Here is a 66,150-nt window from a genome sequence, read left to right as displayed (position 1 = left end):
CCCTCACGCCCTCGCCACCACTGTCGGTCGCCGCCGGACCGGCGCCGCCGCCGCGCGGACCCCGCCGCGCCGTCGCCTCCTCCACTCCCTCCGACCCGCGCCTCGCCGTCCTCCTCTTCCTCCGCCGCCCGGCCGCCGTCGTCTCCTCCCGCAGCTCCAGCGCTGGCGACGAGCCCGAGCCGAGATCCCGATCCAGTCAACCCTCAGGTTGACCCCGAGATCCCCCGAAATATTTCTAAGTCATGTTATTTTTCGGTATATTGCCATGTTCTTTGATTCATAACTCTCTGCATATAGCTCCGTTTCGCGCGTGTAATATATCGAAATGTTCGTCTCGTGATGCTCTTCATTTGTTCCATTGCACCATATTCATGTGAGTTCATCTTGATGCCCAAATCTCTGGTGCAAGAGTGCTAGTTGCTGTTATCTGCTGTTAATTATCAGAACTTGTGGATTTGTTATTTTTGTTGCATTTAATCTGTGCATCTTGTGGGCATGAGCTCTACATGTGTTTTGTTGTATGACATGCCATCTTTACAGAGGTGTATGCCATGTATTTTTGTGATCTCTGTGGTGACTAGCACAAGCATGCAAACTAGGCTCCATAATGTTTCTGATTTCAGAGACTTAGTAATTTCTTCAAGTCTTTGTCTGCTGTTATTTTGTTGCCATGTATACTTGATGCTACAGAGAGATCCATGCATATTTTGGAGATATTCAGTAAGGATGTTTTGTAGATATTGTTGTAATTGATCCATTCCTGCCCTTGTTTGCAATTATGGAGTGCCATAGCATGACTCTATCTTGCTCTACTTTTGCTATAAAATATTTCTGTCAGATTGTTTACGTGTTATTCAATTTTGCCAAGCTTGTTGTAGTTGATCCATACATGCTATGTATTTGCTCTTGCCATGGATAGCTTCATAAATATGCCATCTTGCTGTAGGTATGCTTTTTTGTCATTCATTGCTTTGTGGTGAGTGCATCAAGCTCAACAAGATGCCTTCATATTATAGTTTCTGCCATGCTCTGTTTTTTGCCAAGTCTGAAACCTGTTAACGAAACTTGCTATGTTTACATGGTTGCCATCATATCTTCTGTTCCTTTTTGGCTTATGATCAGTAAGGGACTTTTGTCATATGCATCTAGTAGAATACTGCCATGCCTTGTTTTTCCATGTTAAGTTCTTGTAGCATGTTCATTTCGTGCTCTGAACATTGCTACCTGATGCTGTTTCAGGCATGTCCAGTAATTTCACCAAGTCTGTGGACCTGATATCTTTTGCACTTTTGCCATGTTTGTTTCAGCCTGTTATGTTGTGATCTAGCCGTATCTCAGTGTTCATCTTTTGTCAAGCATCTCCTGTAGATTGCTGTCATATGCTTTGTTGCTATGTTGGAGTGTTGTAGCATTGTTACTTGTTGCATTTTAAGTGCTATCATGCTGTTAATCGCAGATTCGTGTCATTCTTGTTTTGCTTGCCATTTGCAAACCGTGCATCCGTTTCCGGTGATCTTTATATCGATTTCGACCAAAATCATCTCATCTTTTCAGTGGCATGCTTGGTTTGCCAAGTTACTGCCTTGTTCATCATTTTTCTTCCGGAGCACGCATATGCATCGCATATCATATCTTGCATATCATTCATGTTTTGCATCATGTTGCTTGTGCATTTCCCGTGATTGATTGTGGTTCCGTTGCTTGTGTTCTTGTTGTGGGTAGAGCCGGGAGACGAGTTCATGAACGAGGAACCTGTTGAGTACGCTTACGAGGATCAAGCTTTCGACAACTCTGAGAACCTTGCAGGCAACATGACCATACCCTCGAAATCACTTCTATCTTTGCTTTGCTAGTTGTTCGTTCTATTGCCATGCTGCGCTACCTACCACTTGCTATATCATGCCTCCCATATCGCCATGTCAAGCCCCTAACCACCTTTTCCTAGCAAACCGTTGTTTGGCTAAGTTACCGCTTTTGCTCAGCCCTTCTTATAGCGTTACTAGTTGCATGTGAAGTTGAAGTTTGTTCCATGTTAGAACATGGATATTTTGGATATCACAATATCTCTTATTTAATTAATGCATCTATATATTTGCTAAAGGGTGGAAGGCTCGGCCTTATGCCTGGTGTTTTGTTCCACTCTTGCCGCCCTAGTTTCTGTCTTACCGGTATTATGTTCCTTGAGTTTGCGTTCCTTACGCGGTTGGGTGATTTATGGGACCCCCTTGACAGTTCGCCTTGAATAAAACTCCTCCAGCAAGGCCCAACTTTGGTTTTACCATTTGCCACCTAAGCCTTTTTCCCCGGGTTTTCGCGAGCCCGAGGGTCATCTTATTTTAACCCCCGGGCCAGTGTTTCTCTGAGTGCTGGTCCAAACTAGAGCACCGTGCGGGACCGTCCCTTGGCAACTTGGGTTATGTTGGTACTTGTACGCTTCGCTTATCCGGTGTGCCCTGAGAACGAGATATGTGCAGCTCCTAAGGGGATTTGTCGGCACATTCGGGCGGCTTTGCTGGTCTTGTTTTACCATTGTCGAAATGTCTTGCAAACCGGGATTCCGAGACTGATCGGGTCTTTCCGGGAGAAGGTTTATCCTTCGTTGACCGTGAGAGCTTATAATGGGCTAAGTTGGGACACCCCTGCAGGGTATTATCTTTCGAAAGCCGTGCCCGCGGTTATGAGGCAGATGGGAATTTGTTAATGTCCGGTTGTAGAGAACAAATACATCAACCATGTGTGTAGCCGTGATGGTCTCTTCTCGGCGGAGTCCGGGAAGTGAACACGGTTTGAGTTATGAATGACGTAAGTAGGAGTTCAGGATCACTTCTTGGTCATTACTAGTTGACGACCGTTCTGTTGCTTCTCTTCTCGCTCTCATTTGCGTATGTTAGCCACCATATATGCTTATTGCCTGCTGCAGCTCCACCTCATTACACCATCCTTTCCTATAAGCTTAAATAGTTTTGATCTCGCGGGTGTGAGATTGCTGAGTCCTCGTGACTCGCAGATTCTACCAAAACAGTTGCAGGTGCCGACGATGCCAGTGCAGATGATGGGATCGACCTCAAGTGGGAGTTCGATGAGGAACGTGGTCGTTACTATGTGTCTTTTCCTGATGATCAGTAGTGGAGCCCAGTTGGGACGATCGGGGATCTAGCATTTGGGGTTATCTTATTTTCATTTGGATTTGACCGTAGTCGGTCTATGTGTGGATTTTGGATGATGCATGAATATTATATTTATGTATTGTGTGAAGTGGCGATTGTAAGCCAACTCTCATTATCCCATTCTTGGTCATTACATGGAATTGTGTGAAGATGACCCTTCTTGTGACAAAACCACAATGCGGTTATGCCTCTAAGTCGTGCCTCGACACGTGGGAGATATAGCCGCATCGTGGGCGTTACATTCGTCCAGGATTCTTTTCATTCTTCAATTGTTCGTCAAGATTTCTCTCGAAGTTAAGATCCACCAAGCTATACTCTAAAACAAACATGGTGTTCAACACATGTTTGTTTTGAGAAGTTCAAGTATTCTTCATTTTGCATTTCGAAGTGCAATTCTTTCTACCTTATCTCTTGAGATGGTGTTATGTCATGCTTGACAATTTTCAGTCATGTTTCGCGATTCACATGTTGTTAAGAATGAGGTATTTTAAATCCATTAATCTCTTCGTTGGAGTTATCTTGGGTTATATTCCACCTACAGCCTTCCCTAAGGAATATTGTTATTGTGGTGCTTATCTATGACCCAAGTTTTCTCCTATCCTCTCGGCGGAAGAAGTTTTCATCTCCTCGTCGATCTAAAGCAAGCAATTGTTTCCGTTTGTGGCAGGATTTGACCTCAAAGTTTTGAGATGTTTTTCATAAGTCCATAACAAGCTTATTCTTTTCGTTGAGGATTTTTTCCAAGAACTCCGGTCAATCCTTCCTTGCAAGGATGCTTTTGAAATTCAATTGTGGTGGAAGTTGTCATTTTCTTCTCCGTCCCTTTATCCCAACAACCTAGCTACTATTCTTTTGTTCCGGAGGCGTTATAAGGTTGCTCTCTTCTTCCTATAATCTCGTTTTGCAAAGATCATGTTCTTTTCTTTTTCCTTGCTTATCCATTTAACCCGAATGTTGTGTCATCTCTTCAAGTTCTTTTCATCTTATCAAGTCTTGCATCTCTTTTAAACCGGAGTGTTGTCCGAATTTGTTCTTCCTTGTTCCTTGTTTAATTCGTTTCAACCAGAGTGGTTTCAATTCCTTCTTGTCCATCGTACTCGTCCTTCATAGCTTTGCAACCTCTAAGGTTCACATGGTGTTCCTTGTTTCTATTTTCTACCGCGGTGCTCTCAATTGTGTTCAACTCTGTTGTGTTCTTTCTTTCAACTTTTCAACCTCTCAAGGTTCTTTGGCTTCACTCATTGGTCGAATAAGCAACTTAGTTTTACCTCTTCTCTTCCTCTTTTGTTTCTATCCGGTGCCATCCCTTAGATCTCGGGACGAGATCCTCTTGTAGTGGTGGAGAGTTGTAACACCCTAGATGTAAAACTTTCATATTTAGCAATATATCCATGTTGATCTCCATCCAATTCCATTTGGGGTTCCATCTTTTGGGCTCATCTTGTTTTGTTATGTTGTTCTACTCATTGCATTGCCATGCTTACCTTGTCATATTGCATTTGTGCTTGTGTCTGTTTGCATTCTCATAATCATCATGTGCATTGTCATATTCATGCATGTTGTATTGTTGCATGCTCCATGTGTGGTTCTTGCACCATCACTCCTCCTTCCTTCCCTTTCTTCCATTTCTACAAGTGGCACTTTCCCTTCTCTTTTAATGTTCATCTTTTCCCCAATATTTTAACACCATGTACCTAGCCTCTCTGTCAAATTTCATCTCAATTGGAATTGTTTTGGTTAGGGTTTAAAATGGTTCAAGTTTGAATTTAATTCAAACTTGAATTATTTTTACTTCCTTTAAAAATCTACAAACCAATTTTATTAAATAGAGCACATTTTCAGGATCATGAGAATATTTTTATATTTCTCTAGCTCCTCTCCTTTTTCCTCTCCTCTTTCCTTTTGTATTTCTGTCTGAAGAAATGGAAAAGAAAAGAAAGCAGCAGTAGCGGTGCAACCTAGCAGCAGCCGCCTACCTGGGCCTCGGCCTCCCAGGCCGGCCCAGCTAGCCCCGCGCGCCAGCACGCCAAGCGCACCAGCCAGCCCGCTCAGCCACCCGCGCCCTCTCCCTCTCATGCTTTTCTCACCCGCGCCTGAGCCTAACCCCGCTAGCCCCACGCCACGTGGTCGCTTCAGCCCCACCTGTCAGCGCCTCCCTGTAGCACCGCACCCACCTTTCCCTCTCCTCTCGCCGTCGCCATGGGGACCGCGAGCACGAGAGCACCGTCGCGTCGTCCCGTCGCCCTAGCCCCTTTTTAAGCCAGCGCCTCGTCCCCTAGGGTTTCCCTTCTATCCCTCTCCTCCCTCCGCCGCCGCCGCAGGTGAGTCGCCCACCATAGCCATCGCCTCTTTGGTCCCGAGCGAGTTCGTGAGAGCGAGCTCGTCGCCGGCAAGCTTCTAGCGAGAACCATCCGCCTCCGCCGTGGGCGTCGTCTTCCCTGACGTCGTCTGCGTCGCCTCCGACCACGACAGTCGACGGCGCCGCGGGCCGTCAAGATGGTGTCGCCTGCACCCTCGTCTTCCTCCTCCGCTCGTCTTCTTCACGGAGCCGAACGCCGCCATGATCAGCGCCTCCTCGCACCTCTGTCGTCGGATTTCGGCCTCTTCGTCTTGTCCTACGGGACCCCGGTGAGCAGCCTCCCCTCCTCGCTCTCCCTCGACGTCGTTTGCTTCTGATTCAGCCTCGATATGTTCATGTGAGAGACTTGTCGCTGTAACCTCGCCTTGCGCACGAAACAGAGCACCTCGCTCTCTGTCCGTAGGTGCGTCCACGCACTCCATGCTATGCTCGCGTCCTTGCCAGTTTCCTTGCACGCACGCGCACCGACATGCCTCGCCCGCAATCCTGCATTCCTGCTCGCCGTCGCCTCAGTTCGGCAGCGCCGAGACGGCCCGAGTCAAGCACTAGCTCGTCCTCGGGCTCCCGCAACCACAACTTTGCACACACATGCTCGAACTCGAGCACAACCCCCCTCTCTGCCCCACGTCGCGTGTCGCCGTACCTACGCCCGCACCCTGACCGCGCGCCCGCGCTCGAACGCAAGGACCCGTCGCCTCGCCGCGTTTCCCTTCCCTGCCACTGCGCGCGTCCGCATGCCCGAGGCGAGTCGAGCTCGAACTTGAGCGCCCCGCCGCTCGTAGCCTTCCGGGCCCTTGGATCAGCACTGCTACTCCTTCCCGCACGCCCGCCGCCGCATACGGAGTCCTGCCGTGCCGCCGTTGCTCGCCGGCGACGATGCCATCTCCTATGTTTCCGTAGAAGAAGCCAAGCCAGGGCCCCTAACTGTTTAAGAGCAGCTCGGCCGCACCCTTAACCAAACCACTCGAACATAGCCCAGTGGTTGAAACCTCTCCCACTTACCTTACAGACACAGGTTCGAATCCCTATCGGGCCAGTTGTGAAATGCCTAATTTTTACTCCCTCCATTCGAGAAAAGTTGTCATCAGCTTAGTTCAAATGTAATTTTGTAAAAAGCCCCTTATCCTTTTAAAACTGGTGCTAATCAACCCAGTCTGCTTCTTCCACCTCCCGTCGCAGCTGCAACGCACGCCCCAGCCACCGTCGCCTGTGGGCACCGCGCACCCCAGCCGCCGGCGACGAAGGCCCACCTGCACCACGACTGCCAATTTGCGCCACCCCTGCTTACCTGCTCCACGGCTGACGGGCGGCGGCTCCACGGCTGACGAGCGGCTCCTCCTTGTTGTGCTGCTCGCGTCCCCGGCCCCTTGCTCGTGCCGGCAGCGGCCACCCACTCCGGTGAGGGAGTTGGGCAAGTTCCGGGCCGCCGCTGCTCCACCGCCGACCGCAGAGGTGACCAGCGCATCCATCGTCGGGCCTAGCGCCGCCTCCCACTTGCGTAGCTCCCAGGACGAGTGCCGCCTCCCACCTCCGCTGCTACCTCTGCTTACCGCCTCCTCTCCTACCTCTGCTGGTACCACTCCATGTTTTCCTCCCGCCTCCTCTGCCGCCTTTGCAAAATTGATGTGAAATTACTCTCAAAGTGTATCATTGATGTGAAATTGAGCAGTGGAACAGGAATAGTTTGTTCAATTACTCCTCCTGTGAAATTGTGCAGTGGATCAGGAATAGTGTGTAATGATGCAAACTGTGATGATGCAGTACCTGACACTAAACTCAGATGTCGGTAATGATGCAAACTGTTTGATATTGATAATGCTCATTCAAGCCAATGACAAGATTGCAAGATTTGGTATACCGAATAGATGAAACATAGCATAAGTAAAATGAAAATGACAGATGAGAGGTCAGTTGATTTCAGAGAAGTTGTAGTAATACTAAAGTCGATCTAAATTTGGATTATTTGAAGCAAGATCTGACAAATGATCACAAATAAATTTCAAAGATGCGGTGATGAAATGCTAAACATAAATTTGAGAAACTCTACTGCCGCAAGCAATGATTTGAGAATGTGTATAAATAAACTGAAGCACAAAAAATATGTATAGAGATGGCAGGATCTGAGAATGATTTGAGAATGTGTATAAATAAACTGAAGTACAAAATGCCATCATACTTAATTGCTTCAAATAATCACCACTTCATGACTGCATACTTAATTCAGTTCCAAACAAAATGCCTGTACAATCAGACTGCAGAGTTGCTAGATGCTAGATGGAGTAGGTGTTACAAAATGCCTGTACAATCAGACAATCCCACTTCAAACATCTAATTTTCTCTGTTTTGCAAACTGAAATCAACTTAGCTGTTGTAAGTCCTTAAACTGCTTAATGCTAGGAATGATATCCTCTGATTTATGATAAGGAGCCTGAGAATTTGTGTTGTGAAACTTACTTTGGTTTATGATAAGACTGTACTTGGTCCAGCAGCTGGATGAACTTCGCTGAGACCTATCCGGCCCACCTCTGGGCAGAGTAGCCCTCATGGAGTCCCTCTGTCTGTGCTTTGATGACTTGCGGCACCTTATTGTGCAAAACGTCTACTGCTCCAGCAGCGGCGCTGACCAGAATTATATACACCAATAAATTCAAAAGAACAGAAAATGCTAACGACATATCAACGCTTAGTAAAATCAAATTTTGAGTTTTGGAATTCCACATAAATGCACATGCAATAAATACAGTTGAAAACTTAAACTAGCAAGCATCCTAGTTGTGTAGAAAAAGATAAAAGAATGCTTGCAAGTAAGACTGTACTTGGGCTTTTTATCTACAAGGCCTTATTTATAGATCCAGTACTACCGAAGAAAGGCATTCCTTAGTGGTTATAAACACTTGTCATCTTCAGTAAACACTTGTAAATCTAGAGTGGTTATAAACTTCGAATGCACCAAGTACTAATATCCTTTGCCAGGCTCTACACCATCTACTTGGAGTAGACAGCAAGATTCACAAAGACATGCACGCTTCAATAGACTTGTGAATGCTAGCAAAGTGATAAGTAAAAACTTGGATGTTCTCAGAAATATAGCACCAGAGGACATTAAGTGAACTGGCTTGTATGCTAAAGGCAAGGAAATGCCACCTTCTTTTCTTCTTCGAGCAGTTGATGAACTGACCTGTATGCTGCAGCTACACATAGGTTCTGCAGAAAATGCACCAAAAGAGTTACACACAGGTGAAGTAAGTAGAATGCAACATTTAATCTCCACTTCTTTTCTTTTGGTAGTGAAATTCAATCTGAATTTTGTAAGCACAGAAAATGCACCAATACTGAACATTTATTCCCACCTCCACCACCATCTTGTCAGTTTCGACAGTGTGTGTATGGAGTAGTTTTGACGGCAGTATAATTGTGCGTCATGTAAACATTATGAGAATGATTAAGGGTTCAGCAATCAGATTATAATTATGACCAGAACAGAGGAACAAATATCATGGTTAGTTTTATGTAAAAAAAAATCAGAAAATGGAGTTACTCACTTGAAGTTACTATAGTTACTCACTTGAACTTACTGTAGTAGTGGCCAAAATTCAGAAAAGTTACTAAACAGCAGAAGTAGTAGTCAAAATTCAAAGTTACTAAAAAGATTCTACACTAAATATACAGTGTTATCCATGTTCTGTATCCAGGACATTTGAATTATTCAGAGAAGGATAATGCAAACTGAAAAGTGTTACGCAAACTGAAAACTGATCCATGTTCTGTATCCAGGACACTAATTTTTGACATTTGAAGCTACATTTCAATTGTTATGCCTCTGTCAATTATTGAATTATTCAGAATATTTAAATTATTCAGAGATCCATGTTCTATATCCAGGATAATGCAAACTGAAAAGTGTTAAAAAGACCATGTGTTTTTTGGGGTCGAAATCTACATGTAAAACTGAAAAGTGAAAATAAAAATGGAGATGATCTAAAGGAGAAAATAAAAATGGAGATGATCCAATAATAGGAGTGTCATGGTGTGCTACAGATTCATGCACAATTTAGAAGAATACACTATCATCAAAGGTCGGCGCAGCACATTCAGGCTAATTTGAGAAAGAATTATCAGCACATTCAGGCACATTCAGGCACATGGCAGCACATTCATGTTTCTGTGCCTTTTCTCAGTTTCAGCAGAATTTTATTTTTTTTGTTTTTGCGGAAAGTTTCAGTACAACTTGACTGAATGAAAGAACTGGAACATCTATCCGAACTATACAAAATTCAAGTGACAATTTCAAAGGGACACACACTGTCTTACCCTTCGGCGGGATTAGTAGAACTTGACTGAATGAAAGAACATGACTGAATGAAAGAACTTGACTGAATGAAAGAAATGGATCACCGTGCGCTGCAGCATGTGCTCGCCCCCAACATAACAAGACCAGAATCAACAGAAGCAAACCACGGAGTTGTTGGCCAAAATAATTTCAAACAAAATGAAAGCTGACAAGGGAGAAGAGGACCTGCGTCATGTTGTTCTGCTTCTTGATGAGGGAGGTGAGGAGGGGCCTGAAGAGCGGGGACTCGAGGAGCATACCCAGTACGCCTTGGCGGCGAACGGAACCCCCTTCCTCCTCCTTTGCGGACTGGCGCACGGCCGAAGCGGCGACCGGTGCATAGTCCCACGCGCACCCGAGGTGGCGCAAGCGCAGCGCGAGACACTGCTGCTTGCCCCGTGCCTCCTCTGGCGTCGGGGGCAACGAGGAGGAGGTGTCGCCGCCGCGCGCAAGCAGGAGACGCAGCGGGAGGAAGAAGAAACGACTTTGGGGGTGAAAGAGGGGAGATTTGGGAGGCAGGCAAGGGGGCAGGGGAGCTGCGCGAGGCAGGAGGGAGCGGTGGCGTAGGCCTCCCAGGCGGCGGAGGAGGACGCGCGGGAGAGCAGGGGAGCAGCACGGTGAAGCTGAGCAGGGGAGCTCCGGCGTCGACGCGCCCGTGTCGGAGCGGCGGGGTGTGTCGATTGGAGAAGACGAGGAGTACGGGTTGTGTCGGGAGTTTAGGGAGGGGTTTTCTGCAAAAACGCCATGGTGACAACTTTTCTCGGACGGAGGGAGTACCATTTTGGCCTCTATGACAGTGGGACCCCACTCGTCATTCTCTCTGTCCACACACACCCCTCTCCACACCCACACTCCTGCCACCTCAGCACCCCGGGCCCCCTCGTCATTGACAGTGGCTGGCTCAGCCCGTGTTCCCCTGTTGTTTTATTTTCTTTTGCATAATTTCAGAAATGCCATCATTTTGATTTGTGAATAACTAAATATCCATGCATCCAAATAGATCATGTCATATATGTAAAATGCTTAGAATTTTGTCTAGTTTCATAATATGCAACTGTCATCCATGTTTAAAATGGTTAAACTTGCTGTTTGTTTAAGTTTGCATAAATGCCATGTTAAAATGTTTTATTTCATAACTAATTAACCGTAGCTCTAAATTAAATAAACTTTATATGTAAATGGGGTGAAAAATGCATAGATTAACTTGATGCACTTTATTTTACTGTTTAACAACATCAAAATATGTTTTAGGGCAGAACAGTACCAAACTCAAAATATGCATATGAGGATTTTCCGGAATTGTTGTTTGTTGTTTCCGGCCTCATTTAAACTTGCCTAGATAGCTAGTTTACTTATGCCTCACCTCTTGCCATTGTAACCAACATTTAATATTGTTGAGTAGTTCAAACGGGAGAGAACTAAATAATTGTTGTGAAGTTTAGTCAATATGCAACTCGTTGCATATTGAGCTCCACTTAATTTGTAGTGTTGTTTGTTGCACTTTGCCATACCATGCATATTTAAACCGGACATGCATCATACTTGTTTGTGCATCATGCCATGTTTATGCTTGTGTGTTTACCATGTTATTTGCTTCTTTCCGATTTGCTTCTCTCGTTAGCTTCGGTTTCGTTCCGGAGTTGTGAGGATTCGTTCGACTATGTCCGTTTGTCTTCTTCCTAGCGGGATTTCAGGCAAGATGACCATTACCCTCGATATCACTTCTATCTTTGCTTGCTAGTTGTTCGTTCTATCGCTATGTCACGCTACCTACCACTTGGTTATCATGCCTCCCATGTTGCCATGTCAAGCCTCTAATCCACCTTCCTAGCAAACCGTTGTTTGGCTATGTTACCGCTTTTGCTCAGCCTCCTCTTATAGCGTTGTTAGTTGCAGGTGAAGTTGAAGATTTCTCCATGTTGGAACATGATTATGTTGGGATATCACAATATCTCTTATTTTAATTAATGCATCTATATACTTGGTAAGGGTGGAAGGCTCGGCCTTATGCCTGGTGTTTTGTTCCACTCTTGCCGCCTTAGCTTCCGTCATACCGGTGTTATGTTCCTTGATTTTGCGCTCCTTACGCGGTTGGGGTTATGGGATCCCCTTGACAGTTCGCTTTGAATAAAACTCCTCCAGCAAGGCCCAACCTTGGTTTTCCATTTGCCTCACCTAAGCCTTTTTCCCTTGGGTTTCTGGAGCCCGAGGGTCATCTTTATTTTAACACCCCCCGAGCCAGTGCTCCTCTGAGTGTTGGTCCGAACCGGGCAACCTGCGGGGCCACCTTGGGGAAACTTGACGTCTGGTTTTACTCGTAGCTTGACCTATCCAGTGTGCCCTGAGAACGAGATATGTGCAGCTCCTATCGGGATTTGTCGGCACATTGGGCGGTCTTGCTGGTCTTGTTTTACCATTGCCGAAATGTCTTGTAACCGGGATTCCGAGACTGATTGGGGCTTTCCGGGAGAAGGAATATCCTTCGTTGATCATGAGAGCTTGTGATGGGCTAAGTTGGGACACCCCTGCAGGGTATTATCTTTCGAAAGCCGTGCCCGCGGTTATGTGGCAGATGGGAATTTGTTAATGTTCGGTTGTAGAGAACTTGACACTTGACTTAATTAAAATGCATCGACCGCGTGTGTAGACGTGATGTTCTCTTTTGGGCGGAGTCCGGGAAGTGAACACGGTTTGTGTTATGGTTGTGCGTAAGTAGTTTCAGGATCACTTCTTGATCTCTTCTAGCTTCACGACCGCTGCGTTGCTTCTCTTCTCGCTCTTCTTTGCGGTTGTTAGCCACCATATTTTGCTTAGTGCTTGCTGCAGCTCCACCTCATTACCCCATCCTTCCTATAAGCTTAAATAGTCTTGATCTCGCGGGTTTTGAGATTGCTGAGTCCTCGTGACTCACAGATACTACCAAAACAGTTGTAGGTGCCGATGATACCAGTGCAGGTGACGCAACCGAGCTCAAGTGGGAGTTCGACAAGGACCTTGGTCGTTACTATGTTTCGCTTCCTGATGATCAGTAGTGGAGCCTAGTCGGGACAATCGGGGATCTAGCATTTGGGGTTATCTTCTTTTCATTTGGATGTGTCCATAGTCGCACTATGTGTGTACTCTGAATGATGTAAGAATTTTATGTTCATTAGGTGAAGTGGTGATTGTAAGCCAACTCTTTATCCCTTTCTTATTCAATACATGGTATTGTGTGAAGATTACCCCTCTTGCGACAAAACCACCATGCGGTTATGCCTCTAAGTCGTGCTTCGACACGTGGGAGATATAGCCGCATCGTGGGTGTTACACGGGGAGACGGACCTACCCTATCGGGGTGGTAGAGCCATCGGTCACTCCTGAGAAGGGTTTGGTAGGCTGCAGCTGATCGTATGGCACTTGGAGGCTATCGAATGTCTCGACGGACAGGACGTTGAGCCCCGCGCCGCCGTCGATGAGGGTCTTGGTGACTTGGACGTTGCTGATGACGCACGAGCAGAGCATCGGGAGGGCACCCGCGGTCGCCGCGCACTTCAGCTGATCCGATGAGCTGAAGGTGATGGCGCATTTGGACCACCTGAGCGGGCGCGTGGCCTCGAGCCTGGGAAGAGCCGTGTTCACCTCGTGAGCAAACTGCTTGAAGACGCACTGGGATGCTGGGGCCTGAGCTCCGCCCAAGATGCAGGCAATAGCGTGTGGTTCCTGGAAGCCCCCAGCCCCCTCGTCCTGATGGTGGTCGTCGTTTCTTCTTGGTGGTGGCGGCAGTGGAGGGAGACCAGCATTGCCCTGAGGGCGGTCCTCGCACGGCTGGTCCCTCCAGGCGCCCTCACGAGGCTGGTCCTGCCAGCGGTCCTCACGAGGCCTGTCGCGCCACTCTTGGCGGGGGCCGCGGTCGTCCCAGCGTCCCCCACCTCGTCCTCCTCCTCGGCCGTAGCCCCGGTCATTGCGCTCGGGGCGTCGACCTAAGCGTCCATCTCGGATTGCCCTGAGCTCCTGACAATCATTGGTGTTGTGGCTGTGTACGTTGTGGAAGGCGCAGAACGGATGGCTGCTCTTGGACGACTCGGGGTGGTCCCGACCACGCTTGGTGTCTGGCTCCGCCGCGAGCACGGCCACCCCCTTGCGCTTCACGTCCTTGGCCTTGGCTTTCTTCTCCTCTGGGTCGGTAGCAGGGAGCTCGAGGAGGGAAAGGAGCCCTTCCTGAGCTCTTGCGCACTTGGTCGCCATGTTGAACAGCTCCAGAGCCGTGCATAGCTCCTCGTGGATGGCGAGCTCCTCCTTCATCTTGACGTCGCAGACGCCATCGGAAACGCTGAAATGATAGCCTCGTCCATCACCTTGGGGATCTTGAGGCGAACGCTGTTGAAGCGCTGGATGTACTTCTGCAAGGTCTCCCCTGGCTGCTCCTTGATGCAGCGCGGGTCACCCGCAGCAGGAGGGTGGTCGCGAGTGCCCTGGAAGTTGGCGACGAAGCGGTCGCGCATCTCATCCCAGGAAGAGATTGATCCCGGGGGCAAGTTCAGCAGCCACGAGCGAGCACCATCCTTGAGAGCCATGGGGAACCAATTCGCCATGACTTTCTCATCGTCGTTGGCCGCCTCGATGCTCAGCTCGTAGAGCTGCAAGAACTCCGCAGGCTCGGGGGTGCCATCGTAGCGAGGAGGTAGGTCTGGCTTGAACTTGCCTGGCCAGACGATGCTACGCAGCTCCAGAGTGAAGGCGCGGTAGCCTGCTGTGGCCACCGGGGCCCTTTGTAGCCTGCCCTTGATGTCCGCGCACCGCCATCGCAGGCGGCACGCGGTCCTGTCGTGGTGGCGCCAGGAGCGCAGGGGCGTTTTCTTGCGGCCGGGGAACTTCTTGGCAGCTTCCTTCTTCTCGCGCGGGCGCCCGGCGCAGTGGGTCGCGCCGAGGGGCCGCGCGCCTTGGCGCCAGGGCACCGTCTTGGTGCAGAGGTGGCGGAGGCGCTTCGTGGGCTACGTCACCCGCGGCTGGAGGAGGGCGAGGTAGCGAGAGAGACGGGACAGGTGAGCCCCCAACGGCGCTGACGAGCTCGGCGATACGTTCCATCCAGTCCTCGTAGAGGTCGTCGACCGGGCAGTAGCGCAGGAGCTCGCGTGCCATGAGCAGCGCGGCCTGTGCGTCCGTGGGCGCACGGCGAGCGTGGGACGATGAACCAGCCGGAGTTAGCGACGGAGTAGCGGTGCGGCCGTCCCGCCGCACCGAGGGGTGCAGTGAAGATGCTTGCTGCTTGTTTCCCGCCGGGCCGGTGGTGGTGTTGGCGGCGGGTGATGGAGAACGACGGGGAGGCCCGCCGACGAGGGCCGTCTGAGCGACACGGGCGGCCAGGCGTGAACTCGGCACGCGTCTGCCATGGACGCGGTGGAGCGGGGAAGTGCGGATCGATGAAGGGAAAGCTTCGGCGCACCCCTACGTGGCGCGCCAAATGTCGGATTTCGGGTTCCGGCAAAACCCTCAAGGTTCGAACACTGGGGTGCGCACGAAGATCTCTCCCTCCCCTAGCTCGCTCACTCACCATAATCTCAAAGCTCAACACGTCGAACTCGAAGAACAAGGGACACAAGAGTTTATACTGGTTCGGGCCACCGATGTGGTGTAATACCCTACTCCAGTGTGGTGTGGTGGATTGCCTTGTAGGCTGGGGATGAACAAGTACAACAGAAGAACAGCTTCCTAAGGAGAGGTGTTCTTGAGTTCGATGAGCTTGTGTGGTAGAGGATGATCTGAATGATCCCCTTTGCTAAGGTGGTGGCTAGTCCTATTTATAGAGGCCCGGGTCCTCTCCCCAAATGTTAGGCGGGAAGGGATTTCACAATGGCCAATTTGAAGGGGGATAGCTAGTACAAGCTATCCTGACAAAAGGTGGTCTTCGCCTGCCAAAGGCTCTGGTGGTGACGCCGTCGTGGGCTCCGCGATGACCCTCGTCCTACCGTCCTACTGGTCTTGGTCTCGTTGCACCGATATGGAAACACTTTGCCTGATGCCTCGGGACTCCTCGCCTGCGCTTGCCCCTTTAGAACCAAAGAGGCAACGGGTACTCTGCGCCCGCTGGTGCCCGCCGAGCCTTGGTCGTCACGGCTCACATCACAGGAACCTCACGAGGTGCCCCTCGCCTTGATCTCTCCGCTCCTCGCGAGCCAGCCTGGCGAGGCCGCCCCTGAGGAGGTCTTGTGTCATCCGCCTCATGAGGCTCGGCCCCTCGCGAGGGTCTTGAGTGCTTGCTGGTGAAGGTGGGTCGTACCAGGCCACTGCAGAAGCCACACCGTGGGCCGCAGGCAGGCAAGTCTGGGGACCCCCATTCCCAGAACGCTGACAGATGTGATATCCCCCCTTAGAGGGATAAACTAACCTTGGGTTTTGTCGATGATGACTTCATGTTGGTGTCAAAGATGTGGATGCTCAATGTTGATGTAGATCATTTGGAGCAATCCATTGGAGTGAGTTGCACTTTCAATACCTACATGGGTTAGTCCCACAAGGAACACACGGGGATATCCATAGACATAGAGTGGAACACACATATGATGATGTCCATGAAAGCATTTGGTTACCTTGTCCCTTGTCTTACTAACAAGAGGGTTTGTGACTCCTTGAACTAGTGCAAGATATGGAAGTTGATTGCACTTGTCCTTGCCAAAATGAATATGAGTGAAGTATGTTGGCGGAGTCACCCTCAAGAACTCTCTAGTTCTTCCTCTTTGGGATCCACATCAACTTGATGGGAATCCTTGGAGTTGTAGTCGTACTTGATGAAGTAGAACTTGATGTAGTCTTGGGAACCCACTTGATCAAGGCCTTAGGAGCTTCTTCAAATGAATCAATCTCTTCTTGAAGCTTGTCCTTGCCTATTAGCTTGTGGTCTTGTGGTGGAAGATCATCTTGAGCTTGTGTTCCTTTGAAAGAAGTGGGGTCATACTTCTCTTGTTGAGGAACAAGCTTCGTCTTGGGGTATTGATCTTCTTCCCACTCAACTCCATTGGCCTTGAACTTTCGTTCAAAACCAACACCTTGATTCTTCTGGTGCCTTCCTTGATTGCATATAATTTCCTCAAATTGCTTACTTCTAGCTAGGCTCTTGTAAACACCTTTCTCTATAATTCCCTGCAATAAGCTATTTTCTTGGTCAAGTGTAACTTGGCTAACAGAATCATTAATGGAATCAAGAGAACTACTAGAAGCAACAATATTGGATTTAACATGATTATTGCTACTACTAGAAGAAGAATCTTTCTTGCTCTTGTTGCTAGATTTTACTTGTGGCATATAAGTAGATAAGAGTAAATGCTTAGCATTGTAAGAATAACTCTTCTCTCGAAGATCATCATTGATTGCTTTTAAGAACCCATGCTCTTGCTCTAAATTTAGCTCCTCGAAGTGTAGCTTCTCATGAGTCCTTAGAAGCTCTTGATGATCCTCTAGAGTTGTTTCATGAGCTAACTTAAGAGTGTTTAGTTCTTTAGTTAGACGCTCAATCTCCTTCTTATCATTGTCATTTGTTTCATCTTGATTAGCATGATTAATAGCAAATTCATCATAGTTTTTGTTGGGGATATAATTTCGAGGTATAACCTGCCCAGGAGGGGCTGGGTCACACCGTTGGCGGGTTAAGGTGAGAAGGCCCAAGGCCCGGAGGTGGCCTAAGGCCCAAAGGTGTGAACCGCCGTGTGGTGACTTGTTCTGTAAGGAAGGCTTAGTTAGAAACTGAGCCGGTCAAGTTTGTGTGAGCCGGCCGGGACTCTGTAAGCCGCCGGGCATCAACATGTATATAAAGGGGTGACCCGGCGGCGGGTTAACACAAGAAAGAATCGATCAAGTACTAGGTCAAGCGTATTCGCTCCCTTGTAATCGAAACTCAAGCAATACAACTAGAAGCAGGACGCAAGATTTTACCTCGACGAGAGGGGCCGAACCTGGGTAAAATCCGTGTGTCCTTTGTCCCGTTCAACGCCATTAAGCTAACCTAGTGCGATGGCTCCACACCTAAGTCCCTTTGCTAGGACATCTGCCGTGTTAAGTCCATGATAGATGGCGCCCACCGTGGGGCAAGAGCACGGTAGTTTCGAGTTCTTGAAAGGCAACTTCGCAGGGGTCAAGGGATAGACCGTGGGCCGAATGACCAAGAGTCGCCGCGGCAAGCTCTACATCGATGACGCTGGTTGGGGAGCCGAGGCCGACTCAATCGAGTACGAGTACCGGGTAACTCCGGCGAGTCAAGCACAACATAAGGTGGAGGTTGCAAAGTTATGAGATGAGGTCGCTCAGGCTAAAGAGGCGCTCAATGCTGAGAATGCTAGGATGGCAATAGAGCGAGCTGCGTTGGAAGCTGAGTCGCAGAGGTTTAAGCAGAGTCTTTCCGGCTGAATCTGGACCAAAACGCTTCAAATGCCATCGTGCGAAGAAGGCATCAGACCCGTCTACCCCTAGAATTTGAAGCAAGAAATCTTTTCAATACACCTGGAGCAGGAACGAGCAACCCGCCCAGCATAAATTGGGTCGCCGAGGCACCCGTGGCTAGGGCGATGGCCCAACCACGCGTAGCAGACACGCCTCATTTGCATTTAACCCCGCCTCAACAGGTGTTAACACCACCGGGTCATTTTTCCAATCCCTTGGATAATATGATTGCGGCGGCCTCACGGCTGGCGGCTCTTCCAGTGGAAGGTAAGTCTCCCGCAGCGGTCGAGGCCTGGAAGGTTGTGGAACTTCTTCCGACAGTGGTAGCCCAGCAGGCAGCTTACTCTTATAGCCGTGATTGCATTCATTCAACTCCACGACAAAGCCGAAGCTATAGCCGGTGTATTGAGTCGCCAGCGGTTTCCAGCAGTGAACGGTGTCAAAACCCGCCCCAGGGACGTGACCCGCCCCGTGGCGATGCTAACGGTCAGTTTCTAACAGATCAGGCTAGAGCGCACCAAGAGGCAGAGCTGGCAGCTCAGTTAGCGGCTCTTAGACAGCCTCAGTTAAACACTTCTATGTCTGTAGAGGCAGGAATGACCTCTCAGTCAGTTGGAGTACCCTGTCTGGTGCCGACTCTACACAACGAGCGTTTTCCCAAATATTTCAAGGGCCCTCGAAAGGTGCCCAATTACACTGCGGATCAGCCTCCGGATGCTAGGATTGAGAGCTACGAGCTGGCTATGGAGATGTTGGATGTTAACGACGCTGTGTGTGCCAAATATTTCACCATGATGTTGGATGGGCCGGCTCGTGCCTGGCTAAAGGGATTGCCCCCTAATTCCATCAACTCATGGGCTAAATTGAAGACGCGTTTCATTCAGAATTTTAAAGACACATGTAAGCAACCTCTGTCGATTATCGACCTAGACACTTGCATCCAGCGTGAGGATGAGTCAACCACCCATTGGGTCCGCCGGGTCTCAGCTATTATCCACTCATCGGATAGTATCAAAGCTGGTTATGTTGTTTTAATTCTGGAGAAGAATTGTCGGTTTATTCCTCTCAAACAGAAGCTAGGGCGGCTTAAATGTCATTGCAATGACATGGGAGAGCTTATGGCGGCTCTTATGAAATACACCGACTCAGACAATACCAAGGATCCTGATTCAGAGGAGGAGAAGTCCAACAAGGGGAAGAAAAACGGTAATGGGAAGGGGCAGCAATCCAACATTGCTGGGTCATATTCAAAATAATAATGGTAAGCACAAATAGCCCGATGGCAGGTCAGATTTTGTGGCCAATACCAACGCCCAAAATAACGGTCAACGTCGACGAGGAAAACCACCCCCTCGTATTAGATCAAAGGTTAACCTTGAGGCGGAATTGAACCGGCCTTGCCCAAGCATAGTTATCCAGATAGATCGTCGACCCACATGTGGAAGGATTGTAATATCATGAAGGAGTTTATGAGCTCCGGTTTTCCTCAGAACAACAATAACAATAATGGCCCGCACGAAGGTCAGGATCCGGCTCACATGGGCCCGGTTCTGGAGCTGGCGGATCAGGTTCTGGATTTCAGGGTCAGGGCAATCAGGGCGGCTTTAACCAGCAGCACAACCAAGGCAACCAGCAGCAGCAATCCAAAGCAGCTGAATAGTGGTCAATATCATGTTTTTACCACGAGCCTGTGCAAGCGGGATCAGAAGGTTCATAAATGAGCAGTGAGCGCGGTTGAGCCGGCAATCCCTCGATACTTACGATGGTCAGAGCAGCCCATTGTATGGAGCCATGAGGATCACCCGCCCCGGATTGACAACCCGGGTCAACTAGCTTTGGTGGTGGCTCCATAGGTTGGATGTTACAAGTTCACTAAGGTGCTTATGGACGGAGGCAGCAGTATCAACATTCTTTATTATGATACTTTTCGCCGTATGAATTTGACTGATAAAGATCTTAAGCCGTCCTCTACAATCTTTCATGGAGTGGTGCCTGGTAAGTCGGCATATCCAGTGGGTAAGATAGCCTTGGAAGTGGCTTTTGGCAATGAGCATAATTACAGGGCCGAAACATTGAATTTTGAGGTGGTCAAGAGCAAGAGCCCTTATCACGTCTTGTTTGGAAGGCCGACTTATGCCAAATTCATGGCACGTCCTTGTTATGTTTATCTGCAGCTCAAGATGCCGGGTCGCAAGGGTACCATTACAGTGCATGGTGACATAAAGATAGCTTTGGAATGTGAAGAGGATGATCCAGCTTACGCCGAGTCTGCCTGTGCAACGGAGGAGCTTAAGTTGATAATGTTGACTCGGCAGATATGACCCCCTTCAAGAAGCCAACCATAGAGCATGACCCTTTGTTGAAGTTTAAGTCGGCAGGTGACACCAAGCAGGTTGATTTTGTCCCTGGTAATTGATCCCAACAGTTCATTATCAGTGGTAATATGGATCCAAAATAGGAAAGTGCGCTCATCGAGTTCATCCATGAGAACCAGGACATCTTTGCATGGAAGCCTTCAGACATGCCAGGTGTACCAAGGGAACTCGTTGAGCACACTCTCAATATTGATCCAAAGTTTAAACCAGTCAAGCAATTCCTTTGTCGTTTTAATGAAGAGAGGCGCAAGGCAATTGGTGAAGAGGTGGCCTGGCTCCTAGCGGCCGGGTTTATTGTTGAAGTTTTTCATCCTGAGTGATTGGCTAACCCGGTGCTGGTGCATAAGAAAAACGACACTTGGTGTATGTGTGTAGATTACACAGACCTTAACAAGGCTTGTACGGCTGATCCTTTTGCTCTCCCTCGTATTGATCAGATAATTGATGCTACGGTGGGTTGTGAGCATTTGAGCTTCTTAGATGCTTATTCTGGTTATCATCAGATCAAAATGGCAGTTAAGGACTAGGAGAAGACATCTTTCATCACTCCTTTTGGAGCCTTCTACTATGTATCTATGCCTTTTGAGCTCAAGAGTGCCCAGGCGACTTATCAGCGTTGTGTCCAAAATTGCCTTCACAGCCAGATAGGATGCAATGTTCATGCTTATGTGGATGATATCGTGGTGAAATCCAGGAAGAAGGAAACCTTGCTAGATGATTTAAAGGAAACCTTTGACAACCTCCGGGTCTATAGATGATGCTTAACCCGGCCAAATGCGTTTTTTGTGTACCAGCAGGCAAGCTCTTGGGTTTTCTGGTCTTAGAGAGAGGTATTGAAGCTAACCCGGAGAAGATCAAGGCTATCACTTCTTTGGCTAAACCGGCGTGTATTAATGATGTCCAGCATCTGGCGGGTCGCATTGCGGCCTTAAGCCGGTTCATAAGCCGCGGGATAAAACTATTCCTCTGTATTAGATGATGAAGAAAACAGATCACTTTGTATGGAGTGATGCCGCCGATCAAGCGTTCGAGGCGCTTAAAAGATAGTTGGCTGAGTTGCCGGTTCTTGCAGCTCCTGTTGAGAAGGAGCCCTTGCTCTTATATGTGGCTGCTAACAGTAGGGCCGTCAGCGTAGCGGTTGTTGTGGAGAGGAAGGAAACAGGCAAGGAATATCCGGTTCAAAGCCTGGCTTACTATGTCAGCGAGGTGTTAATTGAGTCTAAGCAGAGGTACCCACATTGGCAGAAGCTAGTCTACGGAGTGTTCATGGCCAGTGGCAAGTTGAAACATTACTTCCTTGGTCATCCTATTACTATGGTCAGTTTTGCTCATTTAGGGGACATTATTCAAAACCGGGAAGCCATAGGCCGGGTGGACAAGTGGGCCATTGAGCTTGGTCCTCATGGGTTAAAGTATATGCCAAGAACAGCTATCAAGTCGCAGGCTCTTGTGGACTTCATCAACGATTGGACCAAGTTGCAGACGCCAGAGGAAAAGCCAGATAACACTTACTGGATGATTCACTTTGACGGGTCAAGGCAGCTGGAGGGCTCGGGGGCTGGAGTTATCTTGACATCCCCACGAGGTGATAAGTTTTGTTATGTACTATGGTTAATGTTCCCTTGCACTAATAATGCAGCTGAGTATGAGGCTCTACTCCATGGCCTTCGGGTGGCGAAAGAGATGAACTTAAGCTGGGTGAGGTGCTTTGGCAACTCAGATTTGGTGGCTCAGCGGGTCTCAGGAACTTGGGATTCTAAAGACCCGCTGATGGCGGCTTATCACCGGGCGGTTGATAGTATTGCTGGCCATTTCAAAGGTTATCAAGTGGAGCATACTGATCGAAGAAAGAATGATGCGGCGGATGCTTTAAGCCGGCTGGGGTCTCAGCGTAAGCCGGTGCCACCCAATGTTTTTCTTGACATATTACATAACCCTTCAGTTAAGTTACCGACTGAAGAGGATCTTGCAATCCCTGACCCGGAGGCACAGGCGGCTCTGCTTGCTATTCCTGATTGGACGGTTCCTTATTTGGCTTATATGACCCGGGGGAGTTGCTTGAGGATGAAACGTTGGCCAGGAAAATAACCCGGTGGTCTAAGTCGATGACTATTGTCAATGGCGAGTTGCACCGATGCAGTATTACAGGGGTGTTTCAGCGTTGTGTTTCCCCTGAAGAAGGCCGTGAGATTCTAAGAGAAATTCATGAAGGAGATTGTGGCCATCATGCCGGCTCTAAGTCTCTTGTGGCTAAGGCTTTTCGTCATGGGTTTTATTGGCTGACGGCTCATGCTGATGCAGAGGATCTGGTTAGCAAGTGCGATGGCTGTCAGAAATTTTCCAGACGAGCTCATGTGCTGGCTCAAGAATTGAGGATGATTCCAATCGATTGGCCGTTTGCAGTTTGGGGGCTGGATATGGTTGGACCTTTGAAGAGATCAAAGGACAAAAAGACCCACCTTTTGGTGGCGGTTGATAAGTTCACAAAGTGGGTTGAGGCAGAGCCGGTCAGCAAGTGTGATGCGGCCACGGCGGTTCAATTCATTAAGAAGGTGATTTTCCGCTTTGGCTATACGCACAGTATCATAACTGATAATGGCACTAATCTGTCTAAAGGCGCTATGAAAGAATTCTGTCAAAGAGAGCATATTTGTCTTGACCTTTCATCAGTGGCTCACCCCCAGTCCAATGGTCAAGCTAAAAGGGCCAATCAAGAGATCTTAAGAGGGATAAAGCCCCGGCTTATGGTCCCTTTGCAAAGGACGCCGAGTTGTTGGGCTGAGGAGTTACCTTCAGTACTTTGGAGCATCAAAACCACCCCTAACAAATCCATGGGTTACACGCCATTTTTCATGGTTTACAGGGCAGAGGCGGTTCTCTCAAGTGACATCCATCATGATTCACCCCATCTGGCGGCTTGCGTTGAAGCTGACAACGAGAAAGCATGCCAGGATGCTCTGGATTTGTTGGATGAAGAGTGTGACCTTGCGGCGGCTCCTTCGGTGATATATCAGCAAGATCTGCGTCGCTATCATAGCGGCCGGGTTAAAACTCGAACCTTTCAAGAAGGAGATTTGGTGCTCCGGCTCATCCACGATCAGATAGACATGCATAAGTTATCCCCACCTCGGGAAGGACCTTTTGTGGTCAGCAAAAACCTGAACAATGGGTCGTATTACTTAATTGATGTTCGAGAAAACAAGGACTCACGCACATCGGAGGAGGAGACCCGCCGGCCGTGGAACATCGCTCCTCTTCGGCCATATTACACATGAACCACCGGCTCTTGTGTTGTACATACTTTCTTAAGTGTATATATTATGATCACTATAATAAAGCAGGCATCCCTGATAATTCAGGGCCTCTATCGTTTTATCTCTAAGTATCTGAGCCTTTATTGTTTCGTCATAAGGCCACTTGGGGGTTCCCTGCTCATTGAGCATAACCTACCCTCTTGGTCCGGCTTCCATGCCGACTCATAAGGCCACTTGGGGGTTCCCTGCTCATTGAGCATAACCTACGCTCTTGGTCCGGCTTCCATGGCGACTCATCAGGCCACTTGGGTATTCCCTGCTCATTGAGCATAACCTACCCTCTTGGTCCGGCTTCCATGCCGACTTATACGGCCACTTGGGGGTTCCCTTCTCATTGAGCATAACCTACCCTCTTGGTCCGGCTTCCATGCCGACCCCTATGGTCACTTGGGGGCTTCCTGCTCACCGAGCATAGCCTACCCTCTTGTTTTGGCTTCCACGCCGACTTATTAATTGTTTGGGGGCTTCCTCCTCATCGGGCATAGCCACGCTTACCCTCTCAATTGGCTTACATGCCAGGTGTAAACACCAAAAGTTGTGTTTTGTCCTGACGGCCTTTGAAAGATTTGTGTTTCTGGATTTCTGTTTTTTCTGAAAAGTTTTGGATTCATATTTTTTCTCCCATATTGAAATACGGCTTTTACAAGCCTGGCATGTAGCCTTAGATATATGACTCACAATTGAGCATATTGGGTTCATAACCCGCCCTAACAGCAGATTATAAGCTGCCAGGAGAAATTGCCTTGCATCATGATATATGCTATCTATGATTTTTATCATCAGAAGAAGGTATTCTGATTTATAGGTATGCTTGTATATACTTTCGTGAATATTAAGGGTTTTGGTAAGCCGCCCTAATGTTTGACTTCAAGTTGCTGGCATGTTTTCGGCTTAACTAGTTTTTCATATATCAAGAAGTTCCTTTTCCGGGTTGTTCAAAGATATTTGTGACCCGCCCTGGTTTAAACCGCCAGGGCACATGTTATTTACTTGTGCGTAGGAAATATGATAATCTTATAAATGCAAACAGTGGATCTTCAAACATTAGATCGGTAGTCTAAGATATTCAGCAAGTAAACATGCACGATGGCATGTGAGATCATGGTTTTAAACTAGCGTGTTACATGGCTCTCCAAAGCCCAGATTGATTAAGTTGTTTTTCAGAGGAAGCACTATGCTAAAGTTCAAGAGCCGCCCCTTGGGTTAGTTGTTCTAGGCTTGGCGTGTTGAAGACTCCGGGTCATATTGCACCGGTTCTTCTTCTTCTTCATCATCCATTGGCTGGAAATCAGGTGATGTCAAGTTGATGCTAGTTACAGCTTTGAATACAGCTGTCGGTGTCAAAACCGGCTGATCTCGGGTAGGGGGTCCCGAACTGCGCGTCTGAGGATCAAAGGTAACAGGAGACGGGGGACACGATGTTTACCCAGGTTCGGGCCCTCTTAATGGAGGTAATACCCTACTTCCTGCTTGTTTGACTTTGATGAGTATAGGGGTTACAAGAGTTGATCTACCTCGAGATCGTAATGGCTAAACCCTAGATGTCTAGCCTGTATGATTTGTGATAGCCTCTACGGACTAACCCCTCTGGTTTATATAGACACCGGAGGGGACTAGTGTCGGCGTTCTGGGAACGGGGGTCCCCAGACTTGCCTGCCTGCGGCCCACAGCGTGGCCAGGCAGCGGGCCGTACGGCCCATCTTCATCAACAAGGCGCCCAAGACCCTCGCGAGGGTCCAAGCCTCGCGAGGCGGATGACGAAGACCTCCTCTGGAGTGGCCTATCCAGGCAGGCTCACGAGGAGCGGAGATATCAAGGCGAGGCAAACCTCACGAGGCTCTCGTGACGTGAGCCATGACGAACGGTACCAGGCGGGTGCCGGTGCGCGCAGCGTCCTTATTTCCTCTTTGGTGCTAAGGAGGCCAGCGCAGGCGAAGAGTACCAAAGCATCAGGCAAAGGTTGCCATATTGGTGCAACGAGACCAAGACCAGGAGGACGGCCAGGCGGAGGTCATCACCCCAGGGCTTTTCGCAGGCGAAGACCGCTTTTGTCAGGATAGCTTGTACTAGTTGTCCCCCTTCAAATTTGCCCGCCGTTGTTGGCTCCCTTCCCGCTCGATATTTGGGAAGAGGACCAGGGCCTATATAAGTAGAGCTAGCCACCACAGTAGAGGCAGGTTGAACTGATCGAATCCTCATGCCACAAGTTCACAAGCACAAGAACACCTCAACCTCAGGAGGCTGTTCTTCCCTTGTACTGTTCATCATCAGCCCAAGAGGCAATCCACCACCACCACACTGGAGTAGGGTATTACACCACAATGGTGGCCTGAACCAGTATAAACCTCATGTCTTTCTGTGTTGCGAGTTCGTCGAGTTCGTCCGCAAGATCTTAGCGAGCTACAGCGTAGATCGGTAGGAGGGAGAGACTTCGCGCGCACCCTAGTGTTCGAACCTTAAGGGTTTGCCGGAACCCCACATCCGACATTTGGCGCGCCAGGTAGGGGTGCGCCGGAGCTTCCTCTCCACCAGCAAGCTCGCCGACACTCCCCAGCCACGATGTCTAGCGATTCAAGGGCCGGCTCCGACCGCCGGGCGGCCTGGCCAGCCCGGGCAGCGCCGCCTCCCATGAAGGTCTCGACCCCGCACTCCAGGCGGCGCGGGCGCCGCTGAACCCCATCGGGCGCGGGCAGCGTGGCCAGGCGTCATCCATCCTCACCCCGCAACAGGTACGAGCCGCGGCGAGAGCGGCGAGTCATGCCGCAGCAACGGCGCCGCACTCACGGCGGGAGCAAGCAAACATGCGGGCAGCGCTCACCATGGCAAGGGAGCTACTGCGGTACAGGCTGATGGAAAGCGGCCGGGATACGCTGCTGGAGTGTGTTGCCGAGCTGCTGGATGCAGCGCCATCGGGAGAACCACCCTTCTGCTATCGGCTTCCTCCCCAGGCCACTGCAGGGCCGCACGGCGAACCTCACCACATCCGCACGCCATCGACTACGCCCGGGGGCTTCGTCAACATCAGCACGGCCGGCGGTGTAGGGGGCTCCAACTCCCCCATGCCGCCCTCAACAAGCACGAGCGCAAGCGTCGCCCCCCATGGTCCCGGCCGGATGCCGTATTGTCATCCCCAGGACGCCGTCATGGGCGGAGCAACATGGAGCGTGGGGCACCACGGCGAGGTGTTTGGGGTAACGGCCCCGGAAGCCTATGTGCCCCGCATGATGGACCAAGGGTATGCACCAGAGGACGACCTCGGCTCATTCATTGGAGAAGAGTGGGGAGAGGGGGCGCTAGGAGCCGAAGCCTTCCAAGAACCAACGGAGAACCACAATGATCGCGCCGGCAGCGGCAACTACAGGGAACCGCTAGTCTCTCAGGAACAGGCTTACGCTAACCATGGACTACAGATGAATCAGGTTGCAGCGTCGATCGACGACCCAGGCACGACGACACCAGTTCCAGCAAGGGAGACACGCTGGGGACCACCGGGAGAAAGCCAGGAGCAAGGCTCCACCCCGCAGCGCACGACGCCCCGCGACACCCGGAGGTAGGCCCTCTGCCGGGGAGGCCTCGTCAACCTTTCCCCCGGCAGAGGACTTGTGGTCGCCGAGGGAACCGCTGGCGTCCTCTTTCCCTCCTCTATGTCGTCCTGGTGACCGGTCGGCTCAGAGAAGGTCAAGAGTGGCGCAAGGCGGGGCCCTCGTCTGGCGATATGAAGCAAGGCCGGTACCTGTGAAGAAGGCCCAGTGCCTGTGAAGCTCGCCACCCGTGAAACTCTCACATAATAATGAGTTGGGGCTGTACACGCCCCGGAGTCTCAGGGGTGCCGGCCTCAGGCCCTGGGGCTCCCTCCCACGCCTAGTGGCAGCACTTAGCTCCATGCTGGTGAGAAGACTTGAAGAGCAGAAGACTAGACTAGGTGCCGGACGCAGCCTTTTGCTTTGGATCTCTCTTTCTGTAGCTTTGCTTTCTCGATTTGGATTTCAGTTGAAGCTGAGTTTTTATCGATGCGCGCGGGGGGAGCCTTTTCTCGTTTGAGCAATTTCTTTCCTTCTAGATATCGTTTTTTCTGGGACTCATGTCCGTCGCCTTTCCCTCACGAGCTCCTCGCGAGCGGGACTGCGCGAAGCACGCGCGCGCAGAGCGCGTGCTGCAACTAGTTCTCACCTCTCGTAGGGCCCCTTCCGACGGGGCGACGAGCTCTGTAAGGTCCTCAGGAACTCGACACATCGCAGCCCAGCTCAAAGCTGGCGCTGACTAAGGTAAAACAAGACATAAAACTCGCATCAGGATTCACAAGTTCACGAGGACACAAACTCACATCGCATGGAAAAGTAAAAACTGCAATTTGCTTACATGAGGGGCTCCCCCTCTCAAAATGCTCTTACAAGTTTCCAAGGGCCACGCCCGAGTTTGTGCGCAGGAAGAAATGACAGGAGAACAAGGGATCAGCCAGAAATGTCGCTCGCTGCGTCACCCGCAGACGCGTCACTCGCGTCGTCGTCGTCTTCATCGGCATCATCGCCGCCATCGGCGACGCCCCCGTCGCCATCGTCGACCACGTCGCCTTCATCTGCGATGACCACCACCGCATCATTCTCCGAAGCGAAGGCCCTGACCAACGCGTCCACATGGTCCTCAACCCAGCGCGCTAGGTCGCCCCGGACAGCCGTGGGTACGGGGGCGATGGCGGCATCAAAGTCAAAGTTGGGGTGGGCATTCAGGAGGTGGCTAAAGACATGGGAGAAAGCGCGCTCGAGCAGGCCACGCCCCCTTTCCTCCACAAGCTGGCGAGCTCTGGCAGATCGAGCCTCCAGGCGCGTCACCACCTCGGTGAAGAAGGTCAGGTGGCTGGCGTAATCATTTGAGTGAGGAGTCGGCGCCTCCACGTCACAAATATGGCCCAGGGCGATATTGGCCCTGTTCCGGAGATCCTGAAGCATGGGGGCATGCTCGCGCTCCAGCGTTCGGCGTTGGAGCACTTCCTCCGTGTTCTGCCTCGCGACGACCTCTGCGTCATCAACCCACCTCCGGAGGGAACGCAGCTCGGCGCGGGTGGAGGCCAAGTCCGCCTGCGCCGTTGTTGGGTAACGTAGCAGAAATTCAAAATTTTCTACGCATCACCAAGATCAATCTATGGAGTAATCTAGCAACGAGAGGAAGGGGAGTGCATCTACATACCCTTGTAGATCGTGATGCGGAAGCGTTGCAAGAACGCGGATGAAGGAGTCGTACTCGTAGCGATTTAGATCGCGGTTGATTCCGATCTAAGCGCCGAACCACGGCGCCTCCGCGTTCAACACACGTGCAGCCCGGTGACGTCTCCCACGCCTTGATCCAGCAAGGATAGAGGGAGAGGTTGGGGAAGACTCTGTCCAGCAGCAGCACGATGGCGTGGTGGTGATGGAGGAGCATGGCAATCCCGCAGGGCTTCGCCAAGCACCGCGGGAGAGGAGGAGGGAGAGGGGTAGGGCTGCGCCAAGAGAAAGGAAGTCTCGTGTCTTTGGCAACCCCAAAACCCCCACTATATATAGGGGAGGGGGAGGGGCTGTGCCCCCATCTAGGGTTTCCCCCCAAGGGGTGCGGCCAGCCCTAGATCCATCTAGGGGGGCGGCCAAGGGGGGAGAGAGGGGGGCGCACCACTAGGTGGGCCTTAGGCCCATCTGAGCCTAGGGTTTCCCCCTTCCCCCCCCTTCCTGCGCCCTGGGCCCCTTGTGGGAGGCGCACCAGCCCACCTAGGGGCTGGTCCCTTCCCACACTTGGCCCACGCAGCCCTATGGGGCCGGTGGCCCCACCTGGTGGACCCCCGGGACCCTCCCGGTGGTCCCAGTACGTTACCGATAGCACCCGAAACTTTTCCGGTGACCAAAACAGGACTTCCCATATATAAATCTTTACCTCCGGACCATTCCGGAACTCCTCGTGACGTCCGGGATCTCATCCGGGACTCCGAAAAACATTCGGTAACCACGTATATCTATTCCCTATAACCCTAGCATCATCGAACCTTAAGTGTGTAGACCCTACGGGTTTGGGAACCATGCAGACATGACCGAGACGTTCTCCGGCCAGTAACCAACAGCGGGTTCTGGATACCCATGTTGGATCCCACATGTTCCACGATGATCTCATTGGATGAACCACGATGTCGGGGATTCAATCAATCCCGTATACAATTCCCTTTGTCTACCGGTATGGTACTTGCCCGAGATTCGATCGTCGGTATCCCGATACCTTGTTCAATCTCGTTACCGGCAAGTCTCTTTACTCGTTCCGTAACACATCATCCCGTGATCAACTCCTTGGTCACACTGTGCACATTATGATGATGTCCTACCGAGTGGGCCCAGAGATACCTCTCCGTTTACACGAAGTGACAAATCCCAGTCTCGATTCGTGCCAACCCAACAGACACTTTCGGAGATACCTGTAGTGCACCTTTATAGCCACCCAGTTACGTTGTGACGTTTGGTACACCCAAAGCATTCCTACGATATCCGGGAGTTGCACAATCTCATGGTCTAAGGAAATGATACTTGACATTAGAAAAGCTCTTAGCAAACGAACTACACGATCTTTGTGCTAGGCTTAGGATTGGGTCTTGTCCATCACATCATTCTCCTAATGATGTGATCCCGTTATCAACGACATCCAATGTCGATGGTCAGGAAACCGTAACCATCTATTGATCAACGAGCTAGTTAACTAGAGGCTTACTAGGGACACGGTGTTGTCTATGTATCCACACATGTATCCGAGTTTCCTATCAATACAATTTTAGCATGGATAATAAACGATTATCATGAACAAGGAAATATAATAATAACCAATTTATTATTGCCTCTAGGGCATATTTCCAACAGTCTCCCACTTGCACTAGAGTCAATAATCTAGTTCACATCACCATGTGATTAACACTCACAGGTCACATCACCATGTGACCAACATCTAAAGAGTTTACTAGAGTCAACAATCTAGTTCACATCACTATGTGATTAACACTCAATGAGTTCTGGTTTGATCGTGTTATGCTTGTGAGAGAGGTTATTAGTCAACGGGTCTGAACCTTTCAGATCCGTGTTTGCTTTACGAATATCTATGTCATCTTGTGGATGCTACCACGCGCTACTTGGAGCCATTTCAAATAACTGCTCTACTATACGAATCCGGTTTTCTACTAAGAGTCATCCGGATTAGTGTCAAAGTTCGCATCGACGTAACCCTTTACGACGAACTCCTTTTCACCTCCATAATCGAGAAAATTCCTTAGTCCACTAGATACTAAGGATAAGTTCGACCGCTGTCATGTGATCCATTCCCGGATCACTATTGTACCCCTTGACCAACTCATGGCAAGGCACACTTCATGTGCGGTACACAACATAGCATACTGTAGAGCCTACGTCTAAAGCATAGGGGACGACCTTCGTCCTTTCTCTCTCTTCTGTTGTGGTCAGGTCTTGAGTCTTACTCAATACTCACACCTTGTAACACAGCCAAGAACTCCTTCTTTGCTGATCTATTTTGAACTCCTTCAAAAACTTGTCACGGTATGTATTCATTTGAAAGTACTATTAAGAGTTTTTGATCTATCCTTATAGATCTTGATGCTCAATGTTCAAGTAGCTTAATCCAGGTTTTCCATTGAAAAACACTTTTTCAAATAACCCTGTGTGCTATCCAGAAATTTTACATCATCTCTGATCAACAATATGTCAACAACATATACTCATCAGAAATTCTATAGTGCTCCCACTCACTTCTTTGGAAATACAAGTTTCTCATAAACTTTGTATAAACCCAAAATCTTTGATCATCTCATCAAAGCGTACATTCCAACTCCGAGATGCTTACTCCAGTCCTTAGAAGGATTGCTGGAGCTTTGCATACTTGTTAGCATCTTTCAGGATTGACAAAAACCTTCTGGTTGTATCACATACAACCTTTCCTTATGAAAACTGGTAAGGAAACTTGTTTTGACATCCTATTTGCAAGATTTCATAAATAATGCAGTAACTGCTAACACAATTCCAACAGACTCTTAGCATCGCCACGAGTGAGAAAGTCTCATCGTAGTCAACTCCTTGAACTTGTCGGAAAACATCTTAACGACAAGCCAAGCTTTCTTAATGGTGACACTTACCATCATTGTCTGTCTTCCTTTTAAAATCCATCTGCACCCAACAGCCTTATGACCATCAAGTATTTCTTCCAAAGTCTACACTTTGCTTTTATACATGGATCCTCTCTCGGATTTCATGGCCTCGAGCCATTCGTCGGAATCCGGGCCCACCATCGCTTCTCCATAGCTCGTAGGTTCATTGTTGTCTAGCAACATGACTTCCAAGACAGGATCACGTACTACTCTGAAGTGGTACGCATCCTCGTCGTCCTACGAGGTTTGGTAGTGACTTGATCCGAAGTTTCATGATCACTGTCATAAGCTTCCACTTCAATTGGTGTAGGTGCCACAGGAACAACTTCTTGTGCCCTGCTACACACTAGTTGAAGTGACGGTTCAATAACCTCATCAAGTCTCTACCATCCTCCCACTCAATTCTTTCGAGAGAAACTTTTCCTCGAGAAAGGACCTGTTTCTAGAAGCAATTACTTTTGCTTCCAGATATGAAATAGGAGGTATACCCAACTGTTTTGGGTATTCTATGAAGATGCATTTATCCGCTTTGGGTTCAAGCTTATCAGCCTGAAACTTTTTCACATAAGCATCGCAGCCCCAAACTTTCAAGAAATGACAACTTAGGTTTCTCTAAACGGTGTCGTCTCAATGGAATTGCGTGGTGCCCCTTTTAAAGTGAATGCGGTTGTCTCTAATGCCTAACCCATAAACGATAGTGGTAATTCGATAAGAGACATCATGGTATGCACCATATCCAATAGGGTGCAGTTATGATGTTCGGACACACCATCACACTGTGGTGTTCCAGGCGGTATTAATTGTGAAACACTTTCCACAATTTCTTAATTGTGTGCCAAACTCGTAACTCAGATATCTCTATGATCATATCATAGACATTTTATCCTCTTGTCACGACGATCTTCAACTTCACTCTGAAATTACTTGAACCTTTCAATAATTCAGACTTGTGTTTCATCAAGTAAATACACTCAACATCTACTCAAATCATCTGTGAAGTAAGAACATATCGATATCCACTGCGTGCCTCAGCACTCATTGGACTGCACACATCAAATGTATTACTTCCAACAAGTTTCTCTATTGTTCCATCTTACTGAAAACGAGGCCTTTCAGTCATCTTGCCCATGTGGTATGATTTGCATGTCTCAAGTGATTCAAAATCAAGTGAGTCCAAACGATCCATCTGCATGGAGTTTCTTCATGCATATATACCAATAGACATGGTTCGCATGTCTCAATCTTTTCAAAAACGAGTGAGTCCAAAGATCCATCTACATGGAGCTTCTTCATGCGTTCTATACCAATATGACTCAAATGGCAGTGCCACAAGTATGTGGTACTATCATCACTATTTTATATCTTTTGGCACGAACATGTGTATCACTGCGATCGAGATTCATTTTAGGTGCAAGACCATTGAAGGTATTATTCAAATAAACAGAGTAACCATTATTCTCCTTAAATGAATAATTGTATTGCGATAAACATAATCCAATCATGTTTATGCTCAACGCAAACACCAAATAACAATTATTTAGGTTTAACACCAATCTCGATGGTAGAGGGAGCATGCGATGCTTGATCACATCAACCTTGGAAACACTTCCAACACATATCGTCATCTCACCTTTAGCTAGTCTCCGTTTATTCCGCAGCTTTTATTTCGAGTTACTAACACTTAGCAACCGAACTGGTATCTAATACCCTGGTGCTGCTAGGAGTACTAGTACACATTCATATAATGTATATCCAATATACTTCTGTCGACCTTGCCTACCTTCTCATCTACCAAGTATCTAGGGTAGTTCTGCTTCAGTGACCGTTCCCCTCATTATAGAAGCACTTAGTCTCGGGTTTGGGTTCAACCTTGGGATTCTTCACTAGAGCAGCAAATGATTTGCTGTTTCATGAAGTATCCCTTTTGCCCTTGCCCTTCTAGAAACTAGTGGTTTTACTAACCATCAACAATTGATTCTCCTTCTTGATTTCTACTTTCGCGGTGTCAAACATCGCGAGTTGCTCAAGGATCATCATGTCTATCCCTGATATGTTATAGTTCATCACGAAGCTCTAATAGCTTGGTGGCAGTGACTATGGAGAACCATCACTTTCTCATCTGGAAGATTAACTCCCACTCAATTCAAGTGATTGTAGTATTCAGACAATCTGAGCACATGCTCAACGATTGAGCTTTTCTCCCTTAGTTTGCAGGCTTAAGAAATTTGTCAGAGGTCTCATACCTCTTGACGTGGGCATTAGTCTGAAATCCCAATTTCAGTCTTCGGAACATCTCACATGTTCTGCGACGTTTCAAAAACGTCTTTGGTGCCACAATTCTAAACCGTTAGCATTACGCACTGAACTATCACGTAGTCATCAAAACGTGTATGTCAGATGTTTCGTAACATCTACAGACGACGCTCGAGGTTCAGCACACCGAGCGGTGCATTAAGGACATAAGCCTTCTGTGCAGCAACGAGGACAATCCCCAGTTTACGGACCCAGTCCGCATAATTGCTACTATCAACTTTCAACTAAATTTTCTCTAGGAACATATCTTAAACAGTAGAACTAAAGCGTAAGCTATGACATAATTTGCAAAGACCTTTTGACTATGTTCATGAATTAAGTTCATCTGATTATTTAATGAACTCCCACTCAGATAGACATCCCTCTTGTCATCTAAGTGATACATGATCCGAGTCAAACTAGGCCGTGTCCGATCATCACGTGAGACGGACTAGTCATCATCGGTGAACATCTCCATGTTGATCGTATCTACTATACGACTCATGTTCGACCTTTCGGTCTCTTGTGTTCCGAGGCCATGTCTGTACATGCTAGGCTCGTCAAGTCAACCTAAGTGTTTCGCATGTGTTCCGAGGCCATGTCTATACATGCTAGGCTCGTCAACACCCGTTGTATTCGAACGTTAGAATCTATCACACCCAGTCATCACGTGGTGCTTCGAAACAACGAACCTTCGCAATGGTGCACAGTTAGGGGGAACACGTCTCTTGAAATTTTAGTGAGGGATCATCTTATTTATGCTACCGTCGTTCTAAGCAAATAAGATGTAAACATGACAAACATCACATGCAAATCATAAAGTGATGTGATATGGCCAATATCATCTTGCGCCTTAGATCTCCATCTTCGAGGCGCGGCATGATCACCTTCGTCACCGGCATGACACCATGATCTCCATCATCGTGTCTTCATGAAGTTGTCTCGCCAACTATTACTTCTACTACTATGGCTAACGGTTAGCAATAAAGTAAAGTAATTACATGGCGTTTTCATTGACACGCAGGTCATACAAAAAATTAAGACAACTCCTATGGCTCCTGCCGGTTGTCATACTCATCGACATGCAAGTCGTGATTCCTATTACAAGAATATGATCAATCTCATACATCACATATATCATTCATCACATCCTTTTGGCCATATCACATCACATAGCATACCCTGCAAAAACAAGTTAGACGTCCTCTAATTGTTGTTGCATGTTTTACGTGGCTGCTATGGGTTTCTAGCAAGAACGTTTCTTACCTACGCAAAAGCCACAACGTGATATGCCAATTTCTATTTACCCTTCATAAGGACCCTTTTCATCGAATCCGATCCGACTAAAGTGGGAGAGAAAGACACCCGCTAGCCACCTTATGCAACTAGTGCATGTCAGTCCGTGGAACCTGTCTCACGTAAGAGTACGTGTAAGGTCGGTCCGGGCCGCTTCATCCCACAATGCCGCCGAATCAAGATAAGACTAGTAACGGCAAGTAAATTGACAAAATCGACGCCCACAACTACTCTGTGTTCTACTCGTGCATATAAACTACGCATAGACCTAGCTCATGATGCCACTGTTGGGTAACGTAGCAGAAATTCAAAATTTTCTATGCATCACCAAGATCAATCTATGGAGTAATCTAGCAACGAGAGGAAGGGGAGTGCATCTACATACCCTTGTAGATCGTGATGCGGAAGCATTGCAAGAATGCGGATGAAGGAGTCGTACTCGTAGCGATTCAGATCGCGGTTGATTCCGATCTAAGCGCCGAACCACGGCGCCTCCGCGTTCAACACACGTGCAGCCCGGTGACGTCTCCCACGCCTTGATCCAGCAAGGATAGAGGGAGAGGTTGGGGAAGACTCCGTCCAGCAGCAGCACGACGGCGTGGTGGTGATGGAGGAGCGTGGCAATCCTGCAGGGCTTCGCCAAGCACCGTGGGAGAGGAGGAGGGAGAGGGGTAGGGCTGCGCCATGAGAGAGGAAGTCTCGTGTCTTTGGCAGCCCCAAAACCCCCACTATATATAGGGGAGGGGGAGGGGCTGTGCCCCCATCTAGGGTTTCCCCCCCAAGGGGTGCGGCCAGCCCTAGATCCATCTAGGGGGGCGGCCAAGGGGGGAGAGAGGGGGGGGGGCGCACCACTAGGTGGGCCTTAGGCCCATCTGAGCCTAGGGTTTCCCCCTTCCCCCCTTCCTGTGCCCTGGGCCACTTGTGGGAGGCGCACCAGCCCACCTAGGGGCTGGTCCCTTCCCACACTTGGCCCACGCAGCCCTCTGGGGCCGGTGGCCCCACCTGGTGGACCCCCGGGACCCTCCCGGTGGTCCTGGTACATTACCGATAGCACCCGAAACTTTTCCGATGACCAAAACAGGACTTCCCATATATAAATCTTTACCTCCGGACCATTCCGGAACTCCTCGTGACATCCGGGATCTCATCCGAGACTCTGAACAACATTCGGTAACCACGTATATCTATTCCCTATAACCCTAGCGTCATCGAACCTTAAGTGTGTAGACCCTACGGGTTCGGGAACCATGCAGACATGACCGAGACGTTCTCCGGCCAATAACCAACAGCGGGTTCTGGATAGCCATGTCGGCTCCCACATGTTCCACGATGATCTCATCGGATGAACCACGATGTCGGGGATTCAATCAATCCCGTATACAATTCCCTTTGTCTACCGGTATGGTACTTGCCCGAGATTCGATCGTCGGTATCCCGATACCTTGTTCAATCTCGTTATCGGCAAGTCTCTTTACTCGTTCCGTAACACATCATCCCGTGATCAACTCCTTGGTCACATTGTGCACATTATGATGATGTCCTACCGAGTGGGCCCAGAGATACCTCTCCGTTTACACGGAGTGACAAATCCCAGTCTCGATTCGTGCCAACCCAACAGACACTTTCGGAGATACCTGCAGTGCACCTTTATAGCCACCGAGTTACGTTGTGACGTTTGGTACACCCAAAGCATTCCTACGATATCCGGGAGTTGCACAATCTCATGGTCTAAGGAAATGATACTTGACATTAGAAAAGCTCTTAGCAAACGAACTACACGATCTTTGTGCTAGGCTTAGGATTGGGTCTTGTCCATCACATCATTCTCCTAATGATGTGATCCCGTTATCAACGACATCCAATGTCCATGGTCAGGAAACCGTAACCATCTGTTGATCAACGAGCTAGTCAACTAGAGGCTTACTAGGGACATGGTGTTGTCTATGTATCCACACATGTATCTGAGTTTCCTATCAATACAATTTTAGCATGGATAATAAACGATTATCATGAACAAGGAAATATAATAATAACCAATTTATTATTGCCTCTAGGGCATATTTCCAACAGCCGTGACCAGGGCAGCGGCCGTGGCTTTCGCGTGCCTCTCAGCCTCGTCCAACCTGGGCCTGAGGGCAGCGGCCCTGCCCTCACCCTCCACACCCGCGAGCTTCAGCTTCAGGTCGTACCTGCCCTCCAGGTCCGCACGAACCTCGGCCACCCGGCGGTTCACCTCCTCCTCAACTCCAGTCTCGCGAGCCCCTACGGCGTCTTCTACTTGGGCAACTTGACGCTCCCTCGTCTCTAGTTGCTCGAACTCGCGGTTACGCTCCATGGCCTCCAAGGCCAGCGCCTCCTCACGCTTCCAGACCTCCTCTTCCTCCGCGGGCGTCCCCCTCAGCGACGCAGGAGTGGCCCTGCGCGCCCCCACCTGCTGCTCAAGAGACGCGCTCCAGGCCTGGAGCTCCCAAGCGCGCTTCTCCGCAGCCTCGTGGCGGCGATCAGCCTCGCGAGCCTCTTCCAAGGCTCATGAGCGGGCTTCGTAGGAAACCTTGAGAGATGCCTCAGCCTTCGCGTTCTCAAGGTCACGCTGATAGCGGCCGAGGTTGATGGCCACCTTCAGCTTGCGCCGCTCCTCCGCCAGCCGGAGACCTTCAGCCTCAAGACGCGAATCGACACTCGCGAGCTCTCCACCGAGCCAGCTCATCGCGTTCATCGCCTCCTGGAAGAGATCATGGCGAACCACGCTCCGCCCGTGCTCGAGCTCGAATAACCGGCCTTCTTTGTCCTCCACCACGGGGGCTGCAGGTGGGGCGTCAAGCGGCGCGCCACCCCTCAGCAGGGGGCTGGGGGCTGGCGCCACACCCAACACCAGCCCGTCCTCGCGAGAAGCCCAAGCCTGCTGGGGCTCGCTGCTCGAAGAGGAGCCGAGGATCGAAGCCAACAAGTTGCAGTCAAAAATCAGCGGAGGAGTCTTGGGCACACCTGCCAAGCTCCATGCTAGACCAAGGGGAGGAGCGACGAGGCCGCAGAAGAGTGCCCCTTCAACCAACCCTGCTCCAGGGGCAACCAGCGAACTCGGAGCGCTCGAGGCTGGCAGAAGAGTTAAGGAAGAAGGAAGCCGTTTCTCAGGAGATTCAGCAACCTCAGTGGAAGGAGCCCTGAAAGACTAGCGTCAGAAGAAGAAAGCAACACACAAAGAGCCACGGCGGTATGATACTTACACGTCAATGGCAATGTACTTCCTCCGCTTCAGCGGTCCAAAGATGTTGCTGCCGCTGGGAGATCTTTTCCTCTTGCGAAGCTCCTCGAAGTTCACACAAAGACGACCGAAACGCTGGACGTGACAGCCGGTGCGCAGCGAGGCCGAAGAAGAGCTCGAAAGAATATCTTCAGGGGTGCCCGGTTGCGGCAAACAGCCGGGCACCGTTTCACCACGACTTCCCGAGGCTCCTGGAGCCTTGGCCACAGGAGCCGCATGTAGGGTCTCCTCAGCAACCGACCCCCCAGGAGGGGAGTGGCAGGCTCCTGAAGACGATGCCCTAGGATCACTACTCGGCACGTGCTCCTTAGCACTCGACCGCTGGCCTCCGCCTGAGCTCGCCCACCTGCACCGTCACTTGGGTCGAGCTCAGCATCAGGGGCAAGGAAGGGAAACACGACGACGGGGTTCTCACGAGGCCCCTCCAGGCCGATCGGCCGCGGCGCCCATTCATCGAAGAGAGGTATGTCCTTCACAAATTCATCTTTATTCTTGCAGCGGTACAGCAAATAGTTCTTCCCAGGCAGTTCAGCCGGCAGAAAGACACCCGTTAGGACCTTGAGCACTGTCCGCCGCGTCCCGAGGAGGAGCCCGGACTCCTGAAACCTCATGTGATCCTGGCCGCTGAGCAAGGTCCACATTGGGCGAGAATGGCGTTGAAGCGGAGCGACCCGGCGTTGGACGAATTCCTTCACCATCATCGGTGCAGTTACGCCGCGATCCTTCAGCAACCTCAACCTGAGCCAGACGTGGGCAAGGCCGGGGCTCGCGAGCCGCTGATGGCTCCAGCCGGAGTTAGGAACAGCGGGCCCCGACGGAGCCTGAAGCAGAGGACTGAGCACACCGGCATCGACGAACACCCATCATATCCGGAATTCGCTCGTGGATGGAGGGAGCTCGAAATCGATCCCCTCGCCTGCCGTCGCAGCCATGGCCTGGAAGCTCACGCACCCCAAGCATTGCTGAGGGTCGGCCAGATGCAATGAGAAGAAGTGACGGAGGAGAGCCACTCAAGGAGCGATGCCCACCATGGCCTCGCACACGAAGGCGAAGACAGCAAGAAGAGTCACAGACTGAGGGTCGAGATGCAGCATGTGGATCTGATAATGCTCAAGCACAGCATTGAAGAAGGCGGAGAAGGGTGAAATCAGGCCAGCCCAGAGGGCATCTATGAAGATTGGGACCTCAGTGGCCGTCTGAGCCGTGCGAGTGCGAGACGCTGGCCAAGCCACCGTCTCCCCCCACTCATTGAAGCTGGAAGCAAGCATCGAGCGCACCTTGTCCATGGCCTCGTCGTTGAGCACTCGAGACCGGCCGAGCGCCGGCGCAAAGGACGGAGGTGCAGCTAGAAGAGACAGAGGACTCTTCCCCTTCTCAGCTTGTTTAGGCGCTATGGCGATGGAGTAGGCGGAGCGCGAGTCAGATTGGAGAAGAGAAGCAGAGCCACAAGGAAGCAGGGGAATTGGGGAAGCAAGGCGCAGGAGGCGGAGGAATAATTGTGTAGGCCGCAGGGGCCGCATAGCCAGGCGGATTCAAAGGCAGCATGGGGAAGTGGAGACGCCCACGTCCAATCAACCGCCACGCGTCAACCGAGGCCACAGGCTTTTGGGGCCCGCGGTGCTCCGAACTTGACCCTTCGCTTCGCCGCGAAGCAAAGCCCGAGCGCACCTTGGGCCCGAGGGCTAGTGTCGGCGTTCTGGGAATGGGGGTCCCCATACTTGCCTGCCTGCGGCCCACAGCATGGCCAGGCAGCGGGCCGTACGGCCCATCTTCATCAACAAGGCGCCCAAGACCCTCGCGAGGATCCAAGCCTCGCGAGGCGGACGACGCAAGCCCTCCTCTGGAGTGGCCTAGCCAGGCAGGCTCACAAGGAGCGGAGATATCAAGGCGAGGCAAACCTCACGAGGCTCTCGTGACGTGAGCCATGACGAACTGTACCAGGCGGGCGCCGGTGCCGCAGCGTCCTTATTTCCTCTTTGGTGCTAAGGAGGCCAGCGCAGGCGAAGAGTACCGAGGCATCAGGCAAAGGTTGCCATATTGGTGCAACGAGACCAAGACCAGGAGGATGGCCAGGCGAAGGTCATCGTGGAGCCCAAGACGGCGGCACTCCAGGGCTTTTCGCAGGCGAATACCGCTTTTGTCAGGATAGCTTGTACTAGCTGTCCCCCTTCAAATTTGCCCGCCGTTGTTGGCTTCCTTCCCGCTCGATATTTGGGAAGAGGACCAGGGCCTATATAAGTAGAGCTAGCCACCACAGTAGAGACAGGTTGAACTGATCAAATCCTCACGCCACAAGTTCACAAGCACAAGAACACCTCAACCTCAGGAGGCTGTTCTTCCCTTGTACTGTTCATCATCAGCCCAAGAGGCAATCCACCACCACCACACTGGAGTAGGGTATTACACCACAATGGTGGCCCGAACCAGTATAAACCTCGTGTCTTTCTGTGTTGCGAGTTCGTCGAGTTCGTCCGCAAGATCTTAGCGAGCTAGAGCATAGATCAGTAGGATGGAGAGACTTCGTGCGCACCCCAGTGTTCGAACCTTAAGGGTTTGCCGGAACCCCACATCCGACAGCTAGGATTGTACAAAGTCGGTTTACAGAGAAAGAAAACAACACATCTGGCCGCCAGGCTTACTATCCACGCAACGGAGAGTCCCATTCGGACACGGGGGAAAGCCTTCTATCTTGTATCTTTACGGCCCATCAGTCCAGCCCATGTCACATAGCCCGGACACCGGGGGACCCCCTTATACATGACTCCCTTAGTAGCGCCCGAACTTGCCTTCAATGACGACATAGTATCCGACTTTATGTCTTCGGCTTTGCAAGGCGGGTTCTCCATTACACTTCGGATTGACGATAATTAGGCTCCACATTAAATATCATATTCTATTGATTCTTTGCTACCGTCGCCTCGGCTTCCACGTGTCAAATGAATGCGAACGGTCTAGGTGTTTTTCTACAAATAACCCCTCGACCACGCAGGGAAGGCGTCTATTTAAGGAGATTAGATGTCATATGCCATTCCACACCTCGCGGAAATCCTTAGAACTCGCCATAGGAAATTGTCCAAACATGGACGGCGCTCCTAGCTCTTCCTCACGCCCACATGGTCCTCAAAAAGGCGACTGGGAAAGCTGCTCGGTATCCCACGTCCATCTGAATAAACTTCAGACACAGGGATATCTTCCTCCCGTGGATCTAGTCTCCGTGCGGGCTGGATTAACTTCCCTCAACGGCGAAGCCCTGGCAGAGAATTTCCCCAATCCTTCTAAAGAGGAGCGGGTGTGCTTCGTTTCCTTTCTTTTGAGAGGCGTATGATTCCCTATTCACCCTTTCCTCAGTGGTCTCCTAGAGTATTACGGCCTCCAACTGCACAATCTGACGCCAGGCTCCATCCTACATATCGTGGGCTTCGTTGCTCTTTGCGAGTTGTTGCTAGGCTGTGACGCTCATTTCGAGCTATGGCGGAAATTCTTCTGCCTCGTTCCCCGCTCCCAAAAGGGATCTATATTCGAGGTGGGTGGTGCCGAAGTATGGTGCATAGCCGGGACAGGATAACTGTCCAGCACTCGGAATAAGGCATCCGAAGAGTGGCCCTCGTAATGGTTTTATATTGAAGACGTTGTTCTTCCGGACCCAATCCGGCACGGTTTCCCCGAATTCTCCAGTGCTCCTTTAATGAAGCACACCAGCTGGCGTCCCCGAAGCCTCGAGGAAGAAGATAGTGCGGAGGTTAAGAGGCTAGAAAGCAAGATCAGAGTACTTGCCATCTCTGGATTGTCTATAATCGAGGTAATGGCGATTTCAATAACACGATGCGTTCAGCCGCTCCAATCTAGAGGTTTTCCTATGTGGCATTACAACGGGGAGGACGATGCATCTCGTTGCCTATGCAAGGGTCCAGACAATTTTGCCGCCCTGGCCACCATCTTAGCTGACCTTTACAAAGGGGAGAAGGAAGACTTCACTCGCTTGAAATGTTGGGAAGATTTTTCCATGTATAACCCCATCGACTGGGTGATTTTTTTATTATTGACCTCACTCAATCTCTTTCCTTAGTTATACTAGCCGAATTTAATCCAGCTACTTTTAATGGGAGTGGAGTAAGGTCGTCGAAGGGGTATACAACCCTGCTCCACAGCCAGAGGACCATGTTCGAGACCTGGATCCCGGATATGAAGAAGATCCGGATATATTTATAGAACTTAAGGAGGGGGTCTTTTATCAGGCGAGCTACGACGGCACGGAAGTGGCCATTATAGCCGATTACCCCGGTCTTCTCCCCTCCTCCCAGGTAACTACCCAGGAGACGTCCCCTCCAAAAGAGTTTTCCCATTGCGCCTCACCCACCGCACTGTCTCATGCTCCGAAGGGGCGGCGCTCGTCTCGCCGAGCTGTATCAGAGGCATCCTCTAAGAAGGCGACGCCTGCGCAGGGTGAGTCTTTGAGAAGAAGGGCAAACGGTGATACTACCGGGCCCCCGCCTTCACCAAAGAGGTATAGTTTTTAACATGCACTCGGCGGATAGACCGAATTGTGACATTTTCTGTTGGGCCATTTTTTAGGAAGAGCATACACCGGACTGTACCCCAGGACCTTGCGGGCCATTCATCGACCAATCCGGCCCCGGACCCTGCCACAAGGACTAGGGTTGATACGGGCACAATGCCGGATTGTCATCTCCAAGAGGATTCAAATAATGTATCCGTCACCAATTTCGAAGTGGAGAGCGCGATGAATCGTCGGCAGTGGAAAGAGGCCATGCGCGACCCAAGTTTCACCGAAGAGGCTCCAACGCCCTCAGCTCTGTGGATGCATATATCCAAGCTGCTCGGGATGGACTTGCCGGAGCCACTCACCAGCTTTCAAAGGATATGCAAGTAAAAACTTTGAGTAGATTCAATGATCATGTGCCAGTAGCCCCCGAGACTTGAAGCAGTTGGCCCAACTGATTTAAGGGTCGTTATATCATCAGGTACTCACGGCGAAAAATAACACGATGTCCAAGGAGCTTGAAGAATGTCGGACCAAGCTAACTGTTGTCACCGCCGAACTGGAAAATTTGAAGAAATCCAAGAAGGCACCTGATGGTAAGCACAACAGTGTCTGGAAAATATGATTCTGCGCCAACAATGATTTTTTAAATATGCATTGTCTTGTTTATAGCTGCAGGATTGACAGATCAGTTGGAGGAGATATTGAAGGCTTCTCAGGCGGACAAACAACATGCCGAAGGGCAAGAAGCCGCTGGTCAACATATATTAACACGGACCATTAATGAGAAGAACAAGCTACATGATACAAACAGCAAGCAAGCCGAAGAGCTATAGGGCATACGAGCCCAACTGTCGGATGCCTTGAAGGAGAACAGAAAGCTGAAAGGCGGCATATTCAGTATGTCCTTTAACTTAACTTTCATATGGTCTCCTGATGGAAAGGTTTACGAGACTGTTCCTGTAGGGTTGTTAACTGGGCGGCCCGAGGGAGAAGCGTCTGGATTTCAAGGCGACTTGCTGCAAGAGCTATCCAAAGTGCACGAGCGAGCTCGGAAAGCCATGGGGAAAATGGCTAAGGCTTTATGGCAAGCCGATTCTCCTCGTGGAGGAGCTCGTGAATTTATTCAAGGGGGCTCGACGCCGCTTTGAACTATGGAAGGCATCAGCATGTCGAGAAGGCGCACGAGAGGCCCGGGCCATGGTGAAAACGCGGTATACCGGACTTGATCCAAATCATATGGCCCGGGTCGGACCTCGGGGACCAGATGGACAAGAAATTCCTGTTAGCTTGGTGCATGACCAAGTAAAGACAGACGCCAAATTTTCACAATAGGACTCTAAACTAGACAGCCTTATAGACGGTATAGATAAAGAGTAGGCATTTGATTCCATGTAACAATGTACTTTATCACCAAACTTATCTCCGTCCGAACTGGAAAAGATTGTCATGGCAAACCTTCCGCTTCTACTTCCAAAACCCAAGGGTTGGAGTGTTTCCGAATACTATACCTGTGGGAAACACCAAGTATGTTCGGAAACCAGGCAATCTGGTCATAGTGCTTGAACAGACAAACTGTATTCGGGGAGTTATGTTATATTACTTTTTAACGTAAGAAACATCTTCGAGAGAGAATAGTTCCATTAAGGGTTCCTCTCCCTGGGTTAGCATGCATTATTTATGCATGCCTGAGCCGTGATGCGAAAGAATCACAAGAGTCTTTATATTTTGGGAGCTTATATTGCAACAAAGGCAGTTCACCGTTTGTCCGCCGACCACTTATTCTCTTAAGAACGCTAGCTTTCGGCTTCACCCGTCTGAGGTACATGTCCGGATGACCCGGTTGTAACGATCGCAGAGGTGCTCCCTTTATGCCCTAGCCGAACAAGTGGGAACGTAGGGCATAAGCACAGGAGCCAGGCAACCTAGCTTGGCAAAAACTTCAGTCATAGAGGTGCATATAATGGCGAAGAAAGGACGTATATAAGCAAACGACACATATATATGGTGAGCTCTATGCTCAAAAATAATAATAAGCTTCTATTAAGAGATGCTCCCAGTTATGGTGGGGTGTGTACATTTAAAGATGCATACCCCTCAAGTGTGCGTCTTACCCGAACACACGCTACAAATTGTCTAAAAACGAAAAAAGGAAAAAATTGAAAAGGAGAAAAAGGGAACGAACAAGGATATGTGTCCGTACTTAGGCGTAGAATCTTCGGAGCCGAGCAGTGTTCCATGGGTTCGGCTCTAAGTGATTATCCGATGCATTGCGAAGGCGATAGGCTCCTCCAATGAGAACTTCATCTATAATGAAGGGAGCCTCCCATTTGGGTTTGAGCTTGTCCTTTTCTTTTCTGGTAGGCGTAGAATGAGGTCACCGACATTATAAGTCTTTGCCTGCACTTCTCTGCTTTGGTATCTTCGAGCTTGTTGTTGGTAGAATGCGGAACGGGCTTTTGCGACACCGGGCTCCTCCTCCAGGCCATCTAAGTCGTCCTGCCGATCGAGCTCGGCCTCTCTCTCCTCATACATGCGCACTCGAGGTGAGTCATGAATAATATCGCAGGGCAAGACAACCTCTGCGCCGTACACCATGAAGAATGGTGTGTATCCGGTCATGCGGTTGGGCGTGGTCTGCAGCCCCCAGAGTACGGAGTCGAGCTCCTCGACCCAGTGTTAATCCGACTCCTTTAGGGATTGCACTAGTCTGGGTTTGATGCCGCTCATTAGCAGGCCATTGGCCCGTTCAACTTGACCGTTTGTTTGGGGGTGATACACGGAGGCATAATCGAGTTTAATACCTAGATTAGCACACCAATTTTTCACCTCATCGGCTATGAAATTAGAGCCATTATCCGTAATAATGCTATGTGGGACACCATAACGGTGTACAATGTCGGAGATAAAATCTATCACCGGTCCAGCTTCAACCGTTTTTACTGGTTTGACCTCTATCCACTTAGTGAATTTATCCACCATAACCAGTAAATATTTCTTCTTATGGCTTCCCCCTTTAAGGGGTCTGACCATGTCTAGCCCCAGACCGCGAAAGGCCAGGTAATGGAGATTGTTCTTAGGGTTGCGGGCGGCATATGGCTTTGATTGGCAAAGAGCTGGCACCCGACACAATGTTACAAGGGCCTGTGCATCTGCTCGGGCCATGGACCAGAAGAAACCTGTACGGAAGGCCTTGCTTACGAGGGCCCGAGCTGCAGCGTGATGGCCGCCGAGGCCAGTATGTATTTCAGCCAAGAGCTGCCGCCCCTCCTCTTCAGAGATACATCTTTGAAGAACTCCAGTAGTGCTTTTCTTGTAGAGTTCTCCTTCGTGAACTTTGTAGGCTTTGGAGCGTCCAACTATGCGATGGGCCTCGTTCTGGTCATCAGGGAGCTCCTGCCTATTAAGGTAGGCTAGGAAGGGTTCAGTCCATGGAGCGATTACCGCCATGATTACATGGATGGAAGGTGTTGGCTCGGTGCCCGAGCCCCCGGTGATATCCGAGTCGTCTTCGGCATCAGGGGGTGTGATCGGCGCCGGGCTGGTATTTCCGCTCTCGTCCTGCCATACTAAGGATGGCTTGAAAAGCCTTTCCACAAAGGTGTTAGGCGGGACGGGGTCGCGTTTGGCGCCCATTCGAGCAAGGATGTCCGCTGCCTGATTACTGTCTCGAGTCACATGGTGGAATTCAAGCCCTTCAAACCGAGCTGATATTTTGAGTACGGCGTTGCAGTAGGCCACCATCTTCGGATCTTTTGCATCGAATTCTCCATTAATTTGAGATATCGCGAGGTTAGAATCCCCACGCACCTCAAGGCGTTGTATGCCCATAGAAATGGCCATCCGAAGTCCATGCAGCAGTGCTTCATATTCTGCCGCGTTATTGGAGTCCGTATACATGATTTGTAATACATCGCAGACTGTGTCCCCTGTAGGGGATGTTACGATGACACCGGGCCCCAATCCGGCTAACATTTTAGAGCCATCGAAGTACATCACCCAGTTGGAATATGTGATGTGCTCTTTAGGGAGTTCAGCTTCTGTCCATTCGGTGACAAAGTTGGCCAACACCTGAGATTTAATAGCTCGGCGTGGCTTGTATGTTATTTCAAATGGTAAAAGTTCGATAGCCCATTTGGCAATGCGGCTGGTGGTGTCTCGATTGTTTATGATGTCGTTGAGTGGGACTTTGGAAGCCACCGTGATCGAGCACTCTTGAAAGTAGTGTCGCAGCTTCCGAGATGCCATGAAGACCGCATAGGCTATATTTTGATAGTGCGGGTATCTTGATTTGCATGGTGTAAGGACTGCCGATACATAGTACACTAGTTTTTGGAGTAGGAATTTATGTCCCTCTTCCTCTCGTTTGACGATGAGCACGGCCCTCACCACTTGGTGAGTTGCGTATATGTAGAGCAGCATAGTCTCGCCGACGTTTGGTGCGGCAAGGATTGGGTTGTTTGCTAACAAGGTTTTTATCTCTTCCAATCCGGCTGTTCCACATCTGTCCACTCGAAGTGGTTGGTGCGTTGGAGCAGGCGATAAAGTGGCAGCGCCTTCTCTCCCAATCTGGACATAAAGCGGCTCAAGGCTGCCATGCACCCAGCTAGTTTTTGGACCCGCTTTAGGTTTGTTGGTGTTGCCAATTGTGTCAGGGCTCGGATTTTGGCCGGATTTGCTTCGATTCCTCTATTGGAAACAATGAACCCTAGCAGCTTTCCGGCCGAACGCAGAAAATGCATTTTCCCGGATTGAGCCGTATTTCATATGTTCGGAGGTTGTCGAATGTAAGGCATAAGTTCTCCACCAATGATTCGACATGTTTAGTTTTGATGACTACATCATATACATATGCCTCCACCGTCTTGCCAATTTGTTTTTCTAGGCATGTTTGAATGATGCGTTGGTAAGTGGCGCCGGCATTTTTGAGTCCGAAAGGCATAGTGTTGAAGCAGAAAGGCCCATACAGAGTAATGAATGCCGTTGCGGCCTGATCGGATTCCTTCATTTTAATCTGATGGTATCCGGAGTATGCATTGAGGAAACACAGTGAGTCGTGTCCTGCAGTTGCATCAATGATTTGGTCAATGCGGGGCAGTGGGAAGGGGTCCTTAGGGCAGGCCTTGTTGAGGTCTTTGAAATCGACACAGAGGCGCCAGGATTTGTCCTTTTTTGGCACCATGACCAAGCCAGTCCGGGTGTTTGATCTCTCTGATGAACCCAGCTTCAAGTAGTTTGGCTAGCTCCTCCCCCATAGCTTGCCGCTTGGGTTCGGAAAATCGCCGCAGTGCTTGCTTGACTGGCTTGAACCCCTTTATTATGTTGAGGCTGTGTTCGGCCAGTCTGCGTGGGATTCCTGGCATATCCGAGGGATGCCAGGCAAAGATGTCCCAGTTCTCGCGCAGGAATGCTCTTAGGGCAGCGTCGACCGTCGGATCTAGCTGTGCTCCGATGGTTGTTGTTTTATTAGGATCCGTCGGGTGAACATGAAATTTGACTATTTTGTCTGCTGGCTTGAAAGGAGTGGACTTAGGCCTCTTATCGAGGATTATGTCGTCTCTGTCCACTATGGAACGCAGAGCGGTGAGTTCCTCGGCCGCAAGGGCCTCAGATAATGCCTCGAGGACCAAGGATGCGGTTTTGTTCTCGGCGCGGAGTGCTATGTTCGGATCACTGGTGATAGTGATAACTCCGTTGGGTCCGGGCATTTTGAGCTTCATGTACCCGTAATGGGGTATGGCTTGAAAGTGTGTCAATGCTGTTAGGGAACGTAGTATTTCAAATTTTTTTTGCCTACGCACACGCAAGATCCATCTAGGTGATGCATAGCAACGAGCGGGGAGAGTGTGTCCACGTACCCTCATAGACTGAAAGCGGAAGCGTTTAGTAACGCGGTTGATGTAGTCGAACGTCTTCGCGATCCAACCGATTCAACTACCGAACGCACAGCACCTCCGCGATCTGCACACGTTCAGCTCGGTGACGTCCCTCGTACTCTTGATCCAGCTGAGGCCGAGGGAGAGTTTTGTCAGCACGACGGCATGGTGATGGAGATGATGAAGTTACCGACATAGGGCTTCGCCTAAGCTCTACACCGATATGACCGAGGTGGATTATGGTGGAGGGGGGCACCGCACACGACTAAGACAATGTATGTTGTTGTGTTCTAGGGTGCCCCCTGCCCCCGTATATAAAGGAGCAAGGGGGGAGGCCGGCCAGCCCTTGGGGCGCGCCAAGGAGGGGAGGAGTCCTCCTCCTAGTTGGAGTAGGACTCCCCCTTTCCTAGTCACCCTAGGAGGAGGAAGGGGGAAGGAAGCAAAGGGAGAGAGGGAGGGAAAGAGGGGGCGCCGCCCCCCCTCCTGGTCCACTTCGGGCTCCTCAAGGGGGGCATGCGGCCAGCCCTATGGCCCCCTCCTCTCTCTCTCACCAGCCGCATGTTGGCCCATTAGCCCCCCCGGGGGTTTCGATAACTCCCCGGCACTCCCATAATTATCCGGTGACCCCCGGAACTCATCCAGTGTCCGAATATAGTCATCCAATATATCAATCTTTATGTCTCGACCATTTCGAGACTCCTCGTCATGTCCATGATCACATCCGGGACTCCGAACTATATTCGGTACATCAAAACACATAAACTCATAATACCGATCGTCATCGAACGTTAAGCGTGCGGACCCTACGGGTTCGAGAACTATGTAGACATGACCGAGACACATCTCCGGTCAATAACCAATAGGGGAACCTGGATGCCCATATTGGCTCCTACATATTCTACGAAGATCTTTATCGTTCAAACCGCATAACAACATACGTTGTTCCCTTTGTCATCGGTATGTTACTTGCCCGAGATTAGTTCGTTGGTATCATCATACCTAGTTCAATCTCGTTACTGGCAAGTCTCTTTACTCGTTACGTAATGCATCATCCCGCAACAAACTCATTAGTCACATTGCTTGCAAGGCTTATAGTGATGTGCATTACCGAGAGGGCCCAGAGATACCTCTCCGACAATCGGAGTGACAAATCCTAATCTCGATCTATGCCAACTCAACAAACACCATCGGAGACACCTGTAGAGCGTCTTTATAATCACCCAGTTACGTTGTGACGTTTGATAGCACACTAAGTGTTCCTCCGGTATTCAGGAGTTGCATAATCTCACAGTCATAGGAACATGTATAAGTCATGAAGAAAGAAATAGCAATAAACTAAATGATCATTATGCTAAGCTAACGGATGGGTCTTGTCCATCAGATCATTCTCTAATGATGTGATCCCGTTCATCAAATGACAACACATGTCTATGGCTAGGAAACTTAACCATCTTTGATTAACGAGCTAGTCTAGTAAAGGCATACTAGGGACACTCTGTTTGTCTATGTATTCACACATTTACTAAGTTTCCGGTTAATACAATTCTAGCATGAATAATAAACATTTATCATGATACAAGGAAATATAAATAACAACTTTATTATTGCCTCTAGGGCATATTTCATCCGGTCTCCCACTTGCACTAGAGTCAATAATCTAGTTCACATCGTCATGTGATTTCATACCAATAGTTCACATCTTTATGTGATTAGTTCACATCTCCAGGTGACTAATACCCAAAGGGTTTACTAGAGTCAATAATCTAGTTCACATCGCTATGTGATTAACACCCAAAGAGTGATCATGTTTTGCTTGTGAGAGAAGTTTAGTCAACGGGTCTGCCACATTCAGAGCTGTATGTATTTTGCAAATTTCTATGTCTACAATGCTCTGCACGGAGCTACTCTAGCTAATTGATCCCACTTTCAATATGTATCCAGATTGAGACTTAGAGTCATCCGGATCAGTGTCAAAGCTTGCATCAGCGTAACTCTTTACGATGAACTTTTTATCACCTCCATAACCGAGAAATATCTCCTTATTCCACTAAGGATAATTTTTGACCGCTGTCCAGTGACCCACTCCTGGATCACTATTGTACCCTCTTGCCAAACTCATAGTGAGGTTCACAATAGGTCTGGTACACAACATAGCATACTTCATAGAACCTACGACTGCGGCATAGGGAATGAATTTTCATTCTCATTCTATTTTCTGCAGTAGTCGGGCATTGAGTCTGACTCAACTTCACACCTTGCAACACAGGCAAGAACTCCTTCTTTGACTGTTCCATTTTGAACTACTTCAAAATCTTGTCAAGGTATATACTCATTGAGAAAACTCATCAAGCGTCTTGATCTATCTCTATAGATCTTGATGCTCAATATGTAAGCAGCTTCACTGAGGTCTTTCTTTGAAAAACTCCTTTCAAACACTCCTTTATGCTTTGTAGAAAAATTCTACATTATTTCCGATCAACAATATGTCATTCACATATACTTATCAGAAATGTTGTAGTGCTCCCACTCACTTTCTTGTAAATACAGGTTTCTCAAAAAAGTCTGTATAAAACCATATGCTTTGATCACACTATCAAAGCGTATATTCCAACTCTGAGATGCTTGCACCAGTCCATAGACGGATCGCTGGAGCTTGCACACTTTGTTAGCACCTTTAGGATTGACAAAACCTTCTTGTTGTATCATATACAACTCTTCTTTAAGAAATCCATTAAGGAATGCAGTTTTGACATCCATTTGCCAGATTTCATAAAATGTGGCAATTGCTAACATGATTCGGACAGACTTAAGCATCGCTACGAGTGAGAAAATCTCATCGTAGTCAACACCTTGAACTTGTCGAAAACTTTTTGCGACAATTCAAGCTTTGTAGATAGTAAAACTACTATCAGTGTCCGTCTTCCTCTTGAAGATCCATTTATTCTCAATGGCTTGCCGATCAACGGGCGAGTCCACCAAAGTCGCACTTTGTTCTCATACATGGATTCTATCTCAGATTTTATGGCCTCAAGCCATTTTGCGGAATCTGGGCTCATCATCGCTTCCTCATAGTTCGTAGGTTTGTCATGGTCAAGTAACATAACCTCCAGAACAGGATTACTGTACCACTCTAGTGCGGATCTTACTTTGGTTGACCTACGAGGTTCGGTAGTAACTTGATCTGAAGTTTCATGATCATCATCATTAGCTTCCTCACTAATTGGTGTAGGAATCACTGGAACTGATTTCTGTGATGAACTACTTTCCAATAAGGGAGCAGGTACAGTGTAACGCCCCGGACACACCCGCTGGTGGTCGTTACTCCTGGCGGGATCTAGACTGGCCCCACAGATCAATACCAGTCTTTTCTGCGCACTTTCTCCTCACTCGTGCGCACCCGGGAGCAACTTCCCGGTCGGTCACCCATCCTGAAATTACTCCAAGCTGAGCACGCTTAACTTTGGAGTTCTATCCGAATGGGCTTCCGGAAAAGAAGGAATTCCTTATTGATATGAGTAGTCTATCATCCCTATTAAGCCAGGCTATCACATACACCCCCACTCAGAGGAACCGACGTCCTCGTCGGGCAACAGGAACGTTCCGTCTTGGCACATACGTCTGTGCATTCAGTCCGGTACATGTGCCATGTCGTGTGCCACGACAGGTCACAAACGGCATGAACAACATGACCACGCACCTGTCCGCAAACATCCGTGTAACCGCAAGGGTCGGCTCTGATACCAACTTGTAACGCCCCGGACACACCCGCCGGTGGTCGTTACTCCTGGCGGGATCTAGACTGGCCCCACAGATCAATACCAGTCTTTTCTGCACACTTTGTCCTCACTCGTGCGCACCCGGGAGCAACTTCCCGGTCGGTCACCCATCCTGAAATTACTCCAAGCTGAGCACGCTTAACTTTGGAGTTCTATCCGAATGGGCTTCCGGAAAAGAAGGAATTCCTTATTGATATGAGTAGTCTATCATCCCTATTAAGCCAGGCTATCACATACAGTTACCTCATCAAGTTCTACTTTCCTCCCACTCACTTCTTTCGAGAGAAACTCCTTCTCTAGAAAGGATCCATTCTTAGCAACAAAGATCTTGCCTTCGGATCTGTGATAGAAGGTGTACCCAACAGTTTCTTTTGGGTATCCTATGAAGATGCACTTCTCCGATTTGGGTTTGAGCTTATCAGGCTAAAACTTTTTCACATAAGCATCGCAACCCCAAACTTTAAGAAACGACAGCTTAGGTTTCTTGCCAAACCACAGTTCATATGGTGTCATCTCAACGGATTTAGATGGTGCCCTATTTAACGTGAATGTAGCTGTCTCTAATGCATAACCCCAAAACGATAGTGATAAATCGGTAAGAGACATCATAGATCGCACCATATCTAATAAATTACAGTTATGACGTTCGGACACACCATTACGTTGTGGTGTTCCAGGTGGCGTGAGTTGCGAAACTATTCCACATTGTTTTAAATGAAGACCAAACTCGTAACTCAAATATTATCCTCCACGATCAGATCGTAGAAACTTTATTTTCTTGTTACGATAATTTTTCACTTCACTCTGAAATTCTTTGAACTTTTCAAATGTTTCAGACTTATGTTTCATCAAGTAGATATACCCATATCAGCTCAAATCATCTGTGAAGGTCAGAAAATAATGATACCCGCCGCGAGCCTCAACACTCATCGGATCGTATACATCAGTATGTATTATTACAATAAGTCAGTTGCTCGCTCCATTGTTCCGTAGAACGGAGTCTTAGTCATCTTGCCCATGAGGCATGGTTCGCAAGCATCATGTGATTCCAAAAGCCCATCAGCATGGATTTTCTTCATGCGCTTTACACCAATATGACCTAAACGACAGTGCCACAAATATGTTGCACTATCATTATCAACTTTGCATCTTTTGGCATCAATATTATGAATATGTGTATTACTATGATCGAGATTCAATAAACCATTTATATTAAGTGTATGACCATAGAAGCTTTTATTCATGTAAACAGAACAACAATTATTCTTTGACTTAAATGAATAACCGTATTGCAATAAACATGATCCAATCATATTCATGCTCAACGCAAACACCAAATAACATTTATTTTAGGTTCAACACTAATCCCGGAGGTAAAGGGAGTGTGCGATGGTGATCTTATCAACCTTTGGAATCACTTCCAATTCACATCATCACCTCGCCCTTAACTAGTCTCTGTTTATTTTGCAACTCCCATTTTGAGTTACTACTCTTAGCAACTGAACCAGTATCAAATACCGAGGGGTTGCTAAACACTAGTAAAGTACACATCAATAACATGTATATCAAATATACTTTTGTTCACTTTGCCATCCTTCTTATCCGCCAAGTATCTAGGGTAGTTCCACTTCCAGTGACCATTTCCTTTGTAGTAGAAGCACTCAGTTCCAGGCTTGGGTCTAGCTTTGGGCTTCTTCATGGGAGTAGCAACTTGCTTGCTATTCTTCTTTGAAGTTCCTCTTTCTTTCCCTTTGCCCTTTTCTTTGAAACTAGTGATCTTGTTAACCATCAACACTTGATGTTATTTCTTGATTTCTACCTTCGCCGATTTCAGCATCGCGAAGAGCTTGGGAATTACTTTCATCATCCCTTGCATATTATAGTTCATCACTAAGTTCTAGTAACTTGGGGATAGTGACTAGAGAACTTTGTCAATTACTATCTTATCTAGAAGATTAACTCCCACTTGATTCAAGCAATTGTAGTACTCAGACAATATGAGCACATGCTCATTAGTTGAGCTATTCTCCTCCATCTTGTAGGCAAAGTACTGTCAGAGGTCTCATACCTCTCGACATGGGCATGAGTATGAAATATCAATTTCAACTCGTAGAACATCTTATATGCTTCGTGACATTCAAAATATTTTTGAAGTCTTGGTTCTAAGCCATAAAGCATGGTGCACTAAACTATTAAGTAGTCATCATACCGAGCTTTGTCAAACGTTCATAACATGTGCATCTGCTCCTACAATAGGTCCGTCACCTAGTGGTGCATCAAGGACATAATTCTTCTGTGCAGCAATGAGGATAATCCTCAGATCACGGAGCTAGTCCGCATCATTGCTACTATCATCTTTCAACATAGTTTTTCTCTAGGAACATATCAAAAATAAACGGGGATCTACATCGCGAGCTATTGATCTACAACATAGTTATGCAAATACTACCAGGACTAAGTTCATGATAAATTAAAGTTCAATTAATCATATTACTTAAGAACTCCCACTTAGATAGACATCCCTCGAGTCATCTAAACGATCACGTGATCCATATCAACTGAACCATGTTCGATCATCACGTGAGATGGAGTAGCTTTCAATGGTGAACATCACTATGTTGATCATATCTACTATATGATTCATGCTCGACCTTTCAGTCTCAGTGTTCCGAGGCCATATCTGCATATGCTAGGCTCGACAAGTTTAACCCGAGTATTCTGTGTGTGCACAACTGGCTTGCACCCGTTGTATGTGAACGTAGAGCTTATCACACCCGATCATCACGTGGTGTCTTAGCACGAAGAACTGTCGCAACGGTGCATACTCAGGGAGAGCACTTATACCTTGAAATTTTAGTAAGGGGTCATCTCGTAATGCTACCGTTGTACTAAGCAAAATAAGATGCATAAAAGATAAACATCACATGCAATCAAAATATGTGACATGATATGGCCATCATCATCTTGTGTCTTTGATCTCCATCTCCAAACTACCATCATGATCTCCATGGTCACCGGCATGACACCACGATCTCCATCATCTTGATCTCTATCAACGTGTCATCACATGGTTGTCTCACCAACTATTGCTTTTGCAACTATTGCTATCGCATAGCGTAAAGTAAAGCAATCATGTGGTGCTTGCATCTTATGCAATAAAGAGACAACCATAAGGCTACTGCCAGTTGCCGATAACTTTAACAAAACATGATCATCTCATACAACAATTTATATCTCATCACGTCTTGACCATATCACATCACAACATGCCCTGCAAAAACAAGTTAGATGTCCTCTACTTTGTTGTTGCAAGTTTTACGTGGCTGCTACGGGCTTAACAAGAACCGTTCTTACCTACGCATGAAATCCACAACGATTTTTCGTCAAGTATGTGATGTTTTAACCTTCAACAAGGACCAGGCGTAGCCACACTCAATTCAACTAAAGATGGAGAAACTGACACCCGCCAGTCACCTGTGTGCGAAGCACGTCGGTAGAACCAGTCTCGCGTAAGCGTACGCGTAATGTCGGTCCGGGCTGCTTCATCCAACAATACCGCCGAATCAAAGTATGACATGCTGGTAAGCAGTATGACTATTAGCGCCCACAACTCACTTGTGTTCTACTCGTGCATATAACATCTACGCATAGACCTAGCTCGGATGCCACTGTTAGGGAACGTAGTATTTCAAAAAAAATTGCCTACGCACACGCAAGATCCATCTAGGTGATGCATAGCAACGAGCGGGGAGAGTTTGTCCATGTACCCTCGTAGACCGAAAGCCGAAGCGTTTAGTAACGCGGTTGATATAGTCGAGCGTCTTCGCGATCCAACCGATCCAAGTACCGAACGCACGGCACCTCTGCGATCTGCACACGTTCAGCTCGGTGACGTCCCTCATACTCTTGATCCAGCTGAGGCCGAGGGAGAGTTTTGTTAGCACGATGGCGTGGTGACGGTGATGATGAAGTTACCGACACAGGGCTTTGCCTAAGCTCTACAATGATATGACCAAGGTGGATTATGGTGGAGGGGGGCACCGCACACGGCTAAGACAATGTCTGTTGTTGTATTCTAGGGTACCCCCTGCCCCCGTATATAAAGGAGCAAGGGGGAAGGCCGGCCGGCCGGCCCTTGGGGCGCGCCAAGGAGGGGAGGAGTCCTCCTCCTGGTAGGAGTAGGACTCTCCGTTTCCTAGTCCAACTACGAGGAGGAAGGGGGAAGGAAGGAAAGGGAGAGAGGGAGGGAAAGAGGGGGCGCCCCCCCTCCTTGTCCAATTCGGACTCCTCAAGGGGGGGGGCAGCCCTATGGCCCCCTCCTCTCTCTTTCACAAGGCCCATGTTGGCCCAAGTCCCCCCGGGGTTTCCGATAACCCCCGGCACTCCGATAATTATCCGGTGACCCCCAGAACTCATCCGGTGTCTGAATATAGTCATCCAACATATCAATCTTTATGTCTCGACCATTTTGAGACTGCTCTTCATGTCCGTGATCACATCCGGGACTCCGAACTATGTTCGGTACATCAAAACACATAAATTATAATACCGATCATCATGGAACGTTTAGCGTGCGGACCCTACGGGTTCGAGAACTATGTAGACATGACCGAGACACATCTCCGGTCAATAACCAATAGCGGAACCTGGATGCTCATATTGGCTCCAACATATTCTACGAAGATCTTTATCGGTCAAACCGCATAACAACATACGTTGTTCCCTTTGTCATCGTTATGTTACTTGCCCGAGATTCGGTCGTCGGTATCATCATACCTAGTTCAATCTCGTTACCAGCAAGTCTCTTCACTCGTTCCATAATGCATCATCCTGCAACTAATTCATTAGTCACATTGTTTGCAAGGCTTATAGTGATGTGCATTACCGAGAGGGCCCAGAGATACCTCTCCGACAATCGGAGTGACAAATCCTAGTCTCGGTCTATGCCAACTCAACAGACACCATCGGAGACACCTGTAGAGCATCTTTATAATCACCCAGTTACGTTGTGACATTTGATAGCACACTAAGTGTTCCTCCGGTATTCAGGAGTTACATAATCTCTTAGTCATAGGAACATGTACTAGCATAAATGCCCGTGTGGTGCAACGGGATAATTAATAAAATTACATGCTTCTACCTCAATATAAGAATGGATCAAGATCCCCACATGTCTGTATTCTCTAGTTCAATATGGCACCCTTTAATTAGAGTCAAACCAGTATTTTTTTTATTGGCACATGCCCATAATTTGTTTCAATTATAATTAACCAGCATATTCTCTTTTATTGGCACATGGAAGCTACCACTGTCAATAATTTATGGTGTCCCTTATTCTGAACAAGCCGACTTAGCTCGATGCGCCGGATGTTAAGCAGGCCCAGTATGGGAGTGATCGAACTCACGACCTCAAAGACCCGACGACATGTTGCTAGCCACTCAAACAAACGCGTTCTGCTAACCAATGGTTTGCGTGAATATTAAAGAATATAATGCAACATCAGATTCGAAACTTTTTTTTGAACTTTTCAAAAACTGATAACTATGAAATGCCAAATAAACTTGGCAACGTGAACAATTTTCCAAATTAGGATATTTTTAAAAAATTCCACACATTTTAAAAAAAGAACAAAAAATTTGAACGGGACATTTGTTGAAATCCACAAATATTTCTTAAAATCATGAACTTTTTATAAATATACAAATTTTTTTAAGTTGTGAATTGGAAACGAGAACATGTTTTGAACATATAGAAGAAATTTAGAAAATATGTCTTTTAGCGCAAAAAATCTTTTCAATTTTTGAACATATCACTAAAACAAGTATATTTTTTAAATTTTTAACATTTTTTAAATCTTGAATTTTTTGGAAAAACCCAAACATTTTTAAAAAAATGGGAATAATTTTATAAATTCAGAGAAAAAATAGGAATGGCAGAAATTCAAAATTTCAAACACTGTGTAAATAGGAACACAATTTTTGAATTCATAACATGAACTACCAAATATACTTGGAAACCTGAACAATTTTCCAAATTATGAACAGTTTATTTGAAAATTCCATATATTTTTGGACAAAGCTCGAACAAAAAATTTGAACAGAACATTTCCTGAAATTCACAAACATTTCTTAAAAACATGAACCTTCTTATAATTTTTTTTAAATGGGAACATGTTTTAAACATGCAGAAGAATTTTAGAAAATATGTTTTTTTAACGCAAACTTTCTTTTCAATTTCTAAACATATCGGTAAAATGAGAAAAAATCGAATTTGAATCATTTTTCAAATGCATTTGTTTAAATCTTGAACAATTTTAAAAAGACAAACATTTTATTAAAAATGGGAATATTTTTAAAATTAAGAACAAATTTTGGCACGACCAAAAAAATCCAAACATTTTTTAGAATAGGAACTAATTTTTGTAATTTGTAACTTTTTACGAAATTTTGAATAAAAATTGAAATTGCGAATTTTTTTGAAAATTGTGAATTTCAAAAAAAACTTAAAAATAGACTTTCAATGGGAAAAATAAAAAAGAAACAAGAAATAAAAAGAGAAAAATGATAAAAATGAAATTTGAAACTGAATACAAACAAAAATGGGCCGCTGTGTCTTGTGCGCCCTGTGCGTAGCTGAAGCTATTTACCGCATTGAGCGAGAAATAGGGTTTTTGTTGCCATGTGAGCAGGCAAAAATGGGCTGATTTTACTGGGCCATAGGACGCACGGCCCATGTATAAAATTCTGCACAAATCGTTTCTGTTTTGCTAATAGACGGACGTACGAAAGTTTGGTACCACCTCAAATAGATGAAATAATCTTTTGGCGGTGAATGGATGAAAAAATAGGAGAAACACACCTTGCTTTATTAGTAGGTATAGATAAGTCATGAAGAAAGCAATAGCAATAAACTAAACGATCATTATGCTAAGATAACGGATGGGTCTTGTCCATCACATCATTCTCTAATGACGTGATCCCGTTCATCAAATGACAACACATGTCTATGGCTAGGAAATTTAACCATCTTTGATTAACGAGCTAGTCTAGTAGAGGCATACTAGGGACACTCTGTTTGTCTATGTATTCACACATGTACTAAGTTTCCGGTTAATACAATTCTAGCATGAATAATAAACATTTATCATGATATAAGGAAATATAAATAACGACTTTATTATTGCCTCTAGGGCATATTTCCTTCAAATGCGTCTCGCCCCAACAGGGCGTGATATCCGTTGTTGGAAGGTGCCACGTGGAAGATTAACTCTTCACACATGTAGTTCTCCGGCGTGCCGAATACCAGATCGAGTTTGATTTCCCCGAGCATCGCGCTTCTCGACTGGGGATGATGCCTCGAAAGGTTGTACTGCTTTGCTCGATGCGGCTCTTGTCTATTTGCATTTTATCGAGCATGTCCTTGTAGATGAGGTTCAGTCCCCTGCCGGCGTCCATGAGCACTTTAGCAAGCCGAAAGCCGTCGACGATTGGGTTTAAAACCAAAGCGGCTGGTGCGCGGACTGATCGAGCCCTTGGTTCGTCGTTGGTGGTGAAAGTTATCGCCGTATCGTTCCAAGGGTTCAATGTGGCTACTTGGTTGACTTCGGCGAGGTCGCGGAGTGCCCTTTTACGCCGATTATTTGAAGAAAAGGTCTCAAAGACCATAAAGACGTTGAGATCGTCGTCCTCCGGAGAGTATTTCTCTGAGGTCGTATTGGTGAGGATAGCCTCACCGCTCTTGGCCACCTGCAGGAGTACCCAACATGCCCGAAGGCTGTGTGTTGGTTCGGAATTTGGCGTCGTGTGTATTTGATAGGGCTTGTCGAGCCATTCATCAAGGACAGTTCTGTGTCCCATTAAGGGCTTAATTTTCTTGTCCGTAGGGTGATGATCAGGTGCCCCGTGAGGGTGCATCCTTTTTGCCCGTCCGGTGGGTGGCTTAAAGGTCGGCGGTTCCCACCGAGCTGTCTGGGCTTTCCAGGCGCTTTCCATTGTGCAATACTTATGTACTATGTGTGCCAAGTCTGCAAAGTGCAGTATGCAGCGTTGGTTGAGGGCATTGAGGATCCCCTCGTACGTACAGTTACGGCAAAATATTGAAACGTGCATCAATATTTGATCTTGTTTTTAACAAGGAGGAATCTGGCCCAAAAGTGATGGACTATTTCCTGAGGTTGCTGCCGCACATACATTAGGTCGCATATGTTCGGAGGACCGGATTTGCTTGGGGAATATTGCTTATGGTGGGTGGGCGGGCTTAAATCCGAACCCTGACCCACTGTGGGATCCGGAGTTTTAAGAATTTCTGAGGTCACTAGCCCAGGATCCGGAGTATCCTGGGAGTTTTCAGGCTCAAGCCTGGTTCTATGTTCGGAGGATGGGGAGTCTCTTCCTGAAGATGGGTATCTGGCTCGCAGGGCTCGGAAATCTGAACATAGCTTGTTCTCAGCATAGGGGGAGATATCCTTGGCTTTCTCCTCCACAACCGTAACCAGATGGGTGATCGGCGGGGACCTGATTTCCCTCTGTCGGGTTTAAGCCCAATCCGATCATAGTCTTTTGCGACCCCTAGGGCGGCGGTGCGATCTAGCAGTTCGTTCAAAGATGCGACATCTGCCGGATCCATCTTATCCGAGTGTTCGAGGCCAATGCAGAGATGATTTTTGGCAGTTTGGGGGGCGGGTTTGGCTTAACGGCCGAGCGGGCGCCTATGGTAAAACCGCCGAGTTGGATGATATGCCCAGGAGCTAGGGCCCTTCCAAAGGTGATTTTGTCGTTGACGACAAGGCGAGCCATTGATCCTTCTGTTGACGACACAGAGGAACTCTCAATGAAAGCACCAATGTCGGTGTCAAAACCGGCTGATCTCGGGTAGGGGGTCCCGAACTGTGCGTCTGAGGATTGAAGGTAACAGGAGACAGGGGACACAATGTTTACCCAGGTTCGGACCCTCTTAATGGAGGTAATACCCTACTTTCTGCTTGATTGACTTTGATGAGTATAGGGGTTACAAGAGTTGATCTACCTCGAGATCGTATTGGCTAAACCCTAGATGTCTAGCCTGTGTGATTTGTGATAGCCTCTATGGACTAACCCCTCCGGTTTATATAGACACCAGAGGGGGCTAGGGTTGTACAAAGTCGGTTTGCAGAGAAAGGAAACTATACATCTGGCCGCCAAGCTTACTATCCACGCAACAGAGAGTGCCATCCAGACACTAGGGAAAGCCTTCTATCTTGTATCTTCACGACCCATCAGTCTGGCCCATGTCACATAGCCCGGACGCCCGGGGACCCCCTTATCCAGGACTCCCTCAATAGCCTCATCATCTATGAGCGTGGATGGATCAATATCAGGAGCAAAAGTGTGCTTACGTGTTGGTGGAATAAGATCCATAACTTCATAAATTGGTGCCTTCACTTTTGCATTTTCAACGGTATAAGCCGCCTGATATTTGGGTAGATCGGTTTCCTTAGCCAGTTTGCTCACCAAAGGACACATTTCCCTTGCACACTTGGCAAAGTCATCTGCATCAAAGGGAGACCCATCTTCTTTTAACCTTGGACAGCCAGTGGCCAATTCTTCCGGGTCTAGCTCTGCTTGCCACGCCTTGGCCCGGCTCAGGGCGGTGATGACACCAGCTCTGGCAGCTGACCGATTTATCTCCTCCACTCTTTGGGGTATGACTGACAGTTTGTCCAGTGTTTCCCTGATAAGTGCGAGTGGTTGTTTGGTGTGAGAGATGGCAGCTATAGTCCGCTGGGCACTGGTATATAACTGTTCAACCAAGGTATAAGTTTCCTTCTGCTTCTTCAACATATCTTCTGGGGCCTGGTTAAACACACAAAAGGATAAGTCACCAGGCAGGTTAAAGTAATTTACTGATGTCAAATTGCCATGAAATAGCACTTACCAAAGATGGCAGCTGTCATTTGATTTACATGTCGCTTTAAACCAGATAACTCTTCAGTCGCCGGTTTAAGCGCTGCTTCATCATCTTCAGCTCTTTTCAAGAGAGCGGCGTTCTCGGTTTCCCAGCCGGCTCTGTGTGTGTTGAAATATGTCTTTAACTTTTCAGAAACCTCCAAGGCGGCTTTCAGTTCAGATTTGGCTTCTGAGGTCTCTGATTGTTGTAACGTGATGTTCTTCCGCAGATCGACCACCTGAGACTCCTTCATGTTTAGTTCAGCCTGCAAGGATAAATCAAGCAATATTCAGAAATCGTGATAACGATCCTATTGAAGTCCCAAGCACATTACAAAGTATCCTACTTGCACTTGGGGGCTAATGTAGGTTGTTTCTCTTTCAAAACTAACTTTTAGTGACCTGGCTAGATTCTTCAAATTAAGCCGGCTCATGGGGGCTACATATTTGGATTTCCTTACAAGCAAGATGTTAAGTCTCGGCTTAGCTATTCAGTTTAAGCTGGCCCTTGGGGACTACTCATTTGGATTTAATGCAGGCAGGGTCATTTTTGAGAGATTGCACGAAAAGCTGTCATATAAGTCCACAACATTCTCAATTTTTTTGTACCCTATAGACTTGGCGGCTGATATATATATATATATATATATATATATATATATATATATATATGAGAAGGGTTCCAATGGTTACAAGCGTTCCTTCATCAGATAAACTAAGCCGACTTCCATGTCCTGGCTGGTATGCAGGCAGCTTAAGTAGCCTGGGTGAATCTCGCTGGCCTGAAGCTGGCGTAGCTTTCCAAGTCCAATTTCCATTTTCCCTTATCAGAAGCGGAGAATTCCTCTTTGGCACTGTGTTTTCATAAAATAGTGGGATGGCCTGGCTCTGTATAACCAGTCCCAGTAACTACGACATCCTCAGCCTGTTCTTCAGCAGGCTTGGCAGGACTTGGCGGTTTAGCATGAGGTGGCTCAGTGTCCATGGGATCCGCTGAGGTATTGAGAGTTTCTGGTGGCGGGTCATCAATAGGAGTATGGTGTGAAGCTGCAGATATGGTTGGTTCAGCAACCTTGGGGTCTTCAGCCGGCTGGTTTATCTTCACCTTTTTGCTTGGCTTGGCTTTGCCACTGGAAATAAGACATATAAAGAGGTTAGCATGATAATTTGTAAAGTGTTTAAAGGCAAATAAATTTAAAGTTCTCACCCAGGAGCGACTTTGAAGTGGGGGATCTGAGTCCCAGTGGAGTCGCCAGATGAGGAGTGAGAGGTTCCCAGATAGTTTGAGTCGGAAGGGTTAAGGGGTTGTCGAATAAGACCTGCCTTTGGAAAAGCTAAGTCGGAAATCTGTGAAACCTCTGCTCGGCGTTTGCGAGGGATCGGTGTATTGGGCAAGCCGGCATGTAGATCTCCTCCCCCGCAGTTCCATGTTGTGCGCTGAGCCTCATGCTGTTGTTTCTTCAAAATAAAGTGTGCATCCAAGTAAGCCAAAGGGTGAGAAAATCTTACTTTCCGGGTCGCTCGCCGAGCTTTCTGTCCTGGTAAAGGCTCTGTGTCGGAGGAAATGATATTTACCTCTGCAGCCTCAGCCTGGCTGGTCTCTGCATCGTCCTGAGAGGGGTCAGCGTCAATAAGGTGTACAAAAAATGAGCCAAGGGAATCAAGTTCTACCTCCGACTCATCATCGTTCAGTGCAAAAAGTTCCGATGTATTTGCCTTCTTCTTGTCGGTTTTCTTGGGAGCTTTGGTCTTATCTCTAGCCTTCTTGGCCGGCTTGTCTTGCAATTTCTTGCTCCAGAAGGGAGCATCAGCCTGAAAAGCAAGCAAACCAAGATGAAAAAATGTGCAATTCAATATGGATAATGATTATAACGGGATAAGGTAGTGGAGCCGGGTTTAGTGTGCAGAAGGGGTTCAACCCCGCTTTACTGCAAGTCTCCAAACTCTCGTTGAGCAGAGTCTTAGTCATATCATGTCAGTGGAAACGACACCTATGGGATCACTGGAATCCCTTCCACGGTTGGCGGGCGCGGGGTTGTGAGAAGAGCAGGTCTAACAGGAAGCACACGGATCGTTTACCCAGGTTCGGGCCGCGAGGATGCGTAATACCCTAGTCCTGCTTTGGTGGATGTATTGAGTGTTTTTGTGTTCTTCAGCTAGCTATGGGGTGTAACTTGCCTAAAAGAGCCGAATCCCTCTCCAGTATGCCATGGGCCTCCTTTTATAGTCGAAAGGGGCTGCCACAGTGGCACAGAGGAGGTGGAAAGCTCTACAGTGCTGCGAGCTTATCGCACGTATTACAGGACAAGACACATTTAATGCATCGCTTAGGTGTGCCTTAGCTTTATCGAGGACGGGAACAGGGCCCGTCCCATCTGTCGCCGCCTCGCCTTGCTTCGACACGCGCCCAGACCAGCGATGCATGTGGCGCCATGTAGGCAGGCAGGCAGCTGAGGTGGCGCGGTGGTAGGATCTTCACGAAGATCTGCATGCCACCACGCAGGTGCTTGCTGAATTGGTGTAGAGGCCGCCCGTCGCCACGCAGGTGCCTGCCCAGCTAGTTAAGCTAGCAGCTGCTTGGGGACGGCGGTGGAGTCTTGGCTGGTGCGGACCTGGCAGTGGCTCCGCTGATGCCCTCGGCAAGGGCCTTGCCGGGGCCCCGGCAAGGGTCTTGCCGTGGCATTGCAGTCGTCCCCGGCAAGGCGCTTGCCAGTGGTCTTGTGGATCCCCTCGGCTAGGATCCCACCGAGGGTTGTCATCTTCTGGTCCTCATCTGATCGTGTGTTTATGATCTTGACAAAGATCTGCATGCCACCACGGAGGTGCCTCCCGAGCCTTGGTCCGAACATAGTCGTTGGCGGCGTTTGGAACCCGTCGGCTCAAGGGTGGCCTGCTCTGCTGGCATCGGGCAAGTTGCCCCGGCAAGGCTCTTGCCGGGGCCGCGGAGGCCGCCCCGGCAAGGGCCTTGCCGGGGGAGTCCACCTCACCCTCTTGTTCTTTGGTGTTTCTGGTCTTGGCGTTGCCTTGTTTGTCTTGGGCTTCGGCTTCTCTCCGGCTTCCCTCCTTTGCCCTGCTAGGTGTGGCCGTGGCGCGCGGCTCCGACTGCCCGTG

General features: G+C 48.6%; 1 protein-coding gene across 1 annotated transcript; it reads right to left on the bottom strand.

Annotated features, from left to right (window-relative positions):
- Positions 1-7,608: 7,608 nt before the first annotated feature.
- Positions 7,609-39,603, bottom strand: LOC123096792 (uncharacterized). The gene is made up of 4 exons (XM_044518569.1): positions 39,309-39,603; positions 10,043-10,587; positions 8,671-8,730; positions 7,609-8,145 (listed from the first exon to the last, which is right to left on the bottom strand). The coding sequence occupies exons 1-4, from the start codon at positions 39,601-39,603 to the stop codon at positions 8,110-8,112; spliced, it is 936 nt and encodes a 311-aa protein (XP_044374504.1). The 3' UTR covers positions 7,609-8,109.
- Between the last annotated feature and the right edge of the window lie 26,547 nt (positions 39,604-66,150).

The sequence above is a fragment of the Triticum aestivum genome, chromosome 4D (assembly GCF_018294505.1).
Source record: "Triticum aestivum cultivar Chinese Spring chromosome 4D, IWGSC CS RefSeq v2.1, whole genome shotgun sequence".
In the NCBI taxonomy this organism is placed as follows: Eukaryota; Viridiplantae; Streptophyta; class Magnoliopsida; order Poales; family Poaceae; genus Triticum; species Triticum aestivum.
Note: the sequence above shows the minus strand (reverse complement) of the source record. Positions and strands in the feature narration are given on the sequence as shown.

Coding starts and splice junctions, on each gene's coding strand:
- LOC123096792 (XM_044518569.1), bottom strand. CDS start 39,603: ATGTGGACCTTGCTCAGCGGCCAGGATCACATGAGGTTTCAGGAGTCC. Junction 10,588..39,308: donor CGACCCAAGTGACGGTGCAG/GTGGGCGAGCTC, acceptor GCGTTTTTGCAG/AAAACCCCTCCCTAAACTCC. Junction 8,146..8,670: donor TGCTCGAAGAAGAAAAGAAG/GTGGCATTTCCT, acceptor AATTCTGGTCAG/CGCCGCTGCTGGAGCAGTAG.